Raw genomic sequence first — 72,089 nt, forward strand, 5'->3', positions numbered from 1 at the left:
TTTTTTTTTTTCTTTCAGCATTTTGAATACATCATGTCACTCTCCACTGGCCTGTACAGTTTCTGCTAAAAAATCAGTTGATAGCCATGTGGGGTTTTCCTTGTATGTAACTGTTTTCTCTTGCTGTTTTTAAAAATATCTATCACTACTTTTTGCCTTTTTAATTACTATGTGTCTTGGTGTGGACCTCCTTGAGTTAATTATGATGTTAGAGTTTCTCATGCCTCTTGGATTTGGATTTCTGTTTCCTTCCCCAGATTTGGGAAGTTTCCAGCTATTATTGCCTCAAAATTTCTACTCCCTTTTCTCTCTTCTTCTGGGATCCCTATAATGCAAATATTATTATACATAGTGGTATCACCGATTTTCCTGTCTATTTTCATTTATTATTATTGTTTTTTCTCTTTCCTGTTCAGCTTGATTGTTTTCTATTACTCTGTTTTCCATGTCACTGATCCATTCTTCTGCTTCCTTTAGTCTACTATTTATTCCATCTAGTATATTTTTATTATTTTATTTTATTTTATTGTTGAGAAAGAGAGCGTGTAAGCATGGGTGTGGAGAGGGGCAGAGAGAATCTTAAGCAGACTCCACACCCAGTGCATAGCCCAACATGGGGCTCAGTCCCTCAACTTTGAGACCATGACCTGAGCTGAAATCAAGAGTTGGTTGCTTACCTAACTGAACCATCCAGGTGCCCCTAGTATATTTTTAATTTCAGTTATTGAGTTCTTCACCTCTGTTTTTATTTTTTTTAATGTTTTATGTCTTTGTTGAAGATCTCATTGAGACCTTCCACTCTCAAGTCCAGTGGGTATCTTTATGATTATTACTTTAAATTGTCTATCAGGTATATTAATGGCTTTCATTTCACTTAAGTTTCTTACTGTGATTTTGACCATTCTTTCATTTGGGACAAATCCGTCAGTCTCCTTATTTTGTCTAATTCTCTATGTCTGTTTCTGTGTTAGTAAGGTCAGCTACATCTTCTGCTCTTGAAAGAAGTGGCCTTATGAAGAAGATGTCCTATAGTGCCCTGCAGTGCAGTGTCCTCTGTTTGCCAGAACCTGGTTTTCAGTAGTGTCTGTGTGTGTTTTATGCACCCTCTATTGTGGCTGAGACTCTTTTGCCTTTAGTCCGGTTGTCTGCAATGGCTCTCTATGCCTGTTGTGAGCAGGGTTTCATCCATCCTTACTTGTAGGCCAGTCTGGGGCTGCTTTGGATTGAGTTGGGTTAGACTAGGCATTTTCCAGAGATACATTAACATGGAACTACAGAGTGCTTTCCTTGTGTTGTCCCTGAGATGTCAGACCAAATGACTGCCTTGAGCCCATTGCTGGGGCCATAGTCAGACTGATAGGTTGTTATCTTCCACTCTCCCTGGGGCAGGAGTCACTTTGGAGTAGTGCTGGCCCTGGTCAGGGCTGCTTGTACACTAGCAAGCTGTGGTACTGCTTTGGATGGGCTCTGGCCAAGGGTATGTTGGAGAGAAAGTCTACAGGGGAATATGTGGGTGGGCACATGGTGTTAGCTAGGTTTAAGCAGGCCTGATGTGAGAGGAGCCCTGGAGCCATTTTAGAAAACCCCTACCACAGGGCTGGAGGAAGCAAGTCTATAGGAGAGCATGGGGAAGGGCATGCTGTTAGCAAGCATGTAGATGGCGAGTGTTGGTTTTAGCTTGGTTTCCATAGGTGTCCATGTGTTTAGGCTGGGGGATGGAAGAAGGAAATGGTCCCTGCCAGCTCCTTTCTTCCTGGAGAAATCTAAAGATTCCTGCTCCTCCAGCATGTATTCTGAGATTAGTAAATAATTTTCCCTCCAGTATGCCCCAGGTGTTTTTCAAAAATTGCTGCTTCTATGCTGTATCTCTCTGGGGCTTTGTTGTGGTGGCTCTTTAAGGGTGACTCAGTTTCCTATTGCCCTCCAGGCTCTCCCAGATCCCCAGCCTGCTGATTTTTAATGTTCTAGATGTTGAGATCCACTGGTTGTAAAATCTCAGGAAATTAGCCTCTGTGGTTTTCAAAGCCAAATGTTATGGAGATTTGTCTTCCCCATGCAAGATCCCTGAGCCTGGGGTGTTTGGTGTGAGGGTCTGTTTCTTTCCCCTCTCCATGCCTGCTGGATCCCTCCCTCCTCTGGACAGTCCCTCAGGTCTGTTTAACTCCCAATTGTGTCTCCTCCCTTCCGGCCCTCTTCAATATGTCCTCTTTTCCACATTTAGCTGTGGAGAGTCTGCCAGTTGTCAGGTCATTTTCTGGGTTATTTATACAGATGTAGGTGTTATTTGTACTCATGGAACAAGATGAGCTTAATATCTTCCCTGGAAGCCCCTATATTGATTCTTTCAATCCATGAACATGGTATCTCTCTCTTCTATTAGGTCCTCTTTGATTTTTTTCATCAGCATTTTTTAATTTTCAGCATACAGATTCTATAAATGTTAAGTTTACATCTAAGTGTTCACTTTCTTTGGCATGATTGTTTAGGGTACTGTGGTTTTTTTTTTTTTTTAAAGATTTGTATTTATTCATGAAAGACACACAGAGAGAGGCAGAGACATAGGCAGAGGGAGAAGCAGGCTCCCTGCAGGGAATCTGATGTGGGACTCAATCCCAGGACCAGGACCCTGGCATCATGACCTGAGCCAGAGGCAGACGTTTAACCACTGAGCCACCTGGGTGCCCTGGGTGTTTTTAATTTCATTTTCCATATGTCATCATCAGCATATAGAAATGCAATAATTTTTTAATACTGATCTTCTATCCTACAGTTTTGCTGAGTTCACTCGTTCTAGGAAGGTCTTCTGTTTTGTTCTTGTTTTTATAAATTTCTTGGGATTTTCTACAAAAATAATTGTGCTATCTGCAAATAGAGATACTTTTATTTTCTTCCTTTCAATTTATATAATTGTTTCTTTTGTTTCTTTTTCTTATTGTAACATAAAACTCCAGTACTGTGTTAAGTAAGGGTTGTGAAAGTCCCGTGTTGAACAAGACAGAACCAACCTTGTCTTTTTTCTGATCTTGGGGGGGAAGCATTACACATTTTTTCATTAGGTATAGTATTAGTTGTAAGGTTGTTTGTTGTTATTTTTTTTTAAAGATATTCTTTATCAGGTGAAAGAATATCCCCTTTATTCCTAGTTTGCTGAGGGTTTTTTATCATGGATAGGTATTGGATTTTGTCAAATGCTTTTTTTAAGATACAGGTTTTTCATTATCATAAATCTTTGTAAAACATTCAGGTAATGATTTTTGTAGGCTCGATTACCATTCCTCAAGATGGATACACAACCCCTGCAGGTGGTCTAATATGATCTTGACTAGGTTTCTTCCTTTTCAGTAACCTGTCTCACTGTGCTGGGTGCCAGTTTATTTTCTCAGGATCTCAGGAACTGATCTGTTTTTTTCATGTTCCTTGGCAAATGTGAAGGTACTTTATTTATCAGAACTCAAATATTTTCCTATTCAGACCTCTCAGATTTTTTCACTCAAGTCCTATTTCTGGTTTGAGAAATCTGTCTGGTTCAGAACTCATTATCAATGGATTAGTGAGGATTACATTAACTGTAACTGATTTCCTTGTCTTGGATTATCTATACTGCCCACTTTTGGAGTCTTTTAGAACATATCTTAGGTGACTTCTTCACATTGGTGTGCTAATATAGCTTTAATAACCAGCTTTCAGGGTAAGGGAAACTCCTGATTTCTTGATTTCCAAGATATAAATATTCCTAACATGACTGATTTTAAGTTAACATTATGATGTCACTGAACATGGAGGTGGAGAGAGATGTGCCCAGCTAGCTTTCGTGAATGGTACAAGCCAGATCCAGCATTCCACTCCTTATACATACCTTAATGTAACACTGGTGATAGCCACCCCTCATACAAACTTTTCTAGGTACTTAATTTTCCAGACTATTACAGGATTGCTACATTCTTTCCCCACAGCATTCTTAAGAGTATATGAAAGAAAGGTAGGTAGGTAGTCAGCCCCATAGGAATGGAGGTTAATGAGTAGCAAATATAGCATTTTTTTTTTTGGCGTGTATCAATAGTTCATCCTTTTTTTCCTGAGTAGTAGTCCATGGGATGGATGTGCCACAAGTTTGTTAACTCTTCACTCAGTGAAGGATGTGAGTTGTTTCCAGTTTGGAGCTATTAAGAATAGGGCTACTATGAATACTCAGGTATAGGTGTTTGTGTAAACATAAATCTTTATTTTCAGTATCCTTTTTTTATCCTTCTCCCCCCCCCCACCTCCACCAAAAATGCCTGAAATCCAGCAGTTATATTTTCTTTGCCTTGTCTTCTAAATCCAATTCAAGATATAAGGGAATTACTAGAGAAGTACATTTGTATAATTCTATCCTTAGAAATGATAGAATTTTGAGAGAAGTTAGCCATTGGAAGCTCTGAATATGGACAGGACTTGACATACTTATTAATTGTTACAAAATGTCCTTCAGTGTTCATATAGAGAGCATCATGATGGGGTTTGCGGGGTGGGTTGACACTCTCCTGCTGTTCTACTGGCTTTTAGGACCTGCTGATATCTTCACACCCTCAGCATGAGCTTCTGCTATTCTACTTCCATATCAGGGTGAATGAAGATTTTCTAAGCAAATAAACTGTTGGGAACCCAAAGCCATGTCCTGCACTTATGTGGCCAAGGCATACCAGTTACCTGCTCTTGAAATGCATCTTAAATGCCTGTGTTGATTGATGCTTATTAGCTGGCATCATGACTGTATGGATTTTCATTTCTCTGAAGCATGGCCTTTTCAAGGGGGCAGAATTTCTAAGTGATTAATAGTATGGGTCAAAGACAGACAACCTGGGTTAGAATCGAGCTCTGCTGGGTATTAGCAGTGGGGCCTTGGAGAAGTTCTATCATCTCTCTTGTGCTCAGATTTATAATTTGTCAAATGGGCTAATAATAATACCACATACAGTTATTACGAAGGTTAAATGTGATAGCATATGTAAAGCTTTAAGAAAAATGTTTGGACATAGTAAACACTCATTACATTATCATCATCATGCATATATTGAGAGTGGAGAAGAATCCTAGGGCCCATTCTCTCAAGGGCCACTTGCTTCCTCACAACTTTGGTACTCCCTTCTCTGTGTGGACTTAACAAGCATCAGGGTGGGTGGCTTCTCATTTTGGCCCCACAGCTCCACTTCTCAGGAACTCTGCTGAAATACTAATAACTTTCAGCCCTTCTGAGCTCTGTATTGGATCCTGGAGGTGCTACTCACTCCTCTGTCAGGGCCTTGCACACAGTTCACATGATGTCTTAAAGATAAGCCAGCCGACTGGCCTGTAAGTGAGCCCTTGGTAATGGCTTTCCTTCAGGGTTGCCAGTTACTCCCCTCTGTTCCACCTCCTTCCACACAGCAGGCAGTCATTACAGGCTGCCCAGCCTGAGCTCCACTCTTAACTTTCTTGCTCCTAAACCCCTGGCACTTGCTCCAATGGGGCGGGAGAGTTGTTTCCGGCTCCCAGCACCCCCAGCTTGTTTTCTTTCAGCATCCTCCGCAGGTCTTTTCTCTCCAACCAGTCCAGACTCAGCCCTTTGGCACCTCGTTCAACTCAAGGATTTGGGTTTTCTTTACGGGCAGTAGGGAACATTCTGTATATATTGGGGAGGCAGTGCTTCACCCAGATTCTCTCAGGTCCTCTCATCCTCACTAGCCAGCAACTCCTTAAGGCTGAAATGCATGCATCTTCCTGTCATGCTATGGCCCAGTAAAGTGCCTTTATATAATATGTCAATATTTATTAAATGAATGCCTGAATAAATGATGAATTTCTTGAAAGCACCTGGGGAAATGTCCTGCTAGCATGGATCCCTGCTGTAACCTGGGGACTGGCCTTCCGCTGGAAAGTTGGCCCATAATCCTTGCAGTACTCCTTGGCCACTGATTTTCCAACCATGGCTTTACACCTGTTTCATTTTATAGTATTTATTGTGAAAGCACGTTAGCTACTTATTATAGTCAGATATCATCCGTGACAAGCCATTTTCCTTGAATTAGCCCAGTGAGAAATATTTCTAAAGGTGTTAAATGAAGTCATCCAGACGCTTCCTGTGGCCAGCTGGACCTGGCAGCCACATTTAGTCCCTGGACTTGAATATAGAGTGGATTGTGTTTTCAGTCTACTCCAAGCAGTGAAGCTGCTGCTAATTCTTACACTAATAAATGAGGTTTTAACAAATTCTACCAAGCAAAAGTAACAGCGGAATTTATAACTGTATTTTCAGTAAATTAGTGAGATAATACTGTGCCTGGCTTATCGTAATCAGCCAGTAAATGCTAACTGTTATGATTTTGGACATCACTACCAAGAATTGTTGCAGGTATATGACACCAAAGAAAGATGAAGATTGGTAGGCGAATACATTTTCAAGGGTTAGTAGAAAATAAAGTCCTATAAATACATACTTTGTTTGAAGTTAGAAATTTAAAAAATGGTGAAAAAAAGACCATTTAATAAAAATTAAAGAGATAAAAATGGAGGAGTTAGAAGAATTGAGAAAAGGCTAAATAGCAATATACATTTCATAATGTGTGTATAAAAACAAGAATTACATGCTTATACTCTTACCCTGGAAAATTTCCCACACTTAATCAAATCACATTGTTTCAAACTGTGATTCCAGAAACTTTGAGATACACCAAAACAGTGTCTCCAGAAATGTTATAAGTGGAAAATTGTAATTATATCCTTACATAATTAATTTCAAAGGTTTTTGAGTAGATGCAGAAATCTCTGTTGAAACTTGAAGTTATGAAACATGTACTACTTAGCTCCATGATTACATTTTGGCTTTGAGATACCACCTGTGATGTATGTTATCAAGATGCCTAACTTCATGGGGCTTGTGTAGGGAAACTTCCATTAACTCTAAGATCTGGGCCCTTCTGCCAAAATACCTTTCTTGGCTTCTATGTTGCCATTATTTCTTTACTTTTGTTATTAAATATGAAAGGACTGATTTTGACCAGCTATAAACATAATTATCAGCTTTGGTTTTACTAAAGCCTTTCTAGAGTCGTACTTTATTCTTACTAATTTTAGATGTACCACCTTTCATAACATGAGTTTGTAAGCCTGGAAATAGAATTTTATAGCATGATGCCTCTTAATAATTATCTTTTATTTCTGGGTAAATAGAATACTGATTCTTATACAGCCTATGATCAGTAGTAGTGGTCTTGAAGGAAGAAAAATTTAACAGTGATCTTAGCAGCCAGCCATGTATGCTAGGTCATCAACTGAGAGAGAGGGCCAGGTGGTTGTTATATTTTAATTTAAAATTTTTAAATTTTTTAAAAACAATTTTATTGAGGTATAGTTGACATGTAAAAAGCTGTTTATACTTAGTGTGTACAACTCACTGCATTTGGGGATAAATGTACACCTGTGAAATCATCCTCATCTTCAGGGACATAGACATATCTATTGCTTCCTTTCCTCTTACCCCTGTTGTCATTGTTGTTATTATTATTATTATTTTGTGTCGTGTGTGTGTGTGTGTGTGTGTGTGTGTGTGTGTTAGGAGCACTTATCATAAGATATATCTTCATCAGAATATTATAAGTATACATCGTAACAGTACTGTCAGCTGTGGGCACTATGCTTGAGAGCAGCTTTCCTGGACAAGGTTTTATTAGGGCAAAACTGAAGACAATCCAAATGGAAGAGAAGGTAACCACAGCACAGAATTTCTGATGAATGGGGACTGCTTAGGTTGTGGCCTAGGATAGTGCTGGTGACACTGTGGGGAGTAGACCAGTATCACATCAGGCTGAAGCAGGTATGAATGAGGGTCATGAGGGATAGTGAGTTTGGAGCCAGTTTTGCCCTGGGTCAGATATAACCACATGGCTGGATGACACCTCCCCACCTCAATCCAGTAAAAAGATGCCAGTATTTTACTCTAGCAAAAAGCTAGAAATGAATAATATTTTGCTTTAGAAGTATATCTCAAAGATATTTTAAGGGATTTTAAAATAAATACATCCTGAGCACAGGCAGTTGTCATAAAGCAAGATAATTAGTAAACTTTCCTAGCTTATTCCATAGTACAAGGAAAATCCTATTTCTCCTCCCACCCCCACCAAATTTGTATGCTGGTGAGAGCCAATTATTTTTACATGTTTCACTTACATTAAGATATCAGTAACTCTTTTTTTTAAGATATTATTTTTAAGTGATCTCTATATCCAACATGTGGCTTGAATTTACAACCCTGAGATCAAGAGTTGCATGCTCTACCAACTGAGCCAACCAGGCACCCTGGTAACTTTTTGTTTTTATAAATCAAGGAAACAAACAATGGGAAAAATCCAGAAGCATTTTTTTCAGAGGTTGGCAAAACAGTATTTTTTAAATGAAAATCAAAACTTTTATATTATCTCAGTGGATTAAAATTAATGTGAACTTATGTTTTTGACACCCTATCATAGCAACATATTACTTAGCACAACTTTCATGTGTTGGATTTAGAAGCAGTACTTAAACAGAAACTGCTAATTGACACTTAGTGAAAAACAATTTATGGTTCATTTTGTTTTCTCATTGCTATAAAACTAGTTTAAAATAATGAGGCTCATGAAAGGATATGACCCAGACCATAAAATACACTTATTAGAGTTGTTTGATAAATCATAAAGGGTAGATTCTCACCTCTTAATAAGTGTAAGACATTACAGTGTGAGAGTAGGGCAGAGATGGAGCATGGTAAGTCTCTAGGCTGCCTGTAGTGCTTGCACCCTCTCCCTCTGCCTCATTCTCCCTCCCTCCATTCCTTCTCCCACTTCTGCTCCCTCCCTCCCCCTCCTACCTTCTTTTTCTCCCCAGGTGTCAGAAAACAGCCTAGACTCCCTCACATCTTCTGTTCTTTAGTATCCAATTTGGTATCTAGACACAGTGAAACTTATGTCAGAGTGGGAACAAGATCCTGTCCACAGATCCCATTTGGGTTCTGACAGACCCAGAAAGTTAAAATGACATCCCTCACTAGAAATGACCCTCCTGAGGTCACACTGGTATAGGGGCCTCATTTATATAGTCGTTCCTTCATTTGTTCTTTTGTTTGTACATTTCTCAGATGTGTTTTTGAGCATCTATAATGTCTCTGGCTCTGTGTGGGGTGGTGTGAGCCCAATAGAGAACACAGAACATGGTCTCTATCCTCATGGAGCTTGCAGATGAGAAGAGGTGTGCTGAGTGCTTTGATGGAGGAGTCTAGAGTACCATGGGGACACAGAGCAGAGAGAAACACTTCAATGAGGACTCTGAACTCTATAAGAGATGGGGAAGCAGGTTGTGGGACACCTGAATCCTTTAAGGAAGTTGTAAACCCAACAAGATGGTGTTTTACTGGTCACAAGTACTACTATCAAGAGGATTCTAGGCCAAGGGAAGTACCAGACACTACAACCTCAAGGAGATACAGAGATGCTGAGAGCACCAGTGAATGAGCAGAGGCTTTGGCAGGTGGAAGAAGCTGTCAGAATTGGGACCTTTGAGATCTGAGTCAATTGCCTGAGACCTCAGCAGACCTGTCCTCTGGATGGGATAACTAGGTGCAGCCACTCCAGGCTTAGAAAATTTTTGTCTTTAACATATCCTAAGGGTGCAAAGGAAGGTGTCAACAGTATAGCATCCATTCAAGCATGTTACATTACCCAGCTTAACCAGCCCTAAGTCTGATGGAGTTACCTGAGAGCCCTATATCATTCTGAGGATGTCCTTGACCACAGTGGTATATGGTGGGTGCTAACGTGGGTGAGTTTTGCTTATTGCCTGAACAAAAATGGCCAATCACACCTCAGCATCCTCAGGTCAGGCAGCAGGTATGATTTACCACACACTGGAAATCCCACCTAGGATCCAGAAGGCCCCAAAGGAGAAGCATCTGGAAATCCCTTTCCACTGCAATGTCGTATGATCTGTACCCTCTCCTGCCATACAGCCGGATGCTTTCTTGGAACAAAGCCATGGGAGAGGCATGAATATGAGAGATTAAGCATTTGTCACTAACAAAATAGAGAATCCAGAAGTGGACCCTCAACTTTATGGTCAACTAATATTCGACAAAGGAGGAAAGACTATCCACTGGAAAAAAGACAGTCTCTTCGATAAATGGTCCTGGGAAAATTGGACATCCACATGCAGAAGAATGAAACTAGACCACTCTCTTGCACCATACACAAAGATAAACTCAAAATGGAGGAAAGATCTAAATGTGAGACAAGATCCATCAAAATCCTAGAGGAGAACACAGGCAACACCCTTTTTGAACTTGGCCACAGTAACTTCTTGCAAGATACATCCACGAAGGCAAGAGAAACAAAACAAAAATGAACTATTGGGACTTCATCAAGATAAGAAGCTTTTGCACAGCAAAAGATACCGTCAACAAAACTAAAAGACAACCTACAGAATGGGAGAAGATATTTGCAAATGATGTATCAGATAAAGGGCTAGTTTCCAAGATCTATAAAGAACTTATTAAACTCAATAGCAAAGAAACAAACAATCCAATCATGAAATGGGCAAAAGACATGAACAGAAATCTCACAGAGGAAGGCATAGACATGGCCAATAAGCACATGAGAAAATGCTCTGCATCACTTGCCATCAGGGAAATACAAATCAAAACCACAATGAGATACCACCTCACACCAGTGAGAATGAGGAAAATTAACAAGGCAGGAAACAACAAATGTTGGAGAGGATGCGGAGCAAGGGGAACCCTCTTACACTGTTGGTGGGAATGTGAACTGGTGCAGCCACTCTGGAAAACTGTGTGGAGGTTCCTCAAAGAGTTAAAAATAGACCTGCCCTACGACCCAGCAATTGCACTGTTGGGGATTTACCCCAAAGATTCAGATACAATGAAATGCCGGGACACCTGTGCCCCGATGTTTCTAGCAGCAATGTCCACAATAGCCAAACTGTGGAAGGACCCTCGGTGTCCATCGAAAGATGAATGGATAAAGAAGATGTGGTTTATGTATACAATGGAATATTACTCAGCCATTAGAAACGACAGATATCCACCATTTACTGTGACGTGGATGGAACTGGAGGTTATTATGCTGAGTGAAATAAGTCAATTGGAGAAGGACAAACATTATATATTCTCATTCATTCGGAGAATATAAAAACTAGTGAAAGGGAATAAAGGGGAGAGGAGAAAAAATGAGTGGGAAATGTCAGAGAGTGAGACAGAACATGAGAGACTCCTAACTCTGGGAAACGAACTAGGGGTGGTGGAAGGGGAGGTGGGAGGGGATGGGGGTGACTGGGTGACGGACACTGAGCAGGGCACTTGATGGGATGAGCACTGGGTATTATTCTATATGTTGGCAAATTGAACACCAATAAAAAATAAATTTATTAAAAAATTGTCACTAAAGAATATTATCCTTTGGGGACAGTTGACAGTATAGGGCTATTCTGAGATTTTGGACTAAATTTTTTTTTTCTCCACTAGCTGGTGAATGGATATGACCCATAAAGAATCCATATTTCTTTGTATGCATGAGTGTAGATAAGTAATTTTGTGACTCCCACAATTTATAATTGGAATAATATGCATCTCTTAAAATGATAATTTAGATCTATGCTTAATAATTTGGAAGGTTGTCTGTGATACTTGAGAGGGTAAAAAGGGGGTCCCAAATCTTTAAGCCTGCTTTGAATCTATTTATGTAAAATTGTGTGTGTGTATACTCAAAAAGAAGTCTCAGTAAGTTTTCACCAAAATATCTGGGTTATCTCTGCATGATATCAGGTGATTTTTTTTTCACTTTCTCCTTCATGCTTTCCTGGATTGCTTTAATATACTTCTACAATGAAAATTATTTATATTTTAAAGAAGCTATTTTCATTTTAAAAAACAAAATGGGGCAGCCTGGGTGGCTCAGTGGTTTAGCGCTGCCTTCACCCCAAGGTGTGGTCCTAGAGATCCAGGATTGAGTCCCACGTCAGGCTGTCTGCATGGAATGGAGCCTGCTTCTCCCTCTGCCTGTGTCTCTGCCTCTCTCTCTCTCTCTCTCTCTCTCTCTCTCTCTCTCATGAATTAAAAAAAAAAAAAAACTTGTAAGTAACTTTTGGGATTTGGTGTCATTATTTACTAAATTCCCTCTAGATTATTATTTTGTTTGGATAGGAAGCCAAAATCCTTGTAAGAGATGGATTGTGTAGTTGAGCAATTTCTATAAGTAGTTTTTATCTCTTGCTGAGATGTTACCTGATAACTTCCTACAGCTAACATGCTACATGACCCATAACTTCCCCACATGAGGAAATGATCTTTCTTTGATATCACTGTGACAGACAATCCAGAGGTCCTGAATCCATGGTCTTTCTCATATACAACTAACTGAATTCCTCAGAGATACAAAGGAGGGAGAATAAGTCATGAAAGTTATTGATGTTATTTGAATTTCTTTAAAGGTAGGATAAAGAGTATGTAAGTCATCAAAGGAAGGAGTAGGAATTTGCTCTTTGGATAAGGAATGATGCCGAGTTGGATTTAATTTGCTTCCTAGCCTATTCACATTTATTATGGGGAATTTGGAGGTCAAAGTCATAGCATAACCTTTGCAATGAATATTGCATACCAGGCTGTCAGCAGCTGGTGTATCAGGGAGTCTTCCGGGGGTTGGTGGTGCAACACAAAGACTTAATCAAAAGCAGAGTGGAATTAAGTATGTGAGAGCACCATCCTTTCCTCAGCTTGGGTAGCTGACAGCACATTTATTTAGTGAGAAGGAAGCGTTGTGTACCATGTCCAGCTTGCCATGGATATCCTGGTGTAAAGTTACAGGGTATTGGAAAGAAATTGTTTTTTAATCTGAAATGTGTTTAGAGTTCCTAAATTTGCTTTACCATTTTATGATTGAATTTTCTAGAAGAGTCAGATAGATTCTGGGTCCTGCCTATATGCTGAGTATTATCAAGAGCTATTTAAGAACAAATGGCCTGCTTCAGGCAGTTCAGTCTTAAGTCCCGGCTGGTTCTCCAATCTCATACCCTCCATACTCCCCTTTGTGGCTGATTTCAACTGCACCAAGCCCTAGCCATGTTAGTTTTCTTTATTGTTCTTTAAACACATCAAGAATGCTCTGACTTCAAGGCATTTGCCCTTTCTTCCCTCTGTTAAGGCCTTTCCAGTTTGAATATCATCAACTGAGTGGCCGTCCCTATAAAAATAGCACTCCCTTCATTACCTAGTTACTCCAATGCCCCCTTTACCTTATTTTTTTATATAGCACTTATCCCAACCTAACATACTGCATATTCGCTTGTTATTTGTCTACCCCTACCTTCGATGTCAACTCCATGAAAATAACTGTCATCTGTTTTGTTCACTGCTGTGTCCCTAGTACCTAGAACAGTGTCTGCCATATAGTAGATACTCAATAAATTTTTGAATGAATGAACAGAATGCTTGAACTCAGTTTACCCAATGAACATGTTCCTGAGTAATTGTCTATAAATTAATTATTATAAATGGAAATGGATTTCAGACTTATTAGGAGAACACTGTTGTTGAAATGAATCCTATCTTTAATCAATCCTGTAAAAGGAATTAGAATTCCCAGTTGGTCTTTTGTTTAAACCCAAGTTTTAGAGTTCGATATTTCTTCAAGCAAGTTCTACCTATATATGGCTGCATGCATGTTGGAGAACATTTCAAGGGTCATCCAGACTCATCGGGACTTTCTGTACAGGTGATCAGAATGGTCACTATTCCTCGGTTTGTTTACTGGTCCCTAATGAAGATCAATGGAACTGAAGGACCTGGTTGAAAATACTAGCTGGAAGGAGAGATGATACTAAAATATTAATAGCCAGTGTGGCCACATACGCTATGTCAGCTCTTTAGTTGATGGATCTTGGGGAGTTGACACAGCAGGGGAACATGGGCTGATGCCTCAGGGCTGACCATTGGCTAGGAGGAGGAGTTTGCAGATTGCTCAATGTGCTTGTAGATTTTATTTGTGTCAGTACCACATATCATCTACTTCCCTACAGGATCTTTCTAGCATGGGCGGGGAGTACCTGCCTGGTGCCTGTTTTAGTAGGTGCTTAAATAACATTTGTCAGTGAATTCATTATCTGAGAGAACTTGGTGAGAAAATCTAACGTGAAAGCGCTTTTCCATCCATGGAAGTGCTTTATTCCTGGGAAAGTTAGGGTTTTATTTTCTTTTTTAAAAAATATTTTTATTTATTTATTCATGAGAGACACAGAGAGAGAGAGAGAGAGAGAGAGAGAGGTAGAAACACAGGCAGAGGGAGAAGCAGGTTCCATGCAGGGAGCCCGATGTGGAACTCGATCCCGGGACTCTAGAATCACGCTCTGGGCCAAAGGCGGGTGCTAAACCGCTGAGCCACCCAGGGATCCCCAAGTTAGGGTTTTCTTACAAGAGAAGCTTGTGAGGCTCCATTCCTTTCTTTTAACCAGCAGGAGAGAGTAGGAATAGCATTTGGATAGGGCAGATATAAGTTTTGTGGAGTCTGAATTGTTTACGATTTGGATGCCCCTCTTTGAGGTCAAAATTAAGCACAGGGTCTGGGCCATAGTCTGGAGGATTATGTTTCAGTAGTTCAACAGGCATTCTGCTGCTGGGGCTGCATGCTCTACAGTTCTGGGGGATGGCTTTATCAGGGGGTTCTGGAGGTGGGCTCACTGAGGGCCTGTTTTGCAGGGAGGATGGGGCACTCCCTGGGGACAAACTTGTCCTAAGGGTCAGGCCTGCTAATAACAATGCCCTAGGACTTTTCCTCAGAACTGGTTTCTCTCTAGCTGTAAATGATGTTGCAGCCCAGAGCAGCACCTGGGTACCCAGGGATAACGTACAGAACAGAACAGAACAGAAGAAATGGCCTCCTAATCTCCATAAAAAGTGGGCTTCAGTGCCCAGAGTGCTGGTAACACACAAAGGTGGGGACAGCTTAACACTGATTTGGAGTCCATAGTCTGGGCATCTCCTCACCTCACAGACAGTGGTAGAGGCTAATAGACTTTATAATAATCAGTTATAGTTTCTCTTCGTAGGGCACATTTGTGCTGGGTGTCTTTATATATATTCTCTGTCATTCTTTTTTTTTTTTTTTTAAGATTTTATTTAGGGATCCCTGAGTGGCGCAGCGGTTTGGCACCTGCCTTTGGCCGAGGGCGCGATCCTGGACACCCGGGATCGATTCCCACGTCGGGCTCCCAGTGCATGGAGCCTGCTTCTCCCTCTGCCTGTGTCTCTGCCTCTCTCTCTCTCTGTGTGTGTGTGTGTGACTATCATAAATAAATAAAAATAAAAAAAAAGATTTTATTTATTCGAGAGAGAGAGTGAGAGAGAGAGAGAGAGAGGCAGAGACACAGGCAGAGGAGAGAAGCAGGCTCCATGCAGGAAACCTGATATGGGACTCGATCCGGGTTTCCAGGATCACGCCCTGGGCCAAAGGCTGCGCTAAACCACTGAACCACCGGGGCTGCTCTATTCTCTGTCATTCTTAAAGGAATTCTGCAAGGTGAACATCATTAATTCCATTTTACAGGTATAATTGGATGATGGCATATTTGCTCACATGACACTGCACAAAAACAATGTCAATTATTTTCTTCAGCCGAGTTGAATCTCTTTATTAGTCCCAATCCTGCTGGGTAGAACAGAACTGAGTCCTCCCAATTAACGAGACTTCGGTCTCTACTGGTTTATGGCCTCTTTCCTGTTTAAATATTCAGGGTTTTCTAAGTTAAATTTCCTGTGAGAGCTGTTTTCATTAGCTCTTTTGGATGACTTATTCTGCCTGGTGGTCAGATACTCTTGCTGGGTTCCTCATTTACCCCTTCTCCACAAAGACAGTTCTGCATGTTGGCAGGACTCACTGGGATTCCTCAGTCAGGGGATGGGACTTCTGGACAATCTACTCTAATCCATGGGCCAGCCGATCAGGGAGGGTGAATGGATCTGGCTGGTCTTCCAGAGTCACATGTATTGCACCTTGTTGGGGTCTGGTCATCTGTGCTGTTGTGAAGTCTGTAGGGGCTGATCACTCAGCACTTTCCATGAGCCCAGGTAACTTCTGGATCCTTGAATGTCACATATGGGCACAGGGAGACTAGAGAGCAGCACTGGCCCACCTGTCTGGGAGAACATGGCACTGACTCTCTCTCTGGCTCTCTCTTACCCTGATCCCTGGAGCTGGAGATGCCATGACTTCCATTGTCTCTGTGTGACTTTGTGCATTCTCTCCCCATTGGCATATCATATGACCCTATGATATAGCCCAGTGGTCTTCCAAGTCCTTTTCTGTGTGCCCCTGCAGAAACATCTGCAAAGCTATGACCGCCTTTTCAAATTGATACCAGATGTTTTTCATCTAAATTAAAGAGTTGCCAAGGTTGTAATTTCTAGCGTATTGTAAATACTGACATTTTAGAATACAATTGTTACAGCACTCTTTTACATTTACCCAGTGGAGTCTAAATACCAGAGTGATTTAATACCCATGGTTCAAAAAACACATGAACAAGCTCTTTTTTAGCAGTTAGAAGTTTTACAATGTTTCTTTTTCTCCTTGAAATTGTGTTTCCATTTCATTTCTCCGGCAGAACTTTATCCTAATGTGACATATTTTTATGCTTGAAAGTCTTTTATTAATCATCCTATCATCCTTCAACAAAAATATGTATATACATTGAAAATTTTAAATTGTTCTTATTTTTTGGTCACTGCAGCACTGTTAGAAAATTATTATGGGTTAAATTCTCAATAGAATTATTATTAGCATACATTGATCAAAGCAATATATATATATACATATTATATATTTTATGGTTAATTATCCAAGATAAAAATAATTGTACTAGAAATCCACCTCTAAATGAAATGCAGGGGAGGGTTGTTTGGCAATTCCAGTGGGCTTCGCTGATGCTAATATTTCAGTTTCCTTTTGTCTGCTTCCCTGGAAGTTTTCATGACTCAAGGAAATGCATCTCAGTAAGATTTGAAGCAGCTTCCTTTCTTTGAGTTGTCTGTATTTCTCTGTGGAGTGAGGGAGGAAGGAGATAGGAAAGTATTGCAGAGAGACCACTGATTCCCTGTAACTCTCCAGACCTGGGGTGCCTTGGAAAGTGAGAAGTTTCTGGAAGTTTAAAGACCACTATCCTCAGCTCTGGCTCTCATTCCGTTTTGAAGGGAGAGTGGCCAAAATGCTCTACTTTCTTCTTCTCCAGGACACTAAATCTCATGCAAGATTTAGAAGGGAGCAAGACAATACAGATACCTAATCACTCCTTTACAAATGTCAGTAGGTTACCTATGTCATAGAGATGAGGAAATTAAGGCCTGGAGATATTACAATAGCCCGTCAAAATATTTAGTCAGTTGGTGGCAAAGAAGGAATTTGACTCCAATTCTGGGGCTCTTTCTTTTACAGGATCATGGTTTCAAAGCCAGCCTCTGGATGGCTGTGTCAGAAGCATCTGAGTCTCTTGTTAAAATGATATAAAATTCCCAGGCTTCACCTCTATCGGAGGTGGATTTTATATCTGACTGTTTATATCTTTAAGAGCTCCCCCAGTGATTCTGAAGTGGGATCAGGGTTAAACCACACAGCACACCTGAACAGGGCCTGAATTTATTCATGAGCAAAGATTGCCCTCCCTAAATCAGTTTTTAGATCTAAGAGGGTGGCACTTGGGAGGGAGATAGAATTGGAAGGTTTCCTAACATGGAGTGGATGTGAGTCAGGGAGGCACCTTCTTAGTTTGCTGGTTGGAATATTGTTACCACTAAAATGGTGTGGCTTTAAAGCCCAGGCTCCTGGAGACATCAGGATCCTAGGTCACAGAGTTACCAGGAAAGAACAGGAAGCATACTTTTCTTCTTAGCAGCTTCTGCATGGGGCTGCTTTTAAGGCACCTGCCCAGGACTCCGGGGCTTTCCTGTGAGAATCTCTGTGGCCTTTTGGAGTCACTCTGGAGCAAATTCAGGGTCTTGCTCCTGAATTTGGGAGGATTGGTCACCCTGTCTTCAGCATGGAGAATGGAATGCCTGCTGTGAACCCATTTCTTTGTTCTCATCCTCAGTGCCTGTTGACAAGGCAGCATCTTGTCCTGGACCCTCTCCCTCATGGGGTTTCCCCAGTAGCTGTTCTGACTGATAGTCCTGCAGGTGAATTGCCTTCCTCGCAGGGCAGCTGAGAGGGAGGGTTACACTGTATACTGATAGTCTTTGGGTTTCTTTCTGGGATGGAAAGACCTCAAGGAAAACCTGATATTGTCAGTAGTCACCAAGCTCCAAATCCAGCTCTGTGCCCTATATCTGCTTCAAGTATAGTTTGGGAGAACAGGGTTTATACACACCTCTTTCTAGCAAGGTGCTCCTGGAAACACTTTTCATACCCAGCAGGACGAGAGGGTGAGTATTAGAACAGAGGGAGAGACAGGAGACTTATTTATCACTGTGTTGTCACTTGAGGGAAAACAAGCTTTATTCCTGCTTGCCACGGGGCCTAGGTGGATGTCAATTGAGTTACTAAATTTCTATCTGAAAAATTGTGCCCAGTACTAGAGCCTTCAGGGGACATCCATGATGGGAAACAGTGGCAAGGCAATAAATATCAGGCTGCGGTTCTTGCCCAGGCATGTGGACTTCTGCATTGATGCACACACTTGTTTATTCATCTTTTTCTGGAGATGGTCCCCTGACCTGGGAATCTGAGGGATCCTCCCCACAATACTTTAAAACTTCCATTAGGTCTGTGCTGCCAAGTACTAATGAGGCTCCCGTCCTATACAGAGCCCTACCCCTCCCTCCTCATCAACTCAGTTTCACTCTCTTTCTGCCAACTCCGGCAATTGACCAAGAGAAACCTGTTAAGGGATTTTTTTTCTCTTAAAACACACACACTCCACACCTCATAAAGGTTGCAGAAAGGTGCAGTAATGGTCTGGCAGACATTTATTCAGTGAGACAAATTTTCCATTGTGAAAGCTACTGCTCCTTTAGTCCAAATGTAGAGGGTGCAGAATTCTTTACCTGACTTCCTCAGAGTTGCTAGGATGTGACGTAGAAATTGGATATTAGGAGTTCAGTGGATTTGGTACTGGGTCTCATAAAGGGTGTTTAAATTTATAGTATATCAACATTTTAGTGGGAGATTGAAGAAAATCCATAAGGAAGATTCAAGGTTTGGGTCTTTAAAGCTGTGATTTCCTTAAAAGCATGAGGCAGTAGGTATAATGGACATTTTTGTCTATCCGGTCAAAATACCCTATCCTCGATGGGAAAGGGAGAGTAAATACTTAAGGAGTTATTCTCAACCTTAAGAAATAGTTTAACTTCAGCTCTTTTTCATTTTTTAAGATTTCATTTATTTATTCATGAGAGACATAGAGAGAGAGGCAGAGGGAAAAGCAGGCTCCATGCAAGGAGCCCCCCGACATGGGACTTGATCCCGGGTTTCCAGGATCACATCCTGGACCGAAGGTGGTGCTAAATCGCTGGGCCACCAGGGCTGCCTCTTTTGCCTAAAGATATGTAAACTGGTCACAGAGTGATCACTGTCCCTAACATCATAGGGACCTAGGGCATAACCACTGATGCCCTACACTACTCCTCACCAGTGTCTTCCAGAATGCCTAATACAAAGAATAGTTTCTTGATTTCTTTATACCATTAGGGAGTGCCACCTTCATTCCTTCAACCATCCATTTCTTCATTAAGCTACCATTGTGCTATGCAAGCAAAACAGACAGGTTCTCTGGGTAGCAGCTGAGCAAAAAGAAGATTAGGGAAGTGTGGGGAAGTGATGGCATAGTCCAGTGGAGAGCAGATGGCGGTGTGAACCAGGACCAGATGTTATCAGTAGTCTAGTGAGTGGCACACAGATCTGTAGTACAGTTTGAAGACACCATTAATAGAACTCAGTGAAGAACTGGGAGTGGAGGCATGGGCCACTAGTTTCCAACACAAGCAACTTGGAGGATGCAGATTCATGAGGTGAGATAGAGCACACAGAGATTTCTTTTTCCCCTGCAGTTCCAACCATTCTTTTTGCCTGTTTTGTTTCTTTTACTCTGTATATCCTTTGAATATTGAGGTTCTCAAGAAATTTATCTTTGGCCTGCCTGTGTGATTTCTTTCACATCCATCTCCATATTTCCCACCAAATGCTGTGATGTTTTTTAGGCATTTGAAATTCAGCATGTTGAAAATTGAACTCCTCTTCTCCCCCTGCCATCTCCCACTACCCAGTCCCTCACTACCTGTCTTCAAACTTGTCCAACACCTGTATTCCCTACTTTTATCATTGGATCACTGGCCTTCTGGTCTCCCAGATCTGTATCCTGGGGATCATCTTAGACCTTTCTTCTGCTCTCATGGGTCTCTTCCTCTCACTGTATTTTGTTGCCTCTTTAGCTTATACATTGCTCATCCATGTCATTTCTCAGCTGCCCCCCCCATGTCTTTCAGCAGGTCCCTCTGTCACTCTTGACCCTTTCCAGTCCACCATCCTCTACCTTGTGTGCTCCCAGACTGATCTTATTCTCTCCCCTGAAGCTGGAGGATGACTCACTTCCTTCAGAATGAAGCCTTTTACACAGTTTTTAAAACCATCCATATAGCTCACCTCCCACTGGCACCAATTTCATCATCTTTGTTCTTCAGGGAAGTCATTTCTGCCTCTCCATCACACCTGTCTCATGATCCTCCTGTCTTTGTTCCCCAGGTTGAAAGGCCTCTTCCTCCTCCTCCCTTCTTCACTTGGTATGCCCCCTTCCAATCCATCTGAAGCCTCACTTTTCTCAGAACCATCCCTGAGCCCTTAGGCTGCCATAGGTCCCCCTTCTCTGCATTTCCTACCCCATCATTAGGCACTTTATACCTTGTGCTGTCACCGTGAATTCTTTTGTCTGCCTCCCCCACTAGGCTACAAGCTCCTTGAGAGCACTGATGCTTTCTTGATTTCTTGTGTACTCAGTACCAAGCACCAATGCACTGTTAACCACCAATAAATTTAGTTGAATCAGTGAACAAATTGGTTTATATGCATTTTTTAGAGAAGATCTATGAGAAAAGTTCTATAAAATATATGGTTCTGACTTTTTTGTTATAACAAAACCTATTATTTTTTAATAACCTTCAAATTGATTATGAAGATATAGAAAACTTTGATTCTGAGTCTTAGCTGTGAAGGATAAGACTATGAAATTCAAATCTACTTCCGGATATTACACACACTCATTAACTACTATCCTCTCTTCATTTTGGAAGAGCATCTCATTAGACAATTTTTTACATTCACTATAGGAGTGTGGACAGTGTTGTAAAGCATGGATATTAAACAACATTGGTATGTCATGTAAATAAGGGAATTACTATCCTGGGAAAGTTAGTCAGGGAAAACAAAAACAATAACAAGAAAAAGGAAGAATTAAGGAGTACCCAAAATGTTTGTCTTACCTTCCACCAGAATATAACCTTCATGGGGATAAGAACACCATTGGGTTCCTTCTGCATTCCCAATGCCAAACACATTGCTTAGTGCATAAATTGTGAAGAAGGAAGGAAAAAAGATGATGGGGGTTGGCAGATATGGGAGCAACAAAGGATACATTTTTAAATATATGAGCAGCTTGCTTTTACATAAGATATACAAGCTAAAGCTGAGTTTTCAATTGGTGGGTATACCAGATACTGTCTCTGGTCACTCAGCCCATGCTTACCCTTCTTTATCCATCTCTCTCCTGGGTCAGTAAGCCTGTTAACTACATTTCTCAGACTTTTTAACCAGTTGGCTTATTGGATTCTGCTAGTGAGAGGTACTGATAGGAGAGTAAAAGCTGGGAGAATGGGAGAAGCTACTCTATTTTCCAGCTCTGGGCAGCACAAGCAGCAATGACAGCTATGTCAGTGGGCAGCAGGTGTCTTTCCTCGTTCTTGCTCAGCACCCAGGTTCCTTCAGTTGATAGCGAACATGAGCCATGGTGACATCATTGCTCCTTAGCTCCTCTAGGGCTTCTACAGTTATTTATCTTTGAATAATTTATATCTTGTACCCCCAATTCCCTCCATCACCTTTCTTTCTTTCTTTCTTTCTTTCTTTCTTTCTTTCTTTCTTTCTTTCTTTCTTTCTTTCTTTCTTCTTCTTTTTCTTTCTTTCTTTTCTTTATTATAATAAATTTATTTTTATTGGTGTTCAATTTGCCAACATACAGAATAACACCCAGTGCTCATCCCATCAAGTGCCCCCCTCAGTGCCCGTCACCTATTCACCCCCACACCCCACCCTCCTCCCCTTCCACCACCCCTAGTTCGTTTCCCAGAGTTAGGAGTCTTTATGTTCTGTCTCTCTTTCTGACATTTCCTACCCATTTCTTCTCCCTTCCCTTCTATTCCCTTCCACTATTATTTATATTCCCCAAATGAATGAGAACATATAATGTTTGTCCTTCTCTGATTGACTTCTTTCACTCAGCATAATACCCTCCAGTTTCATCCACGGTGAAGCAAATGGTCCATCCCCTTTCTAACCAATTACCTGTATTATTAAATCCCCTCTGAAATATCTGGAATACTTTTCATTTCCCTGGTTAAAAACTGGCTGCTATATATACACACTGACCATTAGATACCAACGGATGAGCAAATCAGTATATGCACATATCCATTTTTGGTTAAAGGAATGTATATAACATCACCTTGAACTATAAAATGCCATTGAAATCAAACAATGCATGAAATAAAGAGATAAGTGATTAGTAACAGGTATATTAGGTATAATTTCCATTCAATAATATATGTGTTTAAAATCAGAGGAATATAATGGTAAGATAATGCAGAGAGATATAGTAAAGTTAGGAGGCCCCCAAACCAGGGAATTCACTAGCCAGCTCTCTGCCTTTGACAGCCGACATCAACTCCTTTGCCTCAGTTTCACTCTCTGTAAAATAAAAGGGTCAAATTAGCTTCTAAGGCTAGAATTTTAAGGATATTTACTTTTGAGTCAAATCTTCCTTAGACAGCTGGGCAGGAAAATCCTCCATTTACGTGGAGAGCCTGAGCTTGGCTGGAGCTTGCTTCCAATTAGCCTGACCCTGAAATGCATGTCTGTGTGCAGACCTCTGTTAGCACATCCTGAGTCCATCCATTGCCAGATGTTTGTCTTCACTCTGTGCACAGGAACCATTTCAAAAGCTGTGGATGCCAAGTCATTGCCATGGCAGTGACCTCTTAGGACCCTTCACATTATAATCACAAATGCAGTAAAGCAGGTTCATGCAAGGTGCATATGATGAAATTAATAGCCCTATAATGAATAGGAAGATTGTGCCAGGAATATGTCACATTATTAAATACAAAAGAATCGTTCTAGACATTACAAGCCTGTTTTCCACTGGTATGTTTGCTCTGTTAGATTATCTTTGATTTATGTCCCTTAATGTGCTCCCTCATCACCATATATATTTTGTTAATATTAATGTATTTATGCATCTTAAAATTGCCTAATTAATCCCTTGCTTTCCCAATGAGTTATGGAAGTTTCTGGATTTATATGATTAATATTATAATGAAGAAAACACAACAATGGAGCATAAAATACTAACTTAATTTACCATACACATAGCAAAGAAGTTTAGGCTATGATTTCCCCTCTGAAATTAAGTAATATTTCTTATTGATTTTCCTAATTAAAACTTATCCCTTTCCTACATCCTAAGGGTACCATTTTTATTCTTACAAATATTTAAGAGCTGCTATGTATCAAGTCATTATGTTGTATATTTTGGAGGTTACTAAGCACAACAACACAGATCCTCCATCCCCAGGTGTTTTTTGTTTCTTGTTTTGTTTTGTTTTAACAGGATTTAAACCTTGTCACTATTGACATTTGGGGCCAGATGAGTCTTTATTGTGGGGGTTGTTGTATGTTTTGTAGGCCCTTTGACAGCATTTCTGGCCTCTGTTCACTAGATGTCAATAGGACCCTTCTCCCTTCAGTTGCAACAACCAAAAAAATCTCTAAACATTACCAGATGTCCCCAGAGGTATGTGTCAAAATTGTCCCCCACCCTGTTTTGGGTCATCTCTGGATACTCAGTACTTAGTACAGTGTTTGGTACATAGTGGATCCCAAATAATGCTTGTCAAATGTTGAATGAATAAATAAATAGCCAAGCCAAAAGAGAGGTACAGATAAACACTGTAAGAGTCTGGGAGAGGAGGAAGAGGATTTCTAGAGGAGCTACCATGGGAATATGAGGCCAGGAGGGCTTCCTAAGCAAAACTGCTCTGGATGAGGACAGGGTGAGCTGGGAGAGGAGATTAACTGGAATGTAGGGTAGGCATAGGGCAGATTGGGGACAAGGCAGAAGGGACGTGGATTCAGTCATGGAGGGTCTGGAATGCCAGATTTGAGTTAAATCAGGTTCACAAAACCATGGGAAATTAATCATAGTTGTGATTGAGCAGGCATGTGGCATATATCCCAGCAGCAGGAAGACTAGCCTGAAGATGGTATACAGGGTGTAGAGGACACTGGAGATGGAGAAACCAGTTGGGGTATTTTTATAGTATTTTGAAACAGAGCATAAACTAGGCTTGTAAGAAGCTCATGAGTTCTGAGGGTGATTGAGTTGATTTGGGAAGGACTTGAGGTAGTGTGCTAGCTCCTTCCCTTGTGGGTATAACATCCAAGCTCCTTTGTGGGACATTTAAGGCCCTTCCTCACTCTCCAGTCTCTTCTTCCATCATATTCTTTATCAGTCACCCTCAGTCTTCTCTTCTTAGACTCTACTGATGCTTATTTCCTGCAATATTGAACCAGAGTCTTTCAAACAATATCTATCCTTCACAATCTCTCTGGAATATTCTCTCTGCCTTCATGTGCCTGGAAAATGCTTATTCACTCTTCCAAATGCTGTTCAGGTACCATCACTTTCACAAAACATGTTGAACCACTCAGGATGTAGTGAACACTCTCTCCTATATCCTCTGCATATTTTTAATTTTTACACAGATCACATTGTTTTGTGATTACCTTATTTAGTCTTCTAAATCCTTCTCCTTGAAAGTAGGAATTAACATCTTACTACATTTTTTTTTTCTATTTGTTGGATAGTGACTAGAAACTAATGTTTGTAAGGTAAGATTCTTCAGATTTGGTCACTAGTAGCTTTCCAGAAGAGTTTCTGTGGAATACCAAGGGTGGAAGGTGGTTCAGTAAGAATGGAGGGCTAAAAGGCGAGACAGGTGAGAATCCCACCTGAGAAGGTGAGAAGCAGAGGCATGATGGAGACCACTCTGTCAAGAACTGTGGGGGCAAAGGGCAAGTGTAGAGATCAGGCTTGTGAACTCTGGAGTCAGGGTATTCAGTTCAAACCCTGGCTCTGTCATCTACTAGTGTGTGACCTTGTGTAGTTCATTAACTTCTCTGTGCCTTTTTCCTCATTTTTTAAAAAATGGGCAAGATAGTATAGTACCTTCCTTATAGCACTGTGGGGGATTAAATGAGTTAATCCACATAAAGAACTGAGAATGGTGCTTGACACATAATGAGTACTTAACATTTAGCATTAACAACTATTCACTTTTAAGAAAGTAGATAACAGTGAGATCACAGAGTCAGGGAAGTGGTAGTTGGATGATTGGTTTTCTTCTTGGCAAACTTAGTATATTTATACAATGAGGGGAAGGAATGGGTTCAGAGGGAGGGATTGTGCAGCAAGCAAAACAGGGGATGATCCCTGATGGAAAAAGCCATCACTAATGCAAACCTTCCTCTGAGATTGGAGAGAAGCAAGGGATGTAAAAAGAAGCTAAAGGAGAGAAGGGAAGATGAGGGAATGCACTTGAATATCCTTTCTTTTTTGTGATATGTGAGAACCCTGCTGTATCTATTGAGTTTTGCAGGTAGATTCTGTTCTCTATAGCACTTCTCTTATAACTTTTTTAAAGCTGTTTTTCCTTGCACATGTGTGAGACGATGTAATAAGCTATTAATTGTAGCTTATAAGTTAGTAATTGTAGTTTACAATAACAGAACATTCAGATCACCCTAAAAGTCCCTTTTTGGGAGAATGGCTTATATATTATGGAACTCAAGAGGATACTAAGCAGCTGTAGCAAGGAACAAAGAACCTTTGAATGTACTCATTTGGAATGACCGCCAAAAGCTGTTGTTGGGTGAGAAAAGCAGTGGCTAGCATGCTACCATTGGAAACCACTGTAATAAAAAGAGGAAGGGTGAAATCTAAATTGGCATATTCATAGATACCTAAGATATCCCTGGAATATACTGGTAAATTGGTTGCCCTCAGTGGGAAGGACCTGGCTGGGAACCAGGGTAAAGGAAACTTCTCACTATGTATCTTCTTGAACTCTTTGAATTTAGAACATGAAAATGCACTATATATGCAAACGAATTAAATATAGTGAAAATGCACTATATATGCAAAAGAATTAAATATAGTGAAAGTGTCCGATAATTGTTCCAGTTGTACTCCTGTTATTTGATATGGTTTCTTGGGCCTTGTAGGTATATCAACAACAGGAAGAACCATAATAACAATATTAACCAAACCTGCTGCTTATAACCCCAAATACCTTCTCAGGAAAGACATTGCTATGGAGAACAATTGTTCTCACCTTGTTCCGTTGAGTACCACACTGGATTTGTACATGTGGATTTGGGAGTAGATGCTCAGAAGCAGCACAATTTCCTTGCATAAGAAAGACATTCCTAGACTAATCTCAGACAGAATAACTGGGAAGTTCGGGATAGGAGAGAGTAGAAATGAGCAAGATGGGGGTGCAGGGATGGGGTTGTCTGTGAGAAACGGGAGACCAGGGCAGCCAGACTGACCAAGACACAATTATATGTTGTTTTTCTTTTGCATCGAATATGATGCTACTTCATTCTGCTACAGGTAAAAGTTGTGGATATCTTTCAAAGGGTTGTTGGGAGGATCAAATGAGAATACATAGGTGCTTTGTTGGTTTTTTTTTTTTTTGTAAATTTATTTTTTATTGGTGTTCAATTTACCAACATATAGAATAACACCCAGTGCTCATCCCATCAAGTGCCCCCCTCAGTGCCCGTCACCCAGTCATCCCCACCCCCCGCCCACCTCCCCTTCCACCACCCTTAGTTCGTTTCCCAGAGTTAGGGTCTCTCATGTTCTGTCTGCCTTTCTGATATTTCCCACTCATTTTTTCTCCTTTTCCCTTTATTCCTTTTCACTATTTTTTATAGGTGCTTTGGATAGAGTCTGATATATAATAAGCATTCAATAGATCTTAATGGTTAATAATAAATATAATGATTTGAACTTGTTTTGAAGGCAGAGATTTTGGAGAGTAGAAACCAGGTTTGGGTCAATTCCAGAGTGGAGATCAAGGCATACAGACTGAAAAAACTTCATCTGAAGTAGGGAATTGGAGACTAAGAACAATACAGGTATAAGCTTATAGGGAACTGAGAAATTTTGAGGAGAGATGTTTTGGACTTTGGTAAAAGAGTGTGAATCCACCTTGTCTACATCTTAGGTGCGTATGAAACCCTAGCTAACATATGAACTACAGAGCCAACCAGTGCCCGAAGTTCACATGGCTCTGGTAACTACAGTGGGACAGCAAAAATGTTCCCATGTGCTATAACTGTAACTTACTACCTGCAGTGACCCTGAGGGGGTGGATATTGAGGAGGCTGTCAGGGAAGAGTCTGTCCCTGCTGCTCATTTCACATTTAATAGCTTGCTTCGTAATGTAATCCATCCTAATGAAAACCAATAGCATGTTTACAAACCAGGATTATTCAAATTTTATAGAAATCGTTGTCATGGTTTTATAACTTGAAAATGAATGTAGTTCCAAGAGGAGCCCACCCAAACATATCCAGCACTTCTGGGTGTCTGTTACATATAGAACGTGGAGGTCTGATTAGCCTCAAGGTCATTTCTAATGGCGAAAGTTCACCAGGATTTGATATAGTTATTTAAATTTCTGTCTTCAGAAGGAGGTGCCTCTGGAGAATTACATGATACTACTAGCAGCTGCTGTATAGATTTAAACTAAATTTGGGTTATTGGAGGGACGCCTGGGTGGCTCAGTGGTTGGGTGTCTGCCTTTGGCACAGGTTTGTGATCCTGGGGCCCAGGGATCAAGTCCCGCATTGGGCTCCCTGCATGGAGCCTGCTTCTGCCTCTGCCTGTGTCTGTGATTCACTCTGTGTCTCTCATGAATAAATAAATAAAATCTTAAAGAAATAATAAAATAAATTTAGGTTGTCGGAAAATGGTTTTAGGAATCAAAAAATGTGTTACCTATTGTCTCTTCTGAATGCTGTTCTCATTGCCCCCAAATTATTTAATTCATCTATGGTTCTACCACAGGCTTTGTGTCTTTCAACTTATTTCTTAAAGCAGTGGTACCTGATTATCCAAATTTATTTCCCTTAGGTTGTAATGCTGTGTGTAGGGGCAACCTGGGATAATGATTTGGAGTCAGAAAACCTGTGTTTGAGAGCTGGCTGGCAAATTTGGGATGTCCCAGGGATTTCCATATACAGCCTTTTCCTCTATAAAAGTTTATATTTTATTTTTATTTTTAATTTAAAAAATATTTTATTTTTAAAGACTATCTGAGAGAGTGTGTGAGCACATAGGGATGAGGGAAGGGCAGAAGGAGAGGGAGAGAAGTAGACTCCCTACTGAGCACAGAGCCAAGATTTTATTTATTTACTTAATTGAGAGAGTGAGAGAGTGTGTGTGCATGTGCATGTGCAAGCAGGAGGAAGGGGTAGAGGGAGGAGAAGGAGGGAATCTCAAGCAGATTCCCTGCTTAGCCCAGAGCCTGATGCAAGGCCCTATTTCATGACCCTGAGATCATGACCTAAATTGAAACCAAAATCAGACACTTAACCAACTGAGACACCCAAACATCCCTATATTTTATTTTTAAATGTTCATGCCTCTGGGAAAGTGTCATGCTTTAAAACCTCCTCCCTCTCTCTCTATCCATTTTTTCATTCATCCATCTATCTTTTCAGTCTATCCTTAGTGTCTATTATACTCTTTAAAAAATGCATTTTATAAGTAAAGAGCGCAAGTAGTAGAACTGGCTAAGGCCTAACAACATACTTCAGAGTATTTATGCCCCTGCTCTGGTCTGGAGCTGACCTCCTGGTTTTTACGTGTAGCTTCTGTCCCTTCATTTTAAAACTAGGCATATCCTGGCAGCAGGAGACTGTGGTAAGATCTCAGTAGCATTGGCTGCTGGCTCCAGGCAAGGACTCCTACATTTCAGCCTGGGCAAGCTCCTCCTGGATGGTTCCCTGCTCAGTCTTGGAACATGTCCACTATGGCAGCCTCATCTCATTATAGTTCAGGTTCCAGGCATTTGTCACAATGAACTCATATGCCCCCAAATGGATCAGTGTCTCTGCTAGAGCTGTGAAATTTGACAATTGGCAGCCTCCTGGCAGAGTGGGTCTCAGAAAGTCTGCTTAAGCTGGGTGATTAAGCTTTGGCTGTTCCCAGCTTTGGGCTAGGCTTGTATGCAATGGGTGGCCAGCATATCAGAATCATGCATTTGTACGTTCCACACGTATTAAGCACTCTCTGTGAGCCAGGCAGTCTGAGCCACTGAATATAAGAAGGTGGCCAAGACCCCTCCAATCGCCCCCACTCAGTTGCTGGAACTCTGTACTCATTTGGAGGTAGGCCTGAAAGCTCCCCAACCCTTCTGGGGCTAATTAGGCACTTATTTGGTGTGAACAACCTGGAAGAGGACCCTCAGAGCCTGGCCTGGAGTTGGCCAAAGGGTTGTACTTCCTACCCTAGGCAGGAGTACCATGGTCTGCAGAACTGTATTCTTCCTCTGCTTCCTAATGGAAAGGATGATGGTATGGTAGGGTAGAGAGTGAATTTCTGCCCCCTACTGGGGTTAGAAAAGTCTGACCTGAGCTCCTCTAGGGGCTTTACGGATCTGGCCTCCTTAGGTTGGATGGGCAGCAGAGGTTAGGAGCTAGGAGTTTGAGGGAAGGAGGGACAAATGTGGGCAAAGAGATTCAGGGCTAGAGAACTGATCACAGACCAGGGTGTGATAGAAGCAGAGTCATAGGTGGGATGAGGATCAGCAAGATGGGCAGAAAGTGTGGGTGCAGGGCCCAAGATAAGGAGAAATAGATTTGACACTCCTGGCAGGAGGGGTTAGATATTTTCCCCTTATTTTCCCTGTATCAAGTGCAATACTTCATACAAATGTTCATTAATTTGAATTAAATTCCATAGGCAATTCCTTAAAAATCCATTGTCTCTATATCAGAATGTGTATTAATTTCAGGTTGACAGACCACTACCACGCAAAATGTAATGGATGGAGGAAGAGGCAGTCTTTGTGCACTGCCTTCTGTCATGCGTGGGGCTAAGCCCCTCATGTTTATTATCCCATTGGAACCTTTAAAGAGCCCCACAAACTAGAGGAGACCATCCCCATGTAGATGAGGAAACAGCTTCAGAGAAGTTACATGACTAACTTACAGCCCAAGTTTACATGACTATGATATGGTGAGGATGGGACTACAATGTATGGGGAGTCCAGGATGGTCTGATTTTCAAAGACCAAATGTCTTCCTCATACCATCCTTGAGAGCCCCTTGGGGGCAAAAATCATGCCTGAATCCTATTTGTGTTCCTGGCATTGGGCCTGGAGGTGGAAAGCAGTTAGTATGTTTTTGATGAACAAATGAATGGATGAGTGAGTGGATGGAGTTGCATCTTTGTTCATGTGTATGTGATTGATGAGTCCTTGGCCATGAAGTTCACACATGTGAGATAGATGGAGACTCAGGTTTTGAGGTTTTATCACTAAAAGGCAGGGGTCATGTTTTCTTTTTCTTTGATGTTTTATATTCAATAGGTGGTATATTACTACTTTATTGATAATGCTCCTGCATCTTGAACTCTATCAGAAACAGCTGCGGTCTCCAAAAGACAGCACCACAGTGACTCAAACACAGTGGAGGTTTGGAGCATTTGTTCAAATAGCAGGGGGCGGGGGGGAAGTGTGGAGATATTTGAGGCTTTTTCTCCCTTTATCTGAGCCACCTTTACCTTTATGGATTCAGAGTATTGAAAGATTACAGGTCATTTCTAACTGTTTCTGGGACTTACTGCTGCTCCTTTCTTGAAAGCAATTTAAAATCTGTTCAGACTCACATTTTTTACAAACAAAAGTTTATTTGCTATATATAGAAAAATGCCACCAGAGGACTAATTTGGCAGCTTTGTTGATTACCCATTGTAATGAGCCTTATTACATAATTAAAACAATTTTTTTCCTAACTGCATTTCACTACTAATTAACATTTTACACATTTTGCAGTGGACACTTTGGGTTGAATCAGAAACATAATTATGTCATTTCTATGCAAGAGCAGCCTATGAATTATTAATTAATATTAAATCTGTTGATTAAAGGCTAATTCATAAGTAAACATATTATAGCTCACCATATATTGCTCTCTAGAAGCTTTCATTTGTGATTTCTATGGTCCCTTGTCCCTTGCTAAATATCAGGGCAGGGACTAAAGAAAGACAGAAGCTAGCCACACAAATTCCAAGGAATAGAAGTAAACTACTTAAAACTCTTTCTCAATTTTTAACCTCAATTTATGCTTTCTCATTCCATTTGCTTCTAAAATCATGAAGCCCATATAGGGTACAAATAGATTATAGAAAGCAGGTCCTTTGTTTTCTTAACCTGCAAAATGGAGACCTGTTTTCTTTTAATGCACAAGCTGTTCTACTGCCTGAGTCTACACCTGCCTGGAGTGTGCTGAGGAATCAGGGTCTATGTAGTGTCTGGGGCAGCCCTTCCCAGGGAAATTACTAAGATCCCCACCAGCCTCAGCTGAGGAGCAGTAAACTTACATAGGTGCTCCTGAAGAGAAGTTATCTTCATGTCTCATGTCCTGTTGATGCTCTGACCTGGCACTGCCCTTACCCATGTGGGCTCTGATGCTGCTTATCTCATATCATGGATGGCACAGCTCTGACTGTACCTTTCCTCAGTAGTCAGCTGGTAGCACTAATGAAATTCCTTAGTACACTTTATTTTAGGCCACAAACTGTTTTTGCTTCATACTCCTGGTTTCTGTCATACCTCCACCAAGCTGTTTGCCTTGGAATTCGCATTCTTGTTTTAATACACTTGGTAATATTTGTAGATTATTCCTAATTTCTGCTTTCTAAACTTCACTTTAACTAGCAAACTTTTATTAGTTATTCCTCTGGGAAGCTATTTTTTTTAAAACCTCACCAACGTGAATTCCATAAATTCTTGTCTGTTTTGCTCATTTACCATGGGTTATCTTTGATTTATCTTGGCCTGCCAGGTCTTTCACTGACCTGAATTCCCTATCCTCCACGCATGTTCTGTGTCTATGTGTGTGTGTGTGTGTGTGTGTGTGTGTGTGTGTGTTTTGTTTTTCTTTGTGGAAGAGTTACCTTCTGTTGCTGGGGGATAGAGGGGGTCCAAGCTAAGAATTATTAGGTGATACTGTGTTACTTTCTACATCACTGTTTAACACATTTTCTCTCTCTCCTCTGTCTCTCAAACACACACACACACACACACACCACACACATACACATGCATGCATAGTCCCATTGTTGGCAACAATAACAATAATATGTTTTGTACTTGTGTGTATTTAATAGAATTGTCTACATCTGTCACCTTATTTGATCCTCATAATTCCCATATAAGAGTAGAAAGTATTGTTATTCTAATTTTATTCATAAGTAAAAATATCACAAAAAGGCTAAATGGCTTGGCCCTTATCCTACAGGTAGTTAATCTTGAAGGCAGGAACAGATCCTTGTCTTTATCTTCTACTTCATACCTCTTCTCAGTACATATAATCCCATAAACCATCACCCCAACCCCTCCCTACATATGTCCATCTGGTGAAAGGGGAACATGTGAAAATGCCCAGTTACTAGACTTATGTTACTTCTCTTTGAATGCTTGTCCAACCTGACTGATCAGGTTTGCAATATAAAGAGTTCTCATGGCTGGTTAAAGTATAAACATCCCTAGAATGAGGATGGTATTATATCATCAATGTTACTTACCTAGACTGATTAAGCTTAATGATTTCTTTCCCAAGAGCATATTGTTCTAAAAATGAAGAAAGCATCATTGACCTGGGTTGTACAAATGTGGAGATCCAAGATGTTTCTTCACAGTGGATATAGAGCTTCTAACATCAGCAGGACCATGAAGTTCTAACCTAACACAAGTTGGTCACAGAGCTCAATGACTTGATCTCCCAGGAGCATAACTGGCAAGAAAGGCTCCACTTGAGACCCACTGACAAATGAGGGAGCTAGATATCCCTTTGTACTGGCTGTGGTCATGTGTGATGGCCTCTCTCATCTTCTACCTCATCTGGGAGACAAAAATGTTTCCCTAACTCTTGACTTGGAGGGCCAAGTTCTTGTCATTAAAACTGGAATTTTAGCTTTGATATGAGGACACAAACCAGGAAATGGTGCTGTCCATGAGTTCTGTCTTGACAGCAACTTGTGTTGCTGGACAAATTGCTGCAATAACAAGACTTTTCGTTCAAGAGCAGTCTCAGTTCTCTGATCTTCTGTTCAACCAGCTGCTGTATTAGAGACTCTTATGCTATTAATTACACCTAGACGTCCTGGTAAGTAAGCTTCTTACCCATAGATCATGGCTTTTACTCATGCTTCTGACTTCTCCCACCTCATCTCCTTCCAGCTATGGACTGTTAAAGATAGAGACTTCAAAGTGGCCCAGTCCAAATATTTTGTATAAAATTTCAGCAGTTTCAACAAGGGAAGACCCTGTGGTAGAGAGATATGGCCATATACTCTGCTCTTAGTTTCCATTTGACTTTATAAAAAGTGGATGTACTACTTTCTTATATTCTTCTCTGTAGCATTAAAATTTTACATACCTGGTTTCTGAAACTAAATTGGCATTCTCTAAGTGTTTACTCAATGAATGAATTAATGAATCTGAAGTCTAAAAATTCCAGCTCCTCAGTGCCCTGAAGACCATCTTACCTCCATTGCTTTCTCCTCTACCTCGACACATTCACTGTCAAAATGTTTCCCCAGTGCACCCCTCAACCAGCCTCTGAGATCTTCCTATGCTCACTCAGTACCTGGAAGGGGGTCTAATCCAGAGGTCAAAGGCATAATACTCTTTGGTCTTCCACTTAGCTTGGCCTGAACTGTCCTTGGCTATGGGATGTAGTTTACGTCCTGATCAAAAGCCCAGCTGTCAGGACTTCAGCCCCAGCCGAGGGCCCAGGAGAGAGAAGTGAGGAGACTTATTATAAGGCCTCAGAAGACTTTAATTTGACCCAACTTTGTGTTGATCCTGGGAGATGGCACAGATAAGGAAGTAACCAGGAACCCACAGAAATAAGACTCCTGAAGGTTTACCAGAAACAATTGAAAGAAAAGCCTAAGGTTTTCTGGAATAGAACTCTGTGTTCCTAACAGACCTAGCAATAGAATTAAAGCCAACGAGAGTGATTGCTGGTGCTGTTTTAATCTACTCTCTCAGCTTCTGCCTCCTCAGTTTCAAGCACTGACCACACATTAATTCTTCTAAAATGCTTTCCTCCTTATCTGTGACCCAACCTGCATTCATGCTCATGATGAATCCCAAAGCTCAGTCTCGCCCACCTGCCTCTGCACCTTCTGCTAGATTACCTGGTCCTACCCTGAGATATTTCTACCACTCTAATTCACATACAAGTGTAGGCCCAAATGCTCACACAGCTGCAGCTAATCAGGGCACTGGCAATCCAGTTGAGTAATGAATTATTTAGAGAGGGCTAAGCTGCTGAAACACAATCCAGCAAAATTGTAATGGCCCCAGAAATACAGAAGTTTATTTTTCTGCACGTTCTAGGTCACTGGCCAACTCTCTTCATTATTTAAGCGCCCAGGCTAGGGCTGATTCTGCCATCTTCAACACCTGTTTCCCAAGGCCACTTGCTTTTTGCCTTTTCCCACCCTAGGTGAAACAGAAAAGAAAGCATGGAAAGTGTATATACAGTCTGGTCTTGAGTACACCCTATAAGTGGTCTGCATCACTGCCACTCACATTCGACTGTGTTACATGGCCATATCTAAGGAACTGTGAAGAAGACTATGAAATGGAGCCCTGTTACATACAAGAAGAGGATGGGTTTGGTGAATAGCTCACAATCTCTGCCATAAGGAAGGAGAACACAGATATGAAACTACAGATCATATGTCTGAAACATGAACCTAGGAAAGAATAACACCAACTTTGAGTAGCAGCAATCTGTGAAGGAGATCAATTTCCAAGGACTGTATGAATGAATATATTTTGCTCTGATTATGGTGGCAAGGAACAGAGCAAGCAGAAGAGAGTTGAGGTGTGGGTATGTGCACCTGTCTCGTGTATCCACGCATTCATTCAATTAATTCTTTGGGTATGCCAACAATAGGAACAAGCAAGTGGTGTGTTGGGAGCTAAAATGCAAATGAGCTTGGCTAAAGAACAAAGCCCATGTTAGGGGAATAACATGCAGAAGAAGCTCATGAAGCTAATGGAATACGGAGAAGAGATAAAAGGTCAAAGCCCTGCTATGGAAATCAGAAGTTATATGATGGGCAAGAGGAAACTTCTTTCTGATTGATCTAGCAGCTGTATGTAGAAAATAGTAGAGAAAGAGCAGAGGAATCAAGACAGGATGGAAAGCAATTACCAAAAACTAAGAGATGAGGTAATGAGTCTTGAATTAAGAGTGAAATTAAAGAAAGAAAAAGATATAACAAAGCAAATGAGCAGGACGTAGGGACTGATTGGACATGGGAAGCAGAGAAGGATGAATTTCTGAGTCTGGAGAACCTGGTACCATTGATGGAAGGAGACACAGGGAAGGGGGGTGGTGAAAGCAGTGCCTCTGCATTAACCTTTCATATCTAAGTACAGCTGTCCTGTGGGTAACTGGAGATATAAAACTCAAGGGAGAATGAGAAATTAGGGCTAGAAATGTGAGGCCTGGGAGAGATGTGCAAGTGAGTGATACTGGAATGTGTACACTGCCTCAAGAACAGATATAGAGATGGAAAATGGCTGACTTGGGAGTGAGCCAGTGTCATATGCACATCAGTGACATTTTTGAGACATTACTAAGATGATTTTGCTCATATGGAGCCCTGCCCTCAGGAGATGAGCAAGAAGCATAAGAAACAGTTACACATTCCATTTTTATTGTCCCTTTTCTTTGTGGACACAAACGTTTTAATTGAACGTCCTCATTTTTCTAAATTCTGCTAGAAAGGTTTCAGGGAGATAAGGCACAAGGAGGTGAAGTCATTTGCTTTTAGTTGCATGAGTTAATGGCTATAGTAGTAATACAACTCAAGACCATATCCATTAGGACAGTGTTCCCCAAGTCTGAGAATCGATAATCTATGGTTTCATTAAAGCAAAAGCATGGTGCTTTAAGACAAAAGCATGTCACAGTGTTTCCTGGCACCATAAAAGTTACTTTCATATTGAAATTTTATCCCTGTTGTTCAGAGTCACATTTTGTATGTATTATTGAGCGCTTGAATCCTGAAAGCTTGCCCTAAGGAACCTTCCATGCAGCTGGATTTGGCTATTTTAGTCTCTGGTCAGGTCTCCATTCATTTCATCTCTGAAATCTAATGATCTAATCTAATAAAATTATAAAAGATTCTAAACTGCTCAGCACTTAATCAGCTTAGTCCAAGAGAATTAAATCAAAGCCTTAGGTGTGCACACTTCATCGCTCAGATGAAATCTCACCCTGGGAGACAATCTTATTATTTGGTTACTTATTGTTTGGGAGGCTGGAAGGTTGGGAGGGGACTCTGTGAATTGCAAAAGATATGCGAAGAACCTAACACATGGCGGCAGCTCTGTGGCTTTACTGGTAAAGCGTAGCATAAAGAGTAGGGGTTTGGGCTATAGACAGGAGATCCGATCCATGTGCCATCACTTATTAGTTATGTGACATAGGAAGTTACTAAGCTTCAAATTCACTGTGCATTGAATTAGTAGACTTAACATGAGAGTGTTACTTAAGAATTCATTGAGATTTTATGTATATATAAAGCTTTTTAGCATATGTATACACACATATTTATGCATATATATATTCTTGAAGTGTGTATGTATATATACATAAATATATCTCCTACTCTGTGTTTATGTTCTAGCACTCTTTCACAAAAATGCAAGTAGTTATTATAATTACTAATTATTATATTTTTTAAAACATTTTTTATTAAAAAATATAGCAGTGGGCTCAAAGAGTGGGGAAGAGGCTGCAGAACACAATGTTGAGATACATTTTTTCTGCCTGCATCATGACAGACTTCAGGAAGCCAATAAGAGGTCAATAATGCCAAGTTATTATGTTTCCCTCCTAGGAAAGACAACCTAAAGAACATAGCTCTGGTGATGGGTCTGAAAGGTAAACTTCACTGATTGTAGTCCTGAGAAGATTTGGGGGGACAGTCCACTTCATGCCTTATTCAAGTGTAGAATAGAACATGTCTCCTTGGACTAGGCTGGCATGAACCCAATATTGTGAGAATCCCAGAGAGTTTCAGGAGTATTTTTCTCTAGTGACTGGCCTTCTTTGACTCTCTGTGGTGTGGAGAAACAAAGATTTTTGTAGCTTCAGTCCTGGGACAGGATATGATTCTGTTTTGACAGAAATTCAGTTTCTCAACTGAATTTTCTGCAAATATGGGATCTGTTAATAATCAAAGAAGCCTCCTCAGGCAGTTATAAATTCATTTATATTTTGGACATTTATTGATGCTTTGTTCTGTGCCAGGCACTGGAAATACAGAGACAAGACATGCAGTTCTTCTGGGCTCATGGGATTCTGGGGAGCTGCTAGACACAAGTGGACATGCTCAGCACTGCAGTAAATGCTATGGTGAGGGGAGCATCAGCCCTAATTAAAGTCTACAAGTGAATAGCCCAGCCAGTCCCAAAGGCTGAGGAATATAGATGACTGGCATGTTACTGTTCCTTAGAAGAATTTCCTTAAAATCATCTTATCACTCACAGCATTTCTTTATGCCTCTGAATCCTATAGTAGGATTTTGGCCCAGGAACTATTTTAAACTCTTACCAGTGGATCTTGTTGTGACTAAGCACTACCAAAGTAACAATGAGTATTATGAGGATATTCATAGAAGTATTTTGTCCTTTCTAAAGGGAGAACTAGTTAGCATTGCAAAAAGAGGTGGTAGTGGTACTGAGTACTATTCGCTATGCTTCTAGAAATCATAGGAAGTTTTCAGTATATCTACATGCATTCCTGACACTATATAGCTTCTGAAATTTAGCTCCTCATTCCCAGTGTCCTGTTAGTCCCAAGGCCTAATAATGGTTCTGAAGTCCATGAGTCAGGTATTCTTAAGGCTGCTGTCTATTTGAAAGGCACTCTTGAGTTGTTCAGTTTACAACTTGCTCAACTGAATATGACAGCCCTTAATTCAAGTAGTTTCATTTTTAAAAATTTTTTTTATTTATGATAGTCACAGACAGAGAGAGAGAGAGAGAGAGTGAGAGAGGCAGAGACACAGGCAGAGGGAGAAGCAGGCTCCGTGCACCAGGAGCCCGACGTGGGATTCGATCCCGGGTCTCCAGGATCATGCCCTGGGCCAAAGGCAGGCGCCAAACCGCTGCACCACCCAGGGATCCCAATTCAGGTAGTTTCAAATCACAAAGGAGAGACTTCTTGTTCTTCCCTAACATGGGTCAGGATTGATTATAAATATTGCTAAAATGAGAATACATTTGAGTATCCTTCCAGATACATGCAACCTCTCACTATCTCTTCTCTCATTATCTGTGATTCATCTGTGAAGAGCAAGGTCATTTGGATTTGCATCCATGTTCTATCTCTGGGACCTTGGGTGAATTACTTTATCTTTTTGAGCTTCATCTGTAAAATGAGATAATAATGGTTAACATTTTTTTAAAAGACTTCATTTATTTATTCATGAAAGATCCAGAGAGAGAGAGGCGGAGACACAGGCAGAGGAAGAAGCAGGCTCCATGCAGGGAGCCTGATGCAGGACTCGATCCCGGGACTCTAGGATCACTCCCTGGGCCAACGGGAGGCACTAAACCACTGAGCCACCCAGGGATCCCTAATGGTTAACATTTAATGAGCTCTCACCATGTGTCAGACTGCAAACACCTCAGTGAGGTACAGTTGTAATCACTTTCTTTGCAGAAGAGGTTACCAAAGCTTAAACGTTGGGGTCAAGATCTACCTGAGGTCACCTAGCAATTAAGTTCAGGAATTAGGATTGGAACCCAGATCTGTCTGGCTCAGATGCCCATGCATTTCACTAGGCCATGAACTAGTCACATGAATTGACATATTATGATCCCATACAAAAATGTGGATTTTTAGGGATGCCTGAGTGGCTCAGTGGTTGAGCGTCTACCTTTGGCTCAGGTCGTGATCCTGGGGTCCTGGGATTGAGTCCCACATCAGGCTCCCCACATGGAGCCTCTTCTCCCTCTGCCTATGTCTCTGCCTCTCTGTGTCGCTCATGAATAAATAAAATTTTAAAAACTACCTCTTTAAAAAATGGATTTTTATTTTTCACTTAAGTTAGCAGAATGTCTTTCTGTCTTATTGTTTCAAAACTTCGTTGATGCTCAGATTTGCCTTGGGGGGTCTGATTCAGCTACCAGGTAACAACTCCTCCTAATACTACCTTTGACTTAACATATTCTGCAGGATTCAATAGCTCAACTAGAAATTTTAGATCACACTTTATATTAATACTAATAAATATTTATTTCTCCTAAGTCCTTCAAATGAGATTTGAATCTACTTGATAATTTTTCTTTACTAGTCAACATAGCTGACAATGAATTCTGTGAACCTAAAATGCTATACCTCTGTCTGAATAATTACTATATTCTAGCAACAGCAATTACTGGACCTTTTGGCTATCCACTTTGATTGTCTTCATCTAGTTGGACAGAACACCAGTTGTAGCAACTTGAGGCTTTCTAAATGAGGGCTTAAATAATCTAATCAGTTGTCTGGGCTGCTTTCCCATGAAGAACAGGTGTTGTAAAGTAATTGAGTCCCTGACGTCGTCTCTGGAATAAAAGAGAAGACAAGTGAGCTTGGGTCCCCATACAGATGACCAGAAAGCCTCACCATGGGATACTCAGTGCTCCAAGACTAAACTCAAGAGTCCAGGGCTCTACATTCAAGGCATTTCCCCAGGCTAAGTCCAGCATACTGGGTGTTGACTGAATCATGTGAGGGCTTGTTTCTCATCTTCATCTTTTTTTACTTTAATTTTTTGGTTAATTTTCTCTGATGATAAAGGTAATACATGTTTGTTATGCAAACTTTTGAAAAATAAAATCACAAAGAGACTCATAATGCCAATCACTAAATATAACTATTAACATTTTGGTGTATTTTCTAAAATGTAGCTGTAGGTATAGATACATAGTTTTAACTGTAGTACTTACTACTGCTGCTATAACAAATTATCACAAACTTAATGTCTTACAACCAGACACATTTATGATCCTGTAAATCTGAAGGTGTAAATGTTATTGGCTAAAGTCAAGGTGTTGGCAGGGCGTTCTTTTTGGAGACTCTAGGGAAGAATCTATTTCTTTGCTCACTCAGGTTGTTAGCAGAATTCAATTCTTTGTGGTTTTAAGAACAAGGTTCTCATTTCTTGCTGGCTATACACCAAGGGCCATTCCCAGTGTCTAGGGCTACTCACATTTCTTGGCTTGTGGCCCCCATCCCCTCTTCAAAGCCAGCAGTGGTTGATCATATCCTTCTCACATGGCATCTCTGACTGCAGCTGGGAACGTTTCTCCATTTCAAGGACTCGTGTGATTAGATTGGGCTGACCTGTTTAATCCAGGCTATCCTCCCCATTTCAAGATCTGTAACCTTAGTCACTGGTGCAAACTCCCTTTTGCCATGTAAGGTAACATAGCCAGAATTGGAATATGTACATTTTTGAGGGCCATTCTTCTGACTACCAAAATAACTTTGGAAACATCCATTTATTGAAGGATTCTCAATTTTCAGTATGCGTAAGATTTACCTGTGGAACAGTAGGTTTGAGGGGGGCCTACGAATCTTTATTTATGCAAGCTCCTCCTATGATTCTAAAACAGTGGTCCATGAATCACACTTAAGGAAGCTTGGTCATGACATCATCATCCTTTTAGCATATATAGTTTAATGAATACATGGCATACATGTATCATTTTCTTTTTTCGTAAGTCTTTCATAATCCTGTTGGTAATTATTTATTTGTACCACCAACAATTATTTCCTTATCACACCTTCCTTTAAATGCAAAACATGTTCACATTTATGAGCAATTCTATGCCTGGGTGTGTAGTGTTTTGTTTTTGTGGTAGAGGTGCTTGTTTTTGTTCATTTATTGGAGCAGTGAGGAGCCTTGGGCCTCTCTCCTTCCAAACGTTAAGAAGAAGCTGACAGCATTATTGATCATCTGCCTGTCGCAGTGCCTGACCACAGTTGGTCCCTGCAGTGTTTGACCATTGCATTTCTGTCGCTGGAAGCTGCTCTGCTTGCTGTTGATGGCAGAGGATGCATTTTGCGAAGTTCATAATTCACCCAAACCTCAGTGTTTCCACCAGAACTGGAAAATTCTGATGTGCAAGTTCATTTACTCTTAAAATGTTCTGTTTCTAAGAAAAAGAATTCAGGAAAGCCTTTATAAATACCTTCCAAGACTATCAAAGAGGTGGAGTCACACACATTTAATGACTTTAAGTAGAAAGGAATAGTGGCACAAACATCTTCCTTAAATTATTTAGCTTTAAAACTGGAAAAGAATTGGGCAAAGAAAAAGGGTTTCCATTTTCTTATAATTGGGGTTTGGAAAATAATTACAAACTACTCAAGATATATAATCAGACCATCCAAACATGTTCAGAAACCTCAAAGTTTGATAGAGTCCATCACTTGCCTTTCTTAAGAAAGCATTTGCATGTCTTGAAAAAAGTTCTTGGCACTTTCATCACAAAGAATTGTTGTTTGTTTAAATGTTTTTCTATCTTAGAACTTAGTTATGTTGAAATTTTGGAAATTTATATAAGTGGCTTTATTTTTTTTCCTAAGTCAAAATCTTTGTAATGAGATATTTTGTGCTTTCTTTATTCTGCTACAGATTAAGATTTTTTAAAAAGATTTTACTTATCTCTTTGAAAGAAAAAGAGTGGGGGGAGTGGGGAAGGGCAGAAGGAGAGGGAGAAGCAGATTCCTCACAGAGCACAGAGCCTGACATGACTAGACAGAGGGCTCCATTCCAGGATCCCAAGATCGTGACCTGAGCTGAAGTCAGACACTTAACTGATTGAACCACCCAGGTGCCCCAAAATTTTATTTTCTAGAAAAAGAATTGGTAGCATTAAATGAAACACAATCCAGACAATTTACATTTTACTAAGCAACACATCTGTTTATAGATGCAGCAGTAGGCTACTGTGGAATTAGTGACTAGGCCTAACGGGGCTTAAGAATGACTATACAAGCCCAGAGGGAAGGACACTACAGAAGATGAACAGACAATTTTACTATCTAAACTGTTTTTGAAAAGAAGGTCCTGGAAACTAATAGTTTAGTGTCTAAACGAAACCATTGTTTTTTTTTTCTTTCCTTTGCTCTAAATAAGTTATTCCAGAGCCACATTTGCCCAAAGATGGGGATATTCTAAGTGTGTATATTTGCATGTGTGGGTTTGGTGAAGTAAACAAGAGGAATCCTGTTGTGGAAGAACTTTCTCTGGTAGATGAACTCCTGACATCTTTTGAACATATTTTTATTTTATTTTATTTTATTTTATTTTGTTTTGTTTTGTTTTGTTTTGTTTTGTTTTATTTTATTTTATTTTGATTGAGATATAACTGACATATAACATTGTATAACTTTAAGATGTACAACACATTGATTTGATATACTTACATATTGCAATATGATTATCACCAGAGTACTAGCTAACACCTCTATCATATCACATAATTATTATTTGTTTTTCTGTGGCCAGAACATTTATGATCTAATCTCTTAGCAACTTTGAAGTGTATAAATACAGTATTTATTATAATTACTATGTTGTCCATTTGATCCAAAATTTACTCATTTTCTAGTTGCAAGTTTATATCCTTTGACCAACACCTCCACAGTTCCCCCACCCCCTGTAATCCCTGGTAACCAGCATTCTACTCTCTGTTTCTGAGTTCTGCTTTTTTAGGCTCCACATATAAGTGAGATCCTACAGTATTTGTCTTTCTCTATCTGACTTCTTTCACATAACATAATGCCTTCAAGGGCCATCCATGTTGTTGCAAATGGCATGATTTTTCTTCTTTCTCATGACTGAAAAATAAATAGTCCAGTGTATGTGTGTCTGTGTCTGTGTTTCTATGTGTCTGTGTCTGTGTATACATACATATCTGCTTTATCCATTCATCCATTGATGGATATTTAGGTTATTTCCATATGAGCACTTTAAGAATGTATTTAAAACAAATTCTGGAGTTTAATAGTAAATAACCTTCTGCTCTTCTGAGACACTAAAGGTAAAGGTAGAGATTCTAGAAATTAGAGATAGGGAGAGAAGAAATTGTAAAAAGGTTCAAGTAAAATAGAATAGCTCATTTAAAATGTAGATATAACAACTCCAAGTATTGGAGAATATATGGAGCGATAAGCTGGTGAGAATGTAAAATGGCACCGCAACTTTGGAAAACAGTTTGGTAGTATCTTAGAAAGTTGGACGTATACTTACTGTACAACCCTGGAATACCACTTCTAGGTATTTACCTAAGAGAAATGAAAACATGTCAAAAGATTAGTACACATCTAGCAGCTTTATTCATAATAGTAAAAAGTTCAAAAGAACCCCAAATGTTCATCAGTAGGTGAATGGATTTAAAAAATGTGTCATTTTCATACGGTGGCATACTGCTTAGCAATAGAAAGGAATGTACCACTCATATACACAAAAAGTTGGTGAATGTCAAAAACTCTTTTGATCAGAACTAATACTACATATGTATGTTTCATTTAAATAAGACCCTAGAAAAGACAGATCTAATCTTCAGTAGATGTGATAGTTGTTGTCTGGGGCTGGAGGTGGATATAGGATTAACAGGGAAAGGGCACAAGAGAGCCGATTTGGAAAATTTCCACATCTTGCTTCAGGTAATTTGTATTTATCCAAACGCCATAAACTGATAGAGTGTTTCTTTTTTATTATATGTAAATTGTACCATAGTCAAATTGATTTTTTAGAGTGTTTCTTTTTTATTATATGTAAATTGTACCAGAGTCAAATTGATTTTTAAAACATTGTTACAGGAATTAACAAAGTGATAGGTGCAGTTCAGAACCACTTCACTACATTGCAGATAATTATGGCAAGAAGTAAAAATACTTCAGACTGGTTTTATGAGGTGCTAATGCAAGGCTTATTGCTCTGTCATCTGTGAGTGAGTTGTTAGATATCCAAAATCCCTGAAAGGGAATTCCTATCTTTTTTCAGGTGAAACACACACACACACACACACACACACACACACACACACGCACACAGTTTCATTGAGTCAACATCTGTTGGTTTTGCCAGATACAGCGTATTTGAGGATGAATATATGGCTCTCACATGTCGAGAGCAAACAGTCCTGCAAAAGACTCAGCAATCTTAACAAGGACTCAGCACAGTGAAATTAGTTAACTATATTGACAGCAATAATAACAATCACTTATTGAGTGTTTTCCTGTGGCAGGCACTAAGGACTGTGATTAATATATTAGCTCATTTAATCTTCCTATCACAGGGGAAGCTTTGCAACATGGGTGCTGTTAGCTCCCTCTATTATAAAAGACACAACAGAGGCTCAGAGATGTTAAGTGACTTATTCAAGATTATATAGTTAATGAGTAGTAAATGGCAGAGTTAAAGTCTGCTCATAACCATTATGTTGTAACTCAACAGTAGAATATGTAGAATATTAATAAAGTGCATTTATTTGACTTCAAACATTCAAAAACCATTATACCATAACAGTTTGTTCAGCCTTGATCAGACTCCCCTCAAAATCCAGGCCTGCCAGAGAAACTCAGGTTTCTTCCCAAATAGGTACTATTGTTACCTTCATCCAGATTCTCCTAAAGATTATCTTTCTGAACAATAGGTTGGGTTCTCTGCGATTCCTTACACTGACATTCTTCCACCAGGGGAGCCTGCAGAGCTGAATAATGTTCTTGGGTTTGTGTCTCTCATCTTGTCACTGATTAGTCCTAACTCTTCCTGGCAAGGCTCCTGCCAGGCTATTTCAGGAAACAAAAATTCATTACATACATCCTTATTGATTTTCCCTCTCCTTTGCTTATTACTGAAATGCTTTTCCCTCCCTCTCTTGAAGAAGCGGCATTGCAATTACTGGAAGCTCTGCTCTCCCCAGCAGCCTGCCCCCAGGACCAGAGGGTCTTGCTGATGCTCTCAGGAGGTGGGGGCACAGAAGCTGGAGCAGTATGTCCCTACTCTGTCCTCCAGGAGTGAGCCAGTTGATGGCCTCATTCTAATGTGGCTCCTGGGCGTGCGACTTAGTGGTATCTCATTAGATAACTACCAGAACTGTTTCTAGTGATCATCTGAGTTTACCGGTTTCCTCAAGTTCCTTCCCATTATTTTGGGTGTAAATGCTGCAGTATCTCAGGAAAACTACTCAGCTTTGGTGGAGTCAAAAGAAGAGAAGCCAATTTTTATTGAGTGAATTAAAATATTATTGAAAATATCCTTATTGAGTACCTACCATGTTCTAAGGTTCTGGGGACCTGTGTGAGCAAGATGCAGAACTTTGATCTCATGGATTTTATAGTCTGGTGAGGGATATAAACAACAGTGGTAACAATAGTAATAACAAAGTAAAGACACAGAATAATAAAATAATTAGAAGTTGTATTAAAAGCAGTGTCAGAACAGTAGGTGGCTAAGAGAAAAAAATAGGGGTTGAGACATTTTCACATGCAGTATCACTCAGTTACCATAACACCCATCAAATATGTATTCACCCTGATATTGGAAGTCACATGACGTAGTTTGTTGCAGGTGACAGAGTGGGAGGCAAGGCCAGGTCTGTCTGACACTTTCCAGTGTGCTGTATGCTAAGGCTCTGGAGGCCCCCTCCATCACTCCACTCCCCACCACTGAGAAATATGGTTTAGTTTTTAGGCTACTGTTGGCTCTTGATGTGATTCTGTTCTCCTGCGTGCAAGCAACCTGTCTGCCAGAAGAAAAGGAAGACAAACCCAAGTCCCTCCAAAGGAGTAAGTGGTGGACTGGATATAATTCGCTCCCTGGGAAGCCCTCAGACGGTTTGCTAGTGACTCAGGCCAGGGCAGCTCTTGGTTTCCAGTAGGTAAGTTCTACACTGGGACACCTTCTATCTGGAGATGATCTCTCTCCTCTGGGGCTGCCATTCTAGGCCCTAAGACATGTGCACTCTAGGCTTTTGCATAGCCTGTTCTTCACTCTGCCAAGTGCCTCATAGTTATTTACATTTGTGTTTGGGGATCTCCATCAAATCAGTGCCACATGTCCCTTCCCTCAAGTGACAGTGTGCATGAGGCTGTCCCCTCTGGGAGAGCATAGTTGGTGTCATAGGGACTGCAGGAAACCATCCCCCCAGGCTGGGCAGACCCCACTTGTTAACATGCAAGCACTCCTGGAGGGCTCTGGGAAATCTCAGGCCAGGGCCAGTGCAGGGAGTATTTTTTTTATATAAAAGATTTTATTTATTCATGAGAGACTCACAGAGACAGAGGCAGAGACACAGGCAGAGGGAGAAGCAGGCTCCACGTGGGGAGGCCAATGCAGGACTCAGTCCCGGGACTCCAGGATCTCTCCCTGAGCCAAAGGCAGATGCCCAACCGCCCAACCACTGAGCCACCCAGGCATCCCTAGTGCAGAGAGTATTGGTGGGGGAGTCTGAAAGTGAGCGCCAAGATGTGGGCTTGGGGCATTCACACTATTCACACACCATCAAGAGAAGGTGATACGCCTGCCTCCTTATCTGTACTCTTTAGCTACCAACAATGGACTCATTTACGTGCTCTCTGTTGTAGAATGCACACACATACCCACACAGAAGCACTTCACAGGTTGCAATCAGGGGTTCAAAGCAAAACAAAAACTTTAATCTCCCATGACAAAAACAACTCTCATGTCAAACCCATGGTGGAAAACTGCACTTCATTCTTTCCAAGTAGGCTTGATCACTGCAGTGTTTTCCAGTATTTTTATGTTTAATCCCAGTCAATTCAGTATAACTACCTCCACCCACTTTTTCCCCTCAGGGGACCTACAAGCTCTAGCTTTATATGATGTCAGAGATTGGGGGTGTGGTGGAGAGATGGGGACGTGATGGCCCAGCCCTTGGCTGCCTTCTACCTTTTGCAGATCCTTTTGTCTGACCTTTGGTAATTGGCTTATTTCCCATTAGCATCTCCTGAGATGTTCACCATCTCTCCTATGATCTTGACTAACAGGTTCTCTTCATAGGTCACTTGACTACTACTATTATAATATTTATTATATTTATACATGCATATTACAAAAATGTATATACATATCAAGATTATTTGACTATTATAACAATAATAATAAGTATTATTACTTTGGAGCTGTGGAAGAGAAATAGGGATACATAGATCCATTGCCTATCTAACCCCTGTTTTTGGAACCATCCTCCCTCATTCTTTGCCTAGCTAACTCTTGCCCATTCTTCAGGCTCCAGTTAAAATGTTGTGTCTCCTTTCATCTAAATTAGCTGATTCCAGTGGCACCTGGGTGGCTCAATCAGTTGAGCGTTTGCCTTCAGCTCAGGTCATGATCCCGGGGTCCTGGGGTTGAGCCCCACATTGGGCTTCTGCTCAGTCTGCTTCTCCCTTTCTCAGTCTGCTTCTCCCTCTCCCTTTGCCTGCCACTCCCCCTGCTTGTGTTTCCTCTCTGTCAAATAAATGAATAAAATCTTTTTTAAAAAATTACCTTGTTCCCCCTCTGAGAGCTGTGTACTTTCCTTTCACAATGTTTATCAACCTAAACATATATATACATGTGTCATTCTCTGATTAAGGGCTGAATCCACACCTCCACTCCACTCCATCATAAACCCCATAAAGGTCAGGATTTTTCATCTGTTTTGTTTGCTTCTGAATTCCGAGCACTTTGACAAATGCTTCGTACTAACGAGTTACATAAAAATATAGAAGAAGGAAAAAACTTGAGGTCCTGGGCTTGCCCAGATCCCATGGCTAATTAGTAGAACAACAGCACTTGAACCCACACCTCTTTGGTGGCCCATAACAGGGCCTCTGTCAGTACGCCATGCTGAGTGGGGTTGCCTTTGACAAGGTATTAAAAATCCAGCTAATTCCTTTCAGATTCTAAAGCCCTGTTTTTAATTAAGAAATGACAGAGTGTAAGATACTGGTATGAAAAGGGGTGTCCAGTGAAAAGTGGCTTTACCCTGGATTGCTCAGAATCACACTCCTGCATCACAGTGCTCCCAAGAAATCATTGATATGGGACTAGCTTGTTCATGTCAGGGAATCAGAAGAAACATGAAGGAAAGGCAAAAGTTCTCTCCACTGACCTTGTGGAGAAACCTTGTTTTGTCTGCATCCATGCACAAGGGCTCTGAGAGTCTCTCTGGAGGAGGGCCAAAGTCAGAGGCACATGGGCAGGGCTGATTCTAGGACAGAGGTCTGCTTGAGTCTCTGTGGAAGTTATTGCCTGGAAGCCTGCTTGACCCAATGAAATATGGAGGCTCTGGTGGAAGAGGGAAAAGTGTCACTGGTAAAAGTGTGCTCTCTTGCCCATTGTCTGTGTTTATCATCCTGGTGATGGGATGGATCTTACGCTGGAGTTTGGTGGAGACGTGGCATGGACACCTAGATGGGTTGAAAGGGCAGAAAGTAACAATTTATTTTCACTAAATGGAGCCTTTTTCCTCTTCCAAATTTAATTCTGGCTGTGAGTGGTTTTATCACTAGCTTCTTCTTAATAAGGCAAATTGGAGCATAGTGGTTATGGTAAAGGTAGTTTGCTTGATGCTAACTTGGGTCATGTAGCTTGTATCTGATCCAGTCCAGTGCCGACTGTGGGGCCTGAGTGTTCTGATGCTGAATTTAAGCCTGGAGCATGAATAAATTAAACAAGACCAAGAGGAAGATGAGCTACCAGGGCATTTGAACTTTATCAGGCCATGCAGTTGACCTTCAACCCAACATTCATTTCTTTTGCCCTGCTCATGTTACTGCTGTGCATCCAACATGGTCACAATAATGTTGAGAATGGGAGTTCTGTTGTTTAATCCCTTATCACTCTCACCAAACAAGTATTAACTGCTGATACTGCCATTACTCTTTATTAGATATTGTAACAAATTCCTAATTATTTAATGTGTCAGTAAAGATTAGGTTCTGTTGTAACAGAGCAGCTCAAATTCCTTCATTTAAAAGAAGTCTGGAAGAAAGCAGTTGAGAGTTTGTAGGGCAGCTCAACATAGCCTTCTAAAGTCAGGCTCTTCTCTCTTTGGCACACAGTTTGTATCACCAGGGCCTTCTTAGAAGACTGCTGAAGCTCTAGCCATCACATCTGTATCCCAGTCAGTGGGAAGGAGGAAGGAGGACAAAGAGTGGTTTCCTCAGCAGTGGCTGCTAACTTTATATCTCCTTACACAGCCTTCTTGAAGGTTCCACACGATATTTCCGATTATGTGTCGCTGACCAGGACTTTGTCACCTGCTATAGCTAACTGCAAAGCAGCCTGGAAAGTGGCTTTCAGCTGTGTGCATTGCTGGACCAAGTAAGATTCAGGGTCCTTTTACTAATAAAAGGAGGAGAGTGGAGGCAAGTGATAGTTTCTGCCACGTGACGTTTGCATTTCTTGGGGCTTTTTGTTTTTTTTATCTTTCTAATATTGGGACTTTTAAAGGAGAGAAGTAAATAGAACTGAAAATCACACTAATCCATTTTGTTACTTGCTTTCAGATTTGATTTAAAAAAAAAAATCTGGAGAAGAGACCAGAATCGCCATCTTTACACTAGAGGGTAGACTTTTCCATACTTCCCTATTATATATGTTCTCCCTCATCCTATGTGTGGAGGGAATAGATGCCAAATTTGACTGTGGGAGGTAGACATAGCGTTAGAACTAGAGGGAGAGATAAGGGCTGAATACACAGATTTGGGAGTCCCTAAGGTCAGATGAGGGTGGGAGCCCTAGGAAGCAATGGATGACAAGAAACACAAAGCAAAGGGGCACCAAGGAAGTTCCTCAACCCAGGGCAACCTCAACATGTATTCTTCTTGATTGTTTACCTCCCACTTTTGCGATGTCTCCAGCCAGCTATTCTCATTGCAGAGTTTTTATGACAGTCATGGGGGGAAAGTCTGTAACATGCTTAACTCTTCGGAAATTAGGCATTCAGCCAGCACAAAGGCTTGGTAAGAACTTCTGGCCCAACTTCAAGAAGTTCTCAGAGAGCACATGTTATTTTCCTTGAAATGCCAGATTCTTCCATGAGTAATTTCATCTCTGGTCCCTCAGGATCACACATCAACAAATTTACTTGGTAGTGTTCTGAAGAAGGAGGACATTCTTCTGATTTTTAAGTGAGAGAAGCTAATAAGAAAAATAGATTTTATTTTGGTAAAACCCAAGGTTCTAACATGCATATAGTGATACATTATGAAAGGTTTTCTCAGCACTTCTGTCCTGAAATCCTTTCTCTACTCCACTGGGTCTGCTATGATCTTGCATGAATGGTTGTCACTGGTGGCAGAGCAGCTTTTTAAATAATCTGCAGTGACTCCCAATTCCTCCAGTGTCCTCCTACCTGTTCCCACTCCTGTGCTCCAACTGTTCCTGCACAAGAGCACCAACATAATTTGCTTCATTGTCTGTTTTCCCATCAGGCTATAAACTCTTCCTTGGAAAGAAGAACTGATTTATTTAAATTTGACAGCCTCAGCATCTTGCACAGTGCCTGGCATTTATTTGGTCCTTATTGAATATTTTTGAATGGATGAATGAATCAATAAAGAACTCCAAATCAAACTTTACAAGCTCGAGCTTGTGTCCAAGTATACCCGACACAGCGGAGCAGGGACTTGGACCCCGAGCTCATTGACTCATCAGGAAATGCATCTTTATGGATTTGGAAAGAACTGAGAGACATTATCACCAATGGTCCTATTATTATGTGAAGGATTCTTCCCTGAGATTCTTCCCCTGTTTCAACTGACACTGAAACACTGTGAACTCTTTGGAAGACAAATTTCAAGGAAATAAATGTTAGGCATTGCTAATTTTAAATGCACTTGCAATATGGTGTCTATTATAATAGAAATATTTTTATCTGATTTTTGCTATTTATTATCCTTTCCCGCTTTTCAGGTGGAGGAGGCATTATACGTGTTCATAAGTGTTTTTCTTTCCTTCTGATATAAAATTCTTACTTTCTTCCTATCGAAGGAACTCTTTAAGAATAAGGCAAAAGTTAATTAAACTATTCTTAAAATGTAAAAAAAAAAAAAAAAAAGTTTCAGTAGAAACTGAAACCACTTCTTCTTCTTCTTCTTTTTTTTTTTTTGAAAACACTTCTATTAACAGGCCGAGATTGGTTGGCATGGACTGGGTTGACATGACATTATATTTATTGGTTTGACCTCTGACACACTCATGTTGTGTAGAATGCCATGTGTTGGTCTTAAAACTTGTTCTCAACAAAAGAGAATGAGGAGGAGAAAGAAGAGGGAGAAGGCACAGAAAGAGGAGGAGGAAGAGGAAGAAAAGGGGAAGGCTTATGGTTTCCTAAATTCTGTATTTGTGGAAGAATGAAGATGAATTTCATCTCTTATTGTATCTTACAAGGCTCATAGTGGTACCAAAAAGGAAAAATCAAAAGGGATGAAACTAACAACCAAGTGGTTTGGGGAGGAAAGGCTAAATAAAATGCATGTCTCAGAAGAAAAATGAGAATCCTTTTGTCACTGGTTGACTGATGTGATCTTTTTATTCTTTAGATCTTATTTCTTAAAAAAAAAATCTTATTTCTTTATTCATGAGAGACAGAGACATAGGCAAATGGAGAAGCAGGCTTCCCTCAGGGAGCCCAACATGGGACTAGATCCCTGAACTCCAGGATCACACCCTGAGCTGAAATCAGAGCTTGACCACTGAGCCATTTAAGGTGATAAGAAGAGGCAGTGAGTTGCTGAACTTGACTGACTCTATAAGCCCTGGCCAAGCTAATCCTATCTCTTGAGTTCAGCTTCTATGAAACTCTCTCCTTCGATCTTTGTTAAAGGATTCTTGCCAAGCAGATCAGCCCCATCAGCACCCATCCTCACCCTCAGAAACAATCTTGGCCACCTATGCTGTTTTAGCAATATTCAGGCTGTTTCCCTGGAATCCTTTTGTGACCTTCCCTTTCTTGGTACCTTTCTTCAGGCCATTACTATAGGTTCTTGCTTCAGACATTAGTGGCATATGCTTTACCCCAGGTCTTAGTCCTTAATGAGATAAAAAGTTGTGTCTTGTAAAGGCTGAGGATTAAGGGTATGATGCAGTACTTTACAGCTGCCTCTGACTCCCTGCAGATTATTCCACAGCAGTAAGTTTGCTGACCTGAGAGGATTCATAATTTGGGAAGTAATGCCCAGGCCTCCTTCTTACCTTTGACTTAGCCGTTTGATTACAGGAGCCTGTGGAGTCTAAGAGAGAAGGTCCTTACTTAGGCCTCTCACAGAAGAAATCGGCAGATCTTTCTGACCAGAAATGGATTGTACCTGGGGTTAGTCAGTGCACTATACCTTGGGACAGTATTTGTCACTGTACTTTGGGGACCTGTGGCATCAGCATAACCAGGCATAATTATTAAAGTTTCCATTTCCTGAACTTTACCTCAAATCTAATCAGAACTTCTGGAGGAGGCACCTCTAGAATTTTCATAAAGAAAAGACTTGGGGTTAGCAATCTGTTGGGTAAAGGAGCTACAAGTCTTTTCCTTGAAACTGTTTCAGTAGTAAATACAGTCTGACTTAGAGTCTATGTAACTGAATAAAAGCCCAAACTGAAAACAAGCAAATGTCCATCAGTAGGTGAATAGATAAGCAAATTGTGGTATATCTTTACAATTGCCAATGATTCAGCAATAAAAAGTAATAAACTAGTGATACAAGCAACCATAAGGATAAGTTTCACAGACACTGCTGAGCAGAAAGAAGCTAGACACAAAAGAATACACATTGCTTGACTATATTCATAAAAAAAACTCTAGTAAAGAAAACCTAGCCTAATGACAAGAAAGAGATCAGGGCTTGCTCATGATGGGGGAGATGGGGTAGGGGTTGACTGGGAAAGGGAAGAGAGAGGAGTTTTGGGAGTGATAAAAATGTTTGTTTAGAAATCATTGTGGTTGTGGTTACATATACATATGATATTGTCAAAATTTATCAAAACTTGCACATAAAATGGGTACATTTTTTGTATAAAATGGTATCTCAGCAAAATTGATTTTTACACAGAGCAATGGTTTCTGCAGATTCACACTTTACAGAAGAATGATGAAATTTCAGTTGTTCATATCATATTGATGTACATTACTATTTTTATAAAATAGTGGCTCAGGGTGCTCATGGGGATAAAGGGGATGCTCATGGGGATATAAAATAGTGGCTCAGGGTGGCTCAGGGTGCTCATGGGGATTATGGGGTGTGGGCTAAATCTCTCTGAACACTTCTTGGTGACCCTACTTATCTTGGGGATGAAGCCCAGAGATCTATACTTGATCATGCCCCCAAGGTGATTGTTACACTCTCTAGTTGAGCCCCTTTACAAATGTTTATCAGTGTCCTGACAATTATTGAGCTGACTTGCTGATGTTGGCCAGACTCAGTGAGTTTGGGGCCCGAAAAAACGTAATACTTTATTAAGTTCAAAAATTTCAGTGTTAGTTAAAAGGCCTCACTAATGGCTGCAATATATCTGGCTAATTTTCACGCAGTAATTTTATCTCAATAACCAAGGGGTGTTGGTTGCTTTGTTTGAGCATCTGATAGGTTTCAGAATGTTTGAACAACCAGGTGTCATCCCAGACAGCCAGTCTTGTAGGAACTGGTGTTCTGTGTGGCTTACCATCTCTTCCAGCACCATCCTAGAGTTTCCCTTTGGGAGGACAAAGTTGTTCATATCTTAATGACATCACTTAACACTTAGTGGCCAGGCTGAGTACCTGGCAGCCATCGTCTCACTTAATTTTCACACTATCCAAATCAAGAGGAATCTGGGGTTCAGAGAGATTAGGGGACTTGACAGAATTTTCACAGCTGCTTTATCACCAGAACTAGACTTCAGCCAGTGTCCAGCACTAAACCATCAGTCATGCTTTCACATTAGAATCATCTGAAAAGCTTGTAACACTCCTAATGCCTACACTCTACCCGAGAATAATTAAATCAGAATCTCTGGGGGGTGCAACCCAGTATTTTTTAAAGCTCCCTGGCCCCCAAAGATACCGATGCAGTGAAACGGCAGGACACTTGCTCCCCAATGTTTATAGCAGCAATGTCCAAAATAGCCAAACTGTGGAAGGAGCCTCGGTGTCCATCGACAGATGAATGGATAAAGAAGCTGTGGTCTGTGTATACAATGGAATATTACTCAGCCATTAGAAACGACAAATACCCACCATTTGCTTCAACGTGGATGGAACCGGAGGGTATTATGCTGAGTGAAGTAAGTCAATCGGAGAAGGACAAACATTATATGGTCTCATTCATTTTGGGGAATATAAAAAATAGTGAAAGGGAATAAAAGGAAAAGGAGAGAAAATGGGAAATATCAGTGAGGGTGACAGAGCATGAGAGACTCCTAACTCTAGGAAATGAACAAGGGATAGTGGAAAGGGAGGTGGGTGGGGGGTTGGGGTGACTGGGTGACCGGCACTGACAGGGGCACTTGATGGGATGAGCACTGGGTGTTATGCTATATGTTGGCAAATCGAACTCCAATAAAAAATATATAAAAATAATAAAGTTCCCTGGTGATTCAAATGTGTAGCAAAGGCTGGGAAAAATGCTCAATTATAACCACAAGGTTATAATGAAAGATGATGAGCCCAGCACATCAAGTTCACCTGGAACAGACTGAGTGATTTGCTTCTTTGTGGGTCCTCACACTAATTATGACCTTTCAACTTGTGACTTAGCGTTGTCATGTAGGCATAAACTTTCAGGGAGACCTTTTCGTATTAGAGAATATAGTGTCCCTGAGTTGAATGGGCATATTCAAAGGCTCTTTCTTTCTTTCCTTCCTGTAACATTTCCCGAATACCTGCCATGCTTTAGGCACTGGCTATACAAAGGTGAACAGGCCTGGCTATGCTCCCAGGGAGCTGATACTGCCTTGAAAGGGGGAAGGAAGCTCAGGGGGACAAAGGACACACACAGGAGTCTACAAAGTCTCCCTGGAGGAGATGCCAGCTGAGTGAAGTGATGGTTAGAGATTAGCCAGGTGAAGGGAGAGGAGCGTCAGAGGCTGGGAGACTGTGTAAGCAAAGACACAGGGCACAAGATGGCAGAAGCATAAGGTAGACTTTCCACACTTCCAGATGGTAGAAACCACATGGGAGGCAAAGAATGAAGAGTAATGAGCCAGAGGAGGAAGATGAATGACCTTGAAAGCATGTTGGGGAGCTTGCACTTTGTCCTGTAGGAGCCAGTAAGTCACCGAAGTGTTTCAAACAGGAGAGTGATGTGATTAGGAGTCAGTGTTTAAGGTGATAATGGAAGAAGAGAAACACAGGGAGGAAATATGGAGGAGAGAAAAGGCAGCAAACATCCCTTAAAGCTTTCTATTCTGTCTTCTGTTGGAATGGAAATACTCCAATGAGTATAGCTGAGGGAATAGGGCTGTTAACCTGACCAGCTTATTGAACAGATCAATAAAGACTGACTTGATAGTAGCTGGTAATGACAAGCTCCATTCTTTCTTGGCCAAGCAATCTTCTTATAATTGGAGAAAGAAAATGCTTGTCAGCCTAGGGACAGGTTTTCATACGTGGCTCTAGGGATCCATGAACTCTCTGAAATTGTGTGCAAAATTCTGTGTATTTTCCTGGGAGAGGGTCTGTAGTTTTCATCATATTTTCAAAGGCATTCAGGACCCACAAACTGAGTAGCTGAAGATGAAAGTACTAAAGTTTAGATAAAAAGATGATCTGTTCTTTTGGCTGACGTGGAGACAGGCCTTGGGAGAAGGATCCAAATGGATTCTCACAAGTATTTTAAAGGTGAAATTTTAGGTACCAGACCCTTGCATTGCCTATAGTAAGTGTACACATAAACTCATACATACACATCTCTGATGTAAAGCATTTGAAGCACATTTTTCTAGGCAAGGTGTGTAAGCTTGATTCTTGATTCTACAGCTTTAGAACTGAAAAAGACAAGCTGACTGGAACAAAGGGCTGAACATCGCCCAGAGGGGATTCCTGTTAGGAGCAGCAGCTGTTGAGATGATTGGTTTTGCATGTACAGGAGCCAAGGTCTGAGAACGCTGCTGGCTCTGAGGCCCGGATGGCCCGCTGAGAAGAGGCCAAGGTACCATCCTCGCCTAGGCTTTTGTTGTTGTAACTGTGTATGTGTATACAATCACATATCAAATATGTGCTCCCCACTTTGCCTTGATTCATGTTGACAGAGTTACTTGGTAAAGCAGGTGGGTATGAACGACTCTCCCGGCAGGAAATGTCTGCCTCTGCTGCTTCATGACCAGCTCTCCTGTGATAATGAGCTTCACCCCATGCCACCTCTAAAGCTGTTGTCCCCTTTGGAAGCAGCCATATTAAAGAGGTTAATACTTTCTCGGTAAGTGCTGTAGGGGTGGGAGGTGGTGTCCTGTGTGTGTGTGTGTGTGTGTTTACAACCAGAGTCTGGCAGATAGTTATTAATAGGTGATAGTACCCACTAATTAATCTAATGAATTTTTTTCCTCTCCAACAACCACAAATACATTGCCAATGGTTTGATCCTCTGGGCTATAAATTTCTTCATTTGCAAAAGAAAGATGTTGCAAAAATACGAAAATGTCACTTCAGCTTAATACCTTCATCTTCTCCCCATTTCTTAGAGCCACAGCATCCTGAGGTTTACATCCAGGCACCATTGATGTTAACAAGAAAGATCTTAGGTATTCCTCGCTCCTGGTCAGGGGAGTTCTGCTTTTATCACTTTTTTTGTGTGTGGGGTTTCCACAAGATTTCATTCGGTAGAAAGGTCCACTTAAAATTAGAAAGATTTCAAAAAGAAAAGTATGAAAACTATTGGTCCAGAAACAAAGTGTGATAAAGGGAAGGCTAACCTAGGAACTACCTGGGAAGTCTGTCTCTCTGAGTTACTGAAATGGTGCCAGGTAACTCAGGTTTCCATACTCAGGTCCTTACATGGCTGGGAAAGAGTAACTTAATTCCATTCCCATTGCAATGGAAGGCAGCCCATATTGGAAAACTTAAAAACAGTCCCCCCTGGCTGCCCTTTCTCTGATAAGTACTTTACTCTGTGCACGCAAGGTTTCAGTCAGTGGAAAGTTGGCAGGCAGCTGAAATTCAGAAACCAAATATGCATGTCAAGGTGTTGTTTACCACATAAGAGCGATTTATTTTATCATTGAATCAATTTTAAAACCTTAATATGGTTCCCAAGAAGATGTCTGATTTAGAAAAGGCTAGAAGAAAATTGAAGAGAGAAAAAAACTGTAGAAAAGTGAGAACCATTTAACTGAGTTCTTTCCAGAATTTAAACTCAGCTGTGGTAAAAATGGATTAGTATGGATACCTGTTTTATTAATAGACTTTTGGTTCCACTCCCAACCCCACTAAATAACTGGAATGTAGAAAAAATATTTAAAGACTATTGATTTGAAGAGACATCCAGTTATTGTTTTTTTAGATTTATTTATTTATTTATTCATGATAGCGCACGCGTGAGAGAGAGAGAGAAAGAGAGAGAGAGAGAGAGAGAGGCAGAGACACAGGAGGAGGGAGAAGCAGGCTCCATGCAGGGAGCCCGTGGGACTCCATCCCGGGACTCCAGGATCACGCCCTGGGCCAAAGGCAGGCGCTAAACCGCTGAGCCACCCGAGACATCCAATTATTAATCTGCTTGAAGGAGCCCTTACATCAAGGCCTGGGTTTGCCTGGGGAATAAGGACTTACTCTTTGGTCCCGTTCATCAGGCTCTTCACAATTGGGCTTCAAATTCCATTTCAAGCTTTTTCTGCCATCATTTTCCCCATGAACAGCCATGGATTACTACTTGTTCCCTAAACCCGCCAGATGCATTCATTACTTCCTAACCCTCCTGTATTCCATTCACTCTACCAGGAATACCCATATATCTATCTGAAAAACTCCACCAACACTCTCCAAAATCCAGCTCAAATATCACCTGTTGTGTGAAGCCTTCATAGCACACTAAGTCATGTACTCCATTGTATAGTCCTCATCACATGGCAATATGATTCTTTCAGTGATTTTTTTTTCTTTGCTGAACCTTGAGGTTTGTGGTTATGTTTTCTTTTATCCTTGTATCTCCAATGTGTATCATAGGGCTATGCATGTAGTTAACATTTTTTAAAAGAAATGAATGACTTGATGACTTTTAAGGTCCCCCCATAGCTCTAAAATTATATTTTTTATGAATTCACAAGGGAAGCAAAAATTTCAGAGTTTTGCAAGACCATCAAATAGCCTATTCTATAGATGATTGAGAATCAAAATAAAAGTATCCAGATTTGTCACCATTTTCTGGAGCTAGTTAATTTATATTTGGCACTGCCCAAGCAACTCTGTTGGTTTCCTTCTTTAGAATCCATCTATATCCTGTGAAGTCAGAAGCCTTCAGCCCTCTCACCCATGGGCATAGAATAGAGGAAACAAGGTCGGGGATCATCAACTCTCTTTGATTTTTGGGGTTACATGGGGGCTCACTGAGATTCAGCTGATAAAGCTAGATGTGGTGATTTCAACTTGAAAGAATTGGATAGTTAAAAGGAAAAGGAGTAAATGGATATGTTTGTGCTGCTGTTGCTGTGTACTCCACTCAAACTTTGACTTTCTTCTCCTTTTTTTCTTACCTTCTTTCTTCAACCTTTCTCCTGTTGCTTCTAAGTTTGGTTTCAATGATAATGTATTTATTCATGAATGCTTTTATGTGTGGGAAAGATAAGTTGGCTTTGAAAAGAGTTCTTCTAAACTAGAGAAGCAAATTCAAGGTGCTACTGCAATGATTAGTTGATATTTAAATTCAATTCCCCCAGATATTAGATTCTAGAAAATCATGCAGAAATGCAAAATGCCAATGCCTCATTGTCATTAAATTTTTCTGAAAGAAGAAAAACTAGATAATGTAGGGTCTTCAGACTCTAATCTTTTCAATAGCCTTCTAGCTAATGTATAGGTCTGGCATTTGTAACAGAAACCCCAAACTATAGTGGCTTAAAGAGGACAGGAGTTTCTCTAGTCTGACAGTTTAGTGTAAGCAGTCCAGGGCTGGCACAGAAGGTCCTCTGTTTCAAGGACCCGGGCTTCTTCAGTCTTGCTACGCCACCATTCCTAGGGCATTCCTCTTCCACATCATCCACTTGGGATCACAACCATGCTTGTATGCCAGCTGGTGGAGGCAGACAAGGGCCCCTTCCTCTTTTCAACAATGCCTGGAAGTTCTCACAAAAGACTCTTGATCATTTTGGATTGGGCAGAACCAGACATATGTCCATGTGCTAGTTAAAAACCAGGGGTTTTATTACTACAGAAGAACGGAGCAGGGGCCTCGGGGGACAGCCATCAGTTTCTGCCTTGTTGTCAATTCATGATGTTTCCTCAAATTTGGCCTTCATTATAGTTACTTCTATTTTGTGAAAACCCTTTTCTTGTTAAAAGGAAGCTTATATATTGGCAGCTATGGACATATGTGGGCTCCATAGTAGTTCCTGAAACTTTCCTTGATGGATTTCCTTAAGTCCCTTAAGAATGACATCATTAGAATGTACTCCTCCAAGAACATAAGAGTCCATTGGGCTTTTACGCCCAAACATATGAAGAGCAAAAGTGACCTAAGGAACATTGCCATCACATATAAAATTAAAATTTTGCTTTGAAAAGGGTGAGGAGTTTTCTTCTCAAGTGCTGAGGATCTGTAGAAGAATATTAATTGATCATGGAGCACTGTGTTTTCATTTTTGAGGAGAATTGCAAACAACAATTCCTATAGCAGAGTCACTATCATTTTCTTCCTTATTTTGAACTTTAAAATCCCTTACATTTTTAGAGATTCTTTCACATCATTTCATGTTAATTCTTTCTTTCTTCTTCTTCTTTTTTTTTTTTTTTAAAGATCTTATTTATTTATTCATGAGAGACTCTGAGAGAGAGGCAGAGACACAGGCAGAGGGAGAAGTAGGCTCCATGCAGGGAGACCGATGTGGGACAGGCTCCATGCAGGGAGTCCAACGTGGGACTCAATCCCGGGTCTCCAGGATCACACCCTGGGCTGAAGGCAGGTGCTAAACCGCTGAGCCACCCAGGGATCCCCTCTTTCTTCTTTTTTTTTTTTTCCTAAGTCGTTGCCCTTGGCTGCAGCCCTAAGACTTCTTTGACTCTTTCCTGGAAAATAACATGCTGTCCAGTAAATAACCAAATGCCAGGCTGACTTTACTCTGCTTATCTATAAACTCTCTCTTCACTGGCTCACCACTGTGTGCCTGTAGCTTCTACCATTAGAGTGGCTCCTCTGGATAGGATTATTTTCTCTGCTGAGAAGAATAACATCTGAGCAGCCATTAAAACACCAGAGTGGATTACATTTTCAGATTAGCTGCACAAAACAGAATTTAAGGACAGGAGAGAGGAGTTGTTCTTAGAAAACTGTAGAACCATGTCTGAGGCAGGGAGTGGACAGTGGGTGCCTATGGTGGGTGTGACTTTGGGGAGGGTCCCCTATCATTTCCATCACTGCTCCTTCCTCAGAGCACCCCATATTCTCCAATATGGCCAAATGTCATTTCCCCAAATGAATGATGCACCCATATGGCTTGTACACTTTGATGTCAAGAACTTGGTGCTTCTGTGGATTACAGATGTTCTTTTGTCTTAGTCAGGAGATCAATAATAATATGTAACCTGTGCTGAAGGCTTACTCTATGCCAGGCACTATGCTTCTACATACTCTGTCTCCATTAACCTTCCCAACATATCTTTGAGGTATAGATTATTAATTCTGTTTTATAGATGGGAAAACTGGGACCCTGAGAGGTGAGGTCATATTTCCAGGGTCACAAAGCTACTGAGTGACAGAAAGGATTTTCTTTTTTTTTTTAATTTTATTTATTTATTCATGAGAGATACACACACACACACAGAGAGAGAGAGAGAGAGAGAGAGAGAGAGGCAGAGACACAGGCAGAGGGAGAAGCAGGCTCCATGCAGGGAGCCCGACGTGGGACTTGATCCGGGGTCTCCAGGATCACGCCCTGGGCTGAAGGCGGTGCTAAACCACCGAGCCACCCGGGCTGCCCCAGAAAGGATTTTCATGTCCTGACTGCCTGATGAGGAAGCTGTCTGCTTAGCAGTGCAGTTGGGGGGAGGGGTCTTAAACATTAAGTAATGGACACTTTGAGCATCTAATGGCTATATGTCATCTCCACAGTGTACAGCTATGGAGACTTTAAAATTTCTATTCACAGTTTTGTCATTCCTTCACTCCCCAGTACTCCTGCAAAGTTAAGGAACTCTTCTCCTAAAAGACTCCATACTCTTGGGAATACTCCCGGCCTCTGGGTAACTCAGGGCCTGTTTTTTTCTATGCCCCTCCTCACTGTGAAATGAGAATAGCCCTACATGTGGATTCCAAAGTACCTGTCCATTTGAAGGAAAGAGTCGAGGTGGGGAAAGAAGGCTGCCTGCCCCAAGTTGCACTTAGAATTATTCACAAGCTGTATGAGGTCTGCCGGATGCACAGGACAGGTGGCCCCACAAGGATGCAAATGAGAGTAAGACCAGCATTGCTCTGAAGGCTGCCAGCCCTGGGCATGAGAAGGGGCTGTGCCACCTCCTAAGGGACCAAAGGCAGCCATTGGAAAGTCTGGCTTCCAACCTGGAAATGCAAAACAGGCCAGAGGGCAAAGGGCACCCTTGTGCCAGCAGCTGTTTTCCTGGAAAGACTGAAAATCTCACCATGGGTCCCAATTAATTCTTCCCAGACTGGAGCAGAGGTCTTCTCAGGAGACCCAGTAGTGTCTTTTATGAATAAATGGGACCTATGGGAATATATATTCCTCTTCACTGCCCTTACCGTTTATTTCCACAATTATTTATTTATATTATAAATACTTCATGACTTTGTCAGTCTTGTAGTGATTCCCTCCATCCTTCCTCCGTGCCCCCTTTTTGTTCTCCAAAGCTTCCAGAAAAATTTTGATATTTTAAGGAACCTGCAGAGACCCAGATGTTGTATGTTAATGCGGGGAACTCCATGCATGGCTGTAATAATCAGCCCTCTAGTAGAAACCCAAGTCCCCCAAGCTAGTCAAGACAGGCTGCTGCCTGCTGTCCCTGGAATATGAGTCAAACCAGAAGGAAAGGTTGGCTTGGTTGGCTTGGTTGGGAGGTGGAGGGGAGGAAGGCCAGGAGGCGAGGAAGGCCTAATGTGGTAACTGGAGAAGGCTGAATTGCCATCCTGAGTAAGCGAGTGTCTTAGCGGACAGCAGACATGATTTTGACACTTTTTCTATGTCAATAGGTAAGGAATTAGTGATTTATACAGGAAGTCTTGTAGATTGTTACTTCTGGATCCTTAGAGTGAAGGAATATCTGGTTCTTTACAGTACTAGTAGATTTAGAACAGAAAAATAAATGTTTAGGCTTATTTTGAGAAATTCATTTTGATTTTTAGAAGAAATCTAGGCCAAAGAGAGCCCTGTGAGGTGTGATTCTCCAAGTGAAAATACTTTATAAGGAATTGGATTTAGAAAGGAAAAGAAAGCTTAACATGGGATCGCTCTCGGGGGAGCTGATTCAGGAGGTCTAATTAACATCTCTGGAATCAGAGGAGTATGGGCAGAGACGAGATTGAACACAAATCATTTGCTTTTGCAACTCCTCCCAGCCAAAGATTAATGGAAGAAGGTGATCCTTGATGCAGCTCTGGACTGCCTGGTTGCAAATATTGCACTCCAGGAATTATTCAGAGTTTTTACTCTACAGAGTAGGCTGCCCACTAATTCTTACTTGCACTTTTTTGTGTGCTTCAAGTGACAAGGAGCATCAAAGAACCACTTAATAACAGCATTCTCTCCATTTATATTTTATGTCAGAAGTCCCTACTAAATCAGTTGAATGTTAAACTATAAATAAGTTATAATTGTTTAGGCTTTTAAAGATATAAATGCCTAGAATCTGGTACTTTTTCTAATCATCTCTTCTAAGTTCACTTTTTAGTATGAAATATGTTGCATATGTTGAGATCATATGATGTGTATGTATGTATATATATGTATATATATTTCTTTTTTTACATTTGTATACACACACAATTTAAAGATGTATAATAAGATTAACCTGTATAATCACCCACAATAGAATATAACTAGTACATCTGAAGCTCTCTGTATGCCCCTCCTCAGTTGCATCTGCCCTCTGTCCCATGAAGAAGTATTCACTCTGCTGAATTTTGGATTTATCATTGTCTTGCCTTTTTATAGTTTTTTTTTTTTACCACATTTGTATGCATCTCTTTAAAATACATTATTTAGTTTTTTACTTTTATATAACTGCAAGAATACTATATATATCCTCTGTGTTCTGTTAATTTCATTCTACACTGTGTTGACAAGTGTAGCTGTTTCTCATTCATTTTTACTCCAGAATAGTTTCCCATCTTTGGATCTTCCAAATTTACTTACTCCTCTTCCTGTTGATGGATATTTGAGGTGTTAACCTGTTTCAGGCTATTGCAAGTTGTTTTGCTGTGAACATTCTAGTTTTATTCCCTTTGCGTACACTGCCATTCCAAGTGTATTCCAGACAGGAGGAAAGAGGACAGGGAAGGGAAAAAGCATGTACCCTCTCCTCAGTGCACATATCACTTCTGCTGTTATCTTCTTGGCCAACACGCAGTAAGGTAGCCACACCTACCTTCAAAGGCTACTGGGAAATATAGTGCTTTATTTGGAACAGCCATGTACCCAGGCAAAAACTAGAGAAGAAAGAGAATGGTTCCTGGAAGTCTCCTGCCTGTCTGTGCCACGGCATTTTATGTATTTTTGGAAAAACTCTGTGGAAAGAATGTAATTGTTGGGTATCATGTCTGCTGATGTCTATTAGACCAAGCTTTTAATAGTGCTGTTTAAATCTTCAAGGTTTCGAAAAAAAAAAAAGAAAAAGAAGAAAAAAAAATCTTCAAGGTTTCTGGTCTATTGAGAAAGCTACAATAATATTTTCCACCATGATGGTGAATTTGTTTATTTCTCTTTGTAGTTCCATCAGTTTTTGGCTTACATATTTTCAGGTTATTCGATTAGGAACATACAAGTTTCCTGTTTTCCTGCCAAATTGAACATTTATTCATAAATAGTGACTCTCTTTGTCTCTAGCAATTGTTTTTTGCCTCAAAATCTACTTTGTCTGCTATAAATATAGATATTCCAGATTTTGGTTTTCCATTTTAAAATTGTAAACATGATTGTATTTAGCTCTGTGTATCCTTGTATAGGTAGGTTTAATCCATTCTGGTCATCTTTTTCATTTAAACTCAGGGAGGTTGGTCCACATAAACTGATTGAATTTACTGATGTATTTGTATTAATTTTGACAATATGATTTTATGCTTTGTAATTATTATAGCTTTTTTCATGTATCCCTTTTGTTCTACCTTTAATGCCTTAGTTCAAATTGTTTGAGTCTCTAATCCATACTAAAAATTTTCCTTCTTAATTATATACTCCATTTATGTTTCCTTTCAGTGTTTGCTCTAGAATTTTAATATCCATATTAACTTAAAGTCTAAAGTTAGTTTGTTTTCTCTCTTTTCTAGAAAAATGTGAGAATGGAGCATCTGTGTGACTCAATCAGTTAAGCGTCTGCCTTCAGCTCAGGTCATGATCCTAGGGTCCTGGAATCGTGTTGTACGTCGGGTTTTCTGCTCAGCAGGGAGTCTGCTTCTCCCTCTCCCTCTGCTTCTCCCCCTCCCTCTGCTTCTCCCCTCTGCTGTGCACGCACTCTCTCTCTCAAATTAATAAATAGTCTTTAAAAAAATGTGAGAACTTTAACTCCTCTCATAGTCTTCTGGCTTATATGTAGTTTCCCAGTATATTTGTTCTTTTTTAAGGTCTCCAAATTAGACATTATTATTGCTGCATTAAAGAATAGAAATTGAAGTTATTTCAGTAATTCAATAAACATTATTCGTTTTCAGGCTTGTGAATGTAGCATTCTTTTTTTTTTTTTTTTTGTCTTCTTTGTTGCTACTGAGAACTCAGAGGGTTAGATCTGCCTAACAAGTGTTATTTTATCAAGAGTCTTCCTTTTTTTCTTTAGCAGATAAAAACATTTCATGATATAAGGTCTTTGACTTTCGTGTTCTGAAGTTTAACAACAATAAATCTGGGTTTTTGTTTTGTCCTCTTTTAGCTTACCATTTGAGATTCACCAGGCTTCCTAAATATGAATTTTTGCTTTGTTTTAGAGAGAGAGGGTCAGGGCAGTGGGAGAGAGAATCTCAAGCAGACTCCCTGGCTGACGTGGACCCCAATATGAGGCTTCACAGCCCTGAGATCATGACCTGATCTGAAATCAAGAGTCGGACCCTTAGCCAACTGAGCCACACAGGTGTCCCTGAACTTTTGTATTTTTATTAGTTCTGGAAAATACTCACCTGTTACCTCTTTGAATATTGCCTCTTCTTCATTCTCTGTTGTCTCCTTCTGGAACTGCTTAAGCCTCCTATCTTTCATTCCTCTTAACCTCTCTTTGAGTTTTCCATTTTTTTTAAGTCTCACTGGGCTGATTTCTGTGCTGTCTCATATCTATAATCCAATTCATGAATTCACTTCAGCTGTGTTTCATCTGCTTTTTAAATTACCCAGTTTCTTTTATTTAAAAAAAAAAAGATTTTTATTTATTTGACAGAGAAAAAGTGTGCACAAGCAAGAGAAGTGGCAGGAGAGGGAGAGGGAGAAGCAGTCTCCCTGCTGAGCAGAGAGCCCGACTCGGGACTTGATTCCAGGACCCTGGGATCATGACCTGAGCGGAAGACAGACACTTAACTGACTGAGCCACCCAGGTGCCCCAGTTACCCAGGTTTCTAATGCCAGTTGTGTTCTTTCTGTTTTTGCAGCTATATTTTTCAATTCTGTCTAATCAAATATAATTAACTCTTTTTCTTTAGCATCACTTTTTTAAAAATTTTTTTATCTATTTATGATAGTCACATGGAGAGAAAGAGGCAGAGACATAGGCAGAGGGAGAAGCAGGCTCCATGCACCAGGAGCCCAACGTGGGATTCGATCCTGGGTCTCTAGGATCGTACCCTGGGCCAAAAGCAGGCGCTAAACCGCTGCGCCACCCAGGGATCCCTTTAGCATCACTTTTAATTCTTCTTTTCCATCTTTAAAATGTATACATCTTTTTAGATGTATTTTATATTCCATATCTTAAAATTTCTGCAGAATCTGGCTCATACGATCTCGTTTCCTCATGTGTTTTGTGATTTGTTTTGTGCTTAATGATTGTTGTAAGCTCATTGGAACTTTATCTGTGGGAATTATTTAAAGCCTAGATTTAAATGAATTCCTTTGTTTCTACCAAAGGCCTGGAGGAGCTGTATCCCAAGATAATTTTAATCTAAATTTTCAACTGAGAGCTTTGGGAAATAATAGTGCAAATTCTTGCCTTCAGTCTTCATAAGGGATGCTCATAGCAGTTAGGAATTCCCAAAGGAGACTCTTTTGTCTATTTTCTTTTTTAGTAATAGTCAATACCAAGAAAAGAAGTTCTTACTCCATATGGAAGATGGTCCCTCCCCTTCCCCTTCACAATTTACCTCTGGTGGTCTGGTCTTTTCAATGTCCTGGCTTTATTGGATGTAAAGGCTAGTCTATGTGCAACCTCCCACCATGCTTAGGGCCCAGGCTTCTCTCCTTTTCCATGCATCTTTAGCTCATTACAACCTAAGTTTCAGGCCATTGGGGATTAGCATTTGCCACAGACTGATGCTTTAATGCTCTCTTTCTTCTTAGATTTGTGTACTCTCATTGATTTGAATTTCTGAGGATTCCTCTTCTTTCTTTTTTAGAGGCTTAGTCATGCCCTAAGATGATGCTTCCCTGAATTTCTATCTTATATTTTAAGAAGTTCTCTACTGAATAACTTGTCTGTCATATTGGTGAATATGGGAGTTTTCCCTAAATTTTTTTTTTTTTTTAGTTTGAATGCTTAGAATTTGATTAGAATGTGCCTTTATAGCAAAATGAAAATCCATAGTCATATTCTCCCAGGAATGGCTTGACATTACTTTCAAATGCTTTTAAGATGTCTGATTCAGCTATTGAAAGCTTCCCAACACAGGCAATCTGACTGCCTAAAACCAAGAAAGGCAAAAATATGTCATGTCTCCTGCCTACTCTGAAATATTGGTGTGGTGGACAGAGCTTAAGGTAATCCTCATGATCCCTACTTTCTGATGTTCACACTCTCTTGAGTGTGGGCAGGACTTGTGACTTGCTTCTAACCAGTAGAATACAGCAAGGGTGAGACAAGCTGTCCCTATTACATAAAACTATAATGTCTTGCTAGCTGACTCTCTTCCTGGTTGAGTCTGAAGACGTAAGCTCCATATTGTGAGCTGCCTATGAAAGGGTTATGTGGCAATGAACTGAGATAAACCTCTTGCCGACAACCTGTAAGAAACAGAGGTCCTCAGCCTGATAGCTCATGAAGTACTGCATTCTGCCAACAACCACATGAGTGTGGAAACAAATCCTTCCCTCTTCAAGTCCTAGGTGAGAACCCAGTCTTGGCCAACAGCTGGATTGCAGCTTTGTGAGAGATCTTGAAGCAGCTAAACCATGCTGAGGCTCCTGACCCACAGAAACTGAAATAATAAATGTATATTGTTTTTAGCTGCTAAATTTTTTGTTCTCTGTAATGTAGCAAGAGATAACTAATAGAATTGGTGATGGATTACTTGAAAAATATTCTGGAGCTGAGTTTAGGCTCAGCCGGAGAGAATACAGGGATCAGCTGGTGATGTGTGCCAGGATAAAAGATCAAGGAGGCAGCAATTGTGCTCATGATTTCTCAACTTGGCCTAAGTTACCAAAGGTATTTAAAGGGCAATGTTAGTGTCTCTTCTAAGCAATCCAGATCACCTCTTGGTCTGGATTGGTCTGGGCATCCAGCATGTGGCCCACAGCCCACAATTCATTAACCAGAATTTTCTTAAATTTCTTTAGCCAACACAAATCTAGAAGGGACTGCATTTGGCTGCCACCATCTGTAACCAACTCTGACTAGATTCAGAACTAATTAATTTTAAATAATCTACCTTAAGATATCATAAAGGATGATAACAAAAATAAGATAGTTTGAAATAAAACCTCTATGTAGATTTAATTAATATTTGAGCCTCATCCAATACTCACATGAAGTGAGGTGCCTCTTGATTCACAGTTATTATTTAAAAAATGTTGAAACCTACACATGTAGACTTCTAAGCATGAAGCACATGAATTGTAAGAAAGGCAGATATGCCTGACCTAAAGATCTAGGCACACTCTCTAACCTTCTTACCACTTCTCTTTCATGCAATAGATGCAGGAGAGAAACTACACAGGTATCCTTTTGTTAAGAATGTAAAATTTTTAAGAGCATATCCTTTCTAATCAGAAGATAGTAGGTTCCCAGTTACTCAGACAGAGCAAACTGTTGCTCATTACTAATTATCAAGTTGAAAGTTAGTTCAAGCACATTTGCATGCCAAGACTTCTTTTGGTGACTCATCAATGATTACAGCTCATTTGCAACTTTTAAAAAATGCCTCTGCTTCTAGAAACATTTTCAAAGTGAATGTTTCTTAACATAGGATATTTTAACAGAAATTTAAACAGAATGTCCACTGCTTTGCACATAATAGGTACTTAAAAACAATTAGAGTAAATGAAAAAATTTAAATTAATTTTGTGCTTGCAATTGAGTACTTTTAGTGTTTCAGCATTAATACTGTGATAAGATAGATACACACACATGTGTGCACATGCACACACGTTTTTTTCCTTTCATGTTCACATTATTCCTGCAACCTATTTACTTTCCCCTTTTTTTTATGAATGAGTAAACAAGATTAAGTAACTTACTTACTTACAGCTGGTAAATGATAGGGATGTGAACCACATTGATTTGAGCATAAAGCCTTGTTATTTCTGTTCTGGTGCATTGTCTCCTGGAAATTAACCTAAAAATATTTTCATAACTCAAATGCTTTCACTTTTCTGCATCCTTGCTGACACATTAACACAGCTAGTGGGAAATCAACTTTCACTGCCCAGCTCTCATTTTGTATGACACAGGGCAGAAATGCTTCTATTCTTCTCTCTCACACTAGCTGCTCCCCCCCTTTTTAAGATTTTATTTATTTATTCATGAGAGACAGAGAGAGAAGCAGAGACATAGAGAGAGAACCAGGCTCCATGTAGGGAGCCCCATGTGGGACTTGATCCTAGGACTTCAGGATCACACCCTGGGCTAAAAGCAGATGCTCAACTGCTGAGCCACCCAGGCATCCCCACTAGCCCCTTTGGTACTGATCCCACCTTATTCCTGTTGAAAAGTTTAATTTGGAGGATCAATTCCAGAAGGCCTGATTCAACAGGCCTGCTTTGTACTTTCTGCTTTCACACAAGAGCACTGAATTACCTAAAATATCCACTGTGGAGATATGCTCCAGAAATGAAGACTAGTCAGCTGGGTCATTGTCTTGCTAGATTGGGGTTTAAAGTACAATAATCATGGAAAGAAACCTTATTTCACATCTATAGAGATAAAAGGATGAAACAAATTCACTTATTTATTGATCTCTTCAATGACTGTCTCCTGAGTACCTATTAAACTTAGGAGAATAGAAATGATCAAAATGGAATGAGTGAGAATAGTGGCCTGGGGTGGGAATGGACACTGTGTCACTGAAGTTTAGTTGTCTTCCAATAAAGAACTGTGTGAAGAATGGTAGACAAGGAAGGCCTTAAAGACCTTCCTTGCCTGAGCCCTACTCATGTAGGGTAGGTTCAGTGGCCCTGCCTCTTATGTTAAGGGTAAGAGAAGATGCTTAACAGCCAAGAGGCAAGATAGTGAAGGAATCAGAGCTATGTCCCAGTTTGCCGCTATCTTGCCATGTGATGTGGGACAATTGTCCTTACCCACCTGGTCTTTAGTTCTTCTGTGTTCTTAGTGATTATCTGCAGTCCTCTTCTGTTCTATCTGGCAGAAAGCCCAAAACTGGGGGCTATTTCTGGTCCTAATGGCCCCTGGCCAAGCATTTGTGCCTACTTCTTTAGTAGGAATGGCTGAATGTTTGCTCTAATGATAATGGTGAGCAGAATGCTGAGGCTTGCTTATTCCCTTCCAAGTCATATGAAGTGAAAAAGCACATGATCAGAAAAATTCAGAGTAGTTTTATGGCATACCTAGAAGTGCTTGGAAATGGCTGAAAAGAGCTGGGGACAGCTTAGCAGGTATGGCTGCCAGGTGCCAGCTGCCAAGCCTAGAGTTACACATCTGAGCTAGGTTGCCCAAGCTTGGCTGTGGGCCCCTGGGTGAAAGACTGTCTTCATGCCTAGAAGGAGCTGTATACAAACAGTGGATCAGTATCATGGCAGTTGGCAGGAGGGAGCATGGATTCCTCCAAGGAAAGTGCCAATAAGCTGGCACAAATGAGCCTGACCCAGAAGCAAGAAAAGCTTTGAAAATCAGAAAGTTCAGAGATCAGGGAAGGGAACTTTGAACTCTGTCCCATTTTCAACTTCAGTTCAAGTCAACAAATAATTTTTGAGCACCTCCTTTTTGTCAGACCTCTTATAGACTCATGGAATATGTCAGTAAATAATGATTCTTGCCCTTTTGAGTTTACATTCCACAGGAAGAGATAAATGATAAATAATAAATGTAATAAAGATGTCTTATGGTATATCAGAAGATGAGTGCTTTGAAAGTCAGGAAAGCATAATCGGAGAAGGACAAACATTATATGTTCTCATTTATTTGGGGAATATAAATAATAGTGAAAGGGAATAGAAGGGAAGGGAGAAGAAGTGGGTGGGAAATATCAGAAAGGGAGACAGAACATAAAGACTCCTAACTCTGGGAAGCGAACTGGGGGTGGTGGAAGGGGAGGAGGGCGGGGGGTGGGGGTGAGTGGGTGGCGGGCACTGAGGGGAGCCCTTGACGGGATGAGCACTGGGTGTTGTTCTGTATGTTGGCAAATTGAACACCAATAAAAAATAAATTTATTATTAAAAAAAAGTCAAGAAAGCAAAAAAGGTAAGGGAGACATCAGAGTATAAGGAAGAGGGAATAGGTTTTACTATTATCCTTTCTTTACTCTGCTTTTGTAACCAAAGAATACCTCAAAACAGAACCAATCAAGGAGCTTAAACACTTTTGAGATAGAACTTGGTATGGGACAGAATGCAATGAGCAAACTTCTATAGGATATAACCAGAACATTTGGGAAAGGTCAACAGATCAGACCAAAATAGAGGCTTGTCTTTAAAAATGTCCCAAAACACATTTGCTCAGGCTTGGTCCACCAGTGCTTTTG

This window comes from Vulpes vulpes, chromosome 6 (genome assembly GCF_048418805.1).
Source record: "Vulpes vulpes isolate BD-2025 chromosome 6, VulVul3, whole genome shotgun sequence".
In the NCBI taxonomy this organism is placed as follows: domain Eukaryota; kingdom Metazoa; phylum Chordata; class Mammalia; order Carnivora; family Canidae; genus Vulpes; species Vulpes vulpes.